This window comes from Solanum dulcamara, chromosome 1 (assembly GCF_947179165.1).
Source record: "Solanum dulcamara chromosome 1, daSolDulc1.2, whole genome shotgun sequence".
NCBI lineage: Eukaryota > Viridiplantae > Streptophyta > Magnoliopsida > Solanales > Solanaceae > Solanum > Solanum dulcamara.
In genome coordinates, this window is record NC_077237.1 from 84,911,189 (window position 1) to 84,972,136 (window position 60,948).

The following is a 60,948-nucleotide window of genomic DNA, read 5'->3' on the forward strand; positions in this document are numbered from 1 at the left end:
GGGATAAGTATAACAATTAACAAATTATTGTACCTCCACCTTAGGACACGTAATCCTATACACCATCATATACTGTGCCCGGCCCTCTAGTGAACTCGGTGTCATCATCATTACTTCATAATCACATATCATCATATCATAATGCATTTCATATCATCGTATACGGTATCATACCATCGTATACTGTATTATCTTATCATGTATATCATCGTATCACACCTGGTTCACTACAGTGCTCAGGGTCACAATGTATTGCTTTAATTTCATATGCATGCCTACATAAAGTATACGACCCTTTAGTGAGGGACTCGGTGAATGGAGTGGTGTACGTCTATAGCGTACCATCATAATATACATATATACCCGGCCCTCTAAGGAGGGACTCGGTGTCCTTCCTTATTTCACCACATATACTATCATATTACAGCCGGCCCAGGACTCGGTGAATAATCGTATCGTCATAACATATAACATATATCACACCTCACATACGGCATCATCTCCTCGTGTGTGGAACTATACACATCCATCCCGGGACGCGGTGAAAGAAGTAATAACACTATGCATGATAATATATCCCGACCCATCATGGGACTCGAGGAAGGATGGGTTACAGTATGCATAAGTAGAGTAGTGAGAAACCATATGCAACTAAGTCATTATCTAAGACTCAATGAAATAGTCAAGTGAACCATCACATGAAGACTGGGGGAGTAATTATCAGAGGTATCCCTTTAGATGTCATTAGGGCTTATATCAGTGGAGGCTTCAGGGATCACAAACATGCATCAAAATAATGCCACATAATTCATGCAATCAGAAATATAGTCTATGCAATCAGAAACACATTTATCTAGTCAAAGACTCAACTCATGCAATCAACGGCATTTATCATTTCAGAGCCTCTAAAAAGAGGAGATGGTACCTCTACTTTCTATTCATTATATAGTAGGCTTGAGAATAGTAGTTTGACTACTTTCAGACTCTTAATGTTCAGGAGTGACTACAAGTCAAGAGTTACAATCAGAGCTCATAAATGGAATTACCTCTAAAGCTATATCATATACCATTTCACTTAAAATCAAGCCATTCCAAAGGAAAGGAGAAATAGGCTTTACATGTACTACTTTCCATCACATAGAAGACTTAAAGGAAATGACTCAGCTATTGCAGAAGTTCTAATATCAAGAAGTAAAAAAGAGTCTCAAGTCATACTCAGGGCTTTACGAATGGATTGAATCCCAAATATCATATACATATCATTTATAACTTATATCTAAGACATGCCAAAAGAAAAGAAGAATAGCTCTACATATCTATTCCAAAAACACGCCAAAGAAAAGCTTCAAATACCTTGTATGGACTTCTCTTAATCACGTCCACATCGTTGTCTTCGAAACCTATTTAACATGGAAGTAATGTAAGTATTAACAACCTTGTACTTTTCATCAACTTAGACTACCCACGAGTATTCATAACATTCATCCCTTCGCTCGCCTTCTCGGCTAGTTCCTTAACTAGTTAGGATGTTAACGAAAATCGGGCAGCACCTCCCCTATAATGTGCCCTATCCGAAATCCCAACCATGACCTTAGAACCTGTATCCAACCAAAAATATAACCATCAGCCCATACATATACATATTACGACCAAAATTACACAATATAACCCCCGATAATTAACTCAAAACTAAGATACCAAAACTAGAGTCTTTAATCTTTTTTTCGCGAATTCTTTAATTGCAAAGCGGAGGGTCATGTGGCTGAAACCATAAGCTCCCACACCTAATTTAGATAACTTTTATACCCTTCAACACGCCACAACACAACCAGCAGCAGCCCCTACGCGTACAACACCTTATTTCGACAACAACTTAACTATAGCGATTCCAAATTCGTTTATTCCGAACGCTGAACTTTTCAAACCTTTTCCTCAACTTACAGCAGCCCCTAAGGTGTGTAATATACCCTAATTTAAATTCATAAACTTCAATTTAGAGGGGAAGAACTTACCTTTCCCGAAATTGGCTAGAACTCGGCAAAACTCGCCTCAGAAGTTTCTTAACATGCTGAAACTTTAGCGGACTGTTTGTATCTTTTTGGTGCTGCTACGAATCGTAAATTTACGTTAATAACACCTCCATAGCATGTATAAACCCTCACAAAAATGTGGGAGAAGATAATCCAACCATACCTTAACAAACGGCTCTCCAAACGTGCTGAAAATTAACTTCGGAACTCCTCGGCGCGGCTGAAACTAAGGGGCTGTTTGCGTGGCTTCTTACTGCCCCATATCCGAAATTTTCATTATTAAACACCTCTAAAGCACCGTAGGATACCTTAAATAATTAATTCACGAAATGAAATCGAGCCTTACCTTTTGTTTTGCTCAAACCCGTGGCTGCCCTCACTTTTTCTTCACGTTTTTCTCTCATTCCCTAAGTTAAAATGCTGAAAATGAAGTTCAAGTCATAAAATGACTAATATATAACCTTCCCTAGAGGGTGACACGTGGCATACCCTAGGGGTGACACGTGGTATCCCCCTAGGGCGCCACCTCACCCATGCAACCACCCACATGCTGCCACGTGGCAGTGTGGGCCCCATCCCAAGTAGGTAGGTGAGTCACCTGCTTGCTTGTCACCTGCTTGCTTGAGGTGCTTGCTTGTCACCTGATTGCTTCCTCTCGTAGGTTCGTAATCTCTTCTTATTTTAAGAGCCTATGTAATCCATGCTACACAAGCTTGGTACGTACTCCAATAGCTCAAGTATGTAAAACTTCCAAGTTAGTAGCTTATGTAGGTAAATCGAGTTCTACGACTCATTACTTGGCCCCCAATTCCTTCCGGATTCTTATGACTCCATTTCCAACTTTCTCTACTATAGGGTATCACATTCTTCTTTCCTTAAAGTTATTTGAAGTGTGTGGATAGTAAGGGCCTCATGGCTACTTTCAAGACGATTAGGGACATGTGTCAAGATTCAAAAGTGCGGGGTATAACATCCTTCCCCCCTTTAGAACATTCGTCCCCGAATGTTAAATAAAACTTCTCTTAAGACTTTATACGGATCATAGGGAAATTCCTTTCTACTGGAATAACATACATCTTCATTCAAGTCATCAATATACGAGTTCCAGGACTGGGGGTTATCCGTACACATCGGGAATAGGTACGGACACTTGTGTTTCATGTCCTTTTCAACCTCCTAGTTTATGTTTTCACGATTCTTATTCCGCCACAGTACCTTGACGGAAGCTATGTCCTTAGTTCGCAACCCGTTTAATCTGCTGATCCTGGATGGAGGTAGGTTGCCCCTCATAGGATAACTCCCTTTTATGTGGACCTCCTCCACGGGAAATATTCTGGGAGCGTCATTCCCATTCTTACGGAGCATTGATCTGTGAAAAATGAATGTATTGTTTCAAATCAGACAGTAGGTCCCACTCATAGGCAGCTTTATCTATTCTAAAAATGCTCTGCGAAGGATCAATGTACCCCCTTCTTGCTAACTTTAGGCTGCTAATCGATATCTTATCCCAGAATAAGCTTTACTTCATCAATAATTTAGTGGATCACATCTGGGTCTGTCCCTTAATCGAAGGGCAAAATGTCATACTAAGATTCATCTGGGTTTCTCAATCCCTTTCGAAATGATTTCCAGCAGTTAGCTGTAAATTAAACTTTTATATATGAGATAATATATGTGGGGACTCCGTGAAATCTTACTATTTCCCTACTATGTCATTTCGCAGAACCCTCAGCTGAATATGCCTTTCTAATTGGAGGGGAACAGGTTGATTCTGTCAGCCCATCTACCATAGCCCGTATGAACTCCCAGTTCCTTAGAATGTGAGGTCAGCTCGTACTATAATACATATTACTGCTTTCCACCTCTGAGTCGGGGTTTCCATTCTCTGAGATAGGCTATCAGACTGCTGATGCTTCTTTTAACTTAAGCTATTGTACAACTCCTCTTAATCCAACTTGTAATACCTTAGGTATGCTATCTTTCTCTTTTACTCAGATCTTTTCTCCAGTTTTCTTACCATACATCATATTGTAATCCTTACATAAACGTGTGTACGGACATAGAGCAGTCTAGAAAATTCCTTAGCGTTGTTATACTAGTGGTTTACCTCCTTTAGTCGAGGTCAAGGCTCCACTGTGGCTCTTGTCCTTAATACCGATTATATCTGAATAGTTCTGCCTTAAACCATCTTACACTTTTCCTGAATAGATTCTAAATATGGCAATCACATTGTTATTACTGACTTTCTTTTATCGAAAAATCATTTGACCCAGATTTTAGTATGTCAATGTTCATAAGCTGCACAACTATTCTTGTGCCATTTTCATGAGGTGCGTTGTATTTCAGTCATAATCTCTTTTGCTCTTGGCTTACTCAGTTCTGTATATGTGTTGTTGTACTAACCCGCTTTTATAACCTCTTTTGGTTATACTTGTTTTTTTCTCTTTCTCACTTCCCAAAGGGTCACCCATCCCAGTGCTACTCTTTTCCAAGCACGCTTAACTATGAAGTTTTGACGGAATCTGGTGCATTAATGCGGGTATGATCGCGTCCATCCCTTATGGGGTCTCGTTTGACATTTAAGTGTCCCTATTTACATGCGATAGCATCAGTTGATTTTCTTTTACGCTTGTATTTCTTTTGTCCACTTCCCCCCTTTTAGGGTGTACCTATGTCATTCTCTGTATATCTTCAGCTATTTACACACGAATGATTCTATTCCAACATATTTAACGGGTTGCACCATATCTACATCTTCTGTTAAATCATCCCCACGTTAGGTTGCCTTTCTAGGAAACCCTAGCACAATTGTAGGGTACTGTAATATTTGGAATATCTCAAATCGAATCTCATCTAATGATTGATACTCGAGTAGTATCCATAATGTAGTAGTCCACTCAAAGCCACATTCCATTCATCTCAATCAGTAATTAGCGAGGGCTCATAATTGGTGCACATTCCCCACTCGAGTGTACTTATACTTTAATGACTCATGTTTCGAGCTTCGTCATTATACTAACTTTATTCCAGTGGATACCACTAATCATTAGAGTGGAGTCACGTGTACACCATACTTCTTTACGCCTCTTGAGCTTGCATCTTTGTCGTGTGCTTTAAGGCTCATTTCTAATCCTGCTTAAAACCATATCAATTTCATGGTAGTAGGGGCCTTATCTTAATACTTTTTCATCGTACTATACCTCCAGTTCGTAACTGTTTATTTCTCTTTTTGTTCGATACTTATACTTAATTAATCGCATCTATCTTGAGTGCCTCTATTAGAACTTATGTATTATTCCTTCAACTCATTTCCATTCTTGGTTGGGCGTAAGGAATTCCTTATTACCCTTTATTTCCTTGCACTATGATTTGCGTTTCGAACAGGCATGAGTACACTAGCCATCCTTTTCGTCATCATATAACCTTTATTCGAAACTTTCCTTATGGAACTTGATAAATCTTCCTTATTTGTTCCATAGCTTGCTTTTCTGTTCGACACCTATCTTTACATTCCATTTACATAGACCACATCATACCTTCTAGTTAATTCCTTACTAAGTTTTGCTTATTCTTATAATGGTTTTTGTTATGTTCACCTGGTACCTTGTGCGCATTCAGACCCATAGTATAATACTGCTTGACTTTCTTCACGATTCTTACTATGGGTTACTTACCCTTCTTAGCTAGTCTTGTCCTTAATGTCTCACAAGCTATCTTATTAACACTTCATATCCGTCACAATTCTTTTCCCTTTGTACTCTTCTCTTACTCTTGTCTTAACCATACTGTTACTTCCTTCAACTATCACTTGTCATAGTTTATCCCTATATATCAATTCAGGCAATGCCTTACTATCTCGTTTTATCCCGATCTATCAGTCCTCTCTGAGTCATTTTCTTTGGCTTATAGTTCCTTTCTAACTTATTCTACTATTCCAGTATCGTCCTCATAGTTTCTATTGCCATTAACTCAACAATTAACTTATTTCTCGAGGTCAGCCATACTTGTTTAGTCAAATCTCATCATTGTTGCGAGGACAACCTTTCAAGACATACTATAGCCCTATATCTCATTCTTCTCTTATTTCTAGGAAAATTTGGGTAGAGTTTCCTCTGTATTTCTTACTATCTCAACACCTGCATGCAGAAAATGCCAACAATGCCTCACAGGGCACACAAATATATATTCATATCGTATCATATCGTAGCCACTCAGGGCACACACATATAGTCATATCATCTTATCTCCCAGCCACACAAGGCGCCTACAATTAACAGTATGGAAATGGACTTACCTGTTATGTCCACTCAAGCTGCACCTGTTACACTTTCCTGTTTACCTTTCCTTTCACTTTTCAATTGTATATGTCAATTGTATTGCAACGCCTTACCTGACATAGGTCCTTCATGCCTTTGCTTACCTGCGTGCTTTGTAACTTTCAATATCGTCAGTTACTTTCTTCTATCGACGTTGTCTTCCTACTAAAATTGCAGGTTAGTATGAGGAATTTCATTTCCTATAGCTCGGCTCTATCGCACGATCTTAGATCTAAAAGAAAGTAACATCCTAACTGTCCTGTAGCCTCCTATCTATAGATGTGGTGCACAACACACCGATAAACAAGACTCTACTAGACACGGTCTATAGACACTCCAAGGACGAACTGCTTTGATACCACTTTTGTCACGACCCAACCTCGTAGGCCGCAACTGGGGTCCGACCTAGACCCTCTTGTGTGTATTTACCAACTACACTTAAGTTAAACCGTGTGTGATGTGATACTATATACAAAAACCCCAATAGTTTAAAACTTTTTCATGTACATGTAGCCTCTTTCATTTGTATCATATCATGAAAGGGCACGCGAGCCGACAAGGCTGCTATAACAAAAACATTCACAACATATCGAATAGGCAACATTGAAACTAACTCACAAACAACCCACATATACATATGTCTACAGATCTCTAAGAATAGTAACAACAATATATGGCGGGACAAGACCCCCGTCGTACCCCTGAATGTACAAATATATACATTAAGTGACCAACATCAAAATTTAGGCTCCAGAACATTGAAGCACTTCTGACACAGCTGAGAGGAACTCCTATGCTGATGGATCTCCAGAATAAACATTTGTACTTGTGGGCATAAAACGCAGCCCCCCCCGAGAAAAGGGGGGTCAGTACGATATAAGTACTGAGTATGTAAAGCATAACACATCATAACTGAGATCATAACTGAAATAGGGATGCAGGGGATAAGTATAACAATTAACAAATTATTGTACCTGCACCTTAGGACACGTAATCCTATACACCATCATATAATGTGCTCGGCCCTCTAATGAACTAGGTGTCATCATCATTACTTCATAATCACATATCATCGTATCATAATGCATTTCATTTCATCATATCATTGTATATTGTATCATACCATCGTATACGGTATCATCTTATCATGTATATCATCGTATCACACCCGGTTCACTGTGGGGCTCAGGGTCACAATGTATTGCTTTAATCTCATATGCATGCCTACATAAAGTATCCAGACCTTTAGTGAGGGACTCGGTGAATGGAGTGGTGTACGTCTATAGCGTACCATCATAATATGCATATATACCCAGCCCTCTAAGGAGGGACTCAGTGTTCCTTCCTTATTTCACCACATATACTATCATATTACAGCCGGCGCGAGACTCGGTGACTAATCGTATCGTCATAATATATAACATATATCACACCTCATGTACGACATCATCTCCTTGTGCATGGAACTATACACATCCGGCCCGGGACGCGGTGAAAGAAGTAGTAACTCTGTGCACGATAATATATCCCGGCCCATCGTGGGACTCGAGAAAGGATGGGTTACAGTATGCACAAGTAGAGTAGTGAGAAACCATATGCAACTAAGTCATTATATAAGACTCGATGAAACAGTCAAGTGAACCATCACATGAAGACTAGGGAGTAATTATCTGAGGTATCCCTTTAGATGTCATTAGGGCTTATATCAGTTGGGGCTTCAGGGATCACAAACATGCATCAAAATAATGCCACATAATTCATGCAATCATAAATATAGTCTATGCAATCAGAAACACATTTATTTAGTCAATGACTCAACTCATGCAATCAACGGCATTTATCATTTCAGAGCCTCTAAAAAGAGGAGCTGGTACCTCTACTTTCTATTCATTATATAGCAGGCTTGAGAATAGTAGTTTGACTACTTTTAGACTCTTAATGTTCAGGAGTAACTAAAAGTCAAGAGTTACAATCAGAGCTCATAAATGGAATTATCTCTAAACCTATATCATATACCATTTCACTTAAAATCAAGCCATTCCAAAGGAAAGGAGAAATAGGCTTTACATGTACTACTTTCCATCACATAGAAGACTTAAAGGAAATGACTCAGCTATTGCAGAAGTTCTAATATCAAGAAGTAAAAAAGAGTCTTAAGTCATACTCAGGGCTTTACGAATGGATTGAATCCCAAATATCATATACATATCATTTATAACTTATATCTAAGACATGCCAAAAGAAAATAAGAATAGCTCTGCATATCTATTCCAAAAACACGCCAAAGAAAAACTTCAAATACCTTGTATGGACTTCTCTTAATCACGTCCACATCGTTGTCTTTGAAAAATATTTAACATGGAAGTAATGTAAGTATTAAAAACCTTGTACTTTTCATCAACTTAGACTACCCACGAGTATTCATAACATTCATCCCTTCGCTCGCCTTCTCGGCTAGTTCCTTAACTAGTTAGGATGTTAACGAAAATCGGGCAGCACCTCCCCTATAATGTGCCCTATCCGAAATCCCAACCATGACCTTAGAACCTGTATCCAACCAAAAATATAACCATCAGCCCATACATATACATATTACGACCAAAATTACACAATATAACCCCCGATAATTAACTCAAAACTAAGATACCAAAACTAGAGTCTTTAATCTTTTTTTCGCGAATTCTTTAATTGCAAAGCGGAGGGTCATGTGGCTGAAACCATAAGCTCCCACACCTCATTTAGATAACTTTTATACCCTGCAACACGCCACAACACAACCAGCAGCAGCCCCTACGCGTACAACACCTTATTTCGACAACAACTTAACTATAGCGATTCCAAATTCGTTTATTCCGAACGCTGAACTTTTCAAACCTTTTCCCCAACTTACAGCAGACCCTAAGGTGTGTAATATACCCTAATTTAACTTCATAAACTTCAATTTAGAGGGGAAGAACTTACCTTTCCCGAAATTGGCTAGAACTCGGCAAAACTCGCCTCAGAAGTTTCTTAACATGCTGAAACTTTAGCGGACTGTTTGTATCTTTTTGGTGCTGATCCGAATCATAAATTTACGTTAATAACACCTAAATAGAATGTATAAACCCTCACAAAAATGTGGTAGAAGATAATCCAACCATACCTTAACAGACGGCTCTCCAAACGTGCTGAAAATTAACTTCGGAACTCCTCGGCGCGGCTGAAACTAAGGGGCTGTTTGCGTGGCTTCTTAATGCCCCAAATACGAAATTTTCATTATTAAACACCTCTATATCACCGTAGGATACCTTAAATAATTAATTCACGAAATGAAATCGAGCCTTACCTTTTGTTTTGCTCAAACCCGTGGCTGCCCTCGCTTGTTCTTCACGTTTTTCTCTCATTCCCTAAGTTAAAATGCTGAAAATGAAGTTCAAGTCATAAAATGACTAATATATAACCTTCCCTAGAGGGTGACACATGTCATACCCTAGGGGTGACACGTGGCATCCCCCTAGGGTGCCACCTCACCCATGCAACCATCCATATGCTGCCACGTGGCAGTGTAGGCCCCATCCCAAGCAGGTAGGTGAGTCACCTGCTTGCTTGTCACCTGCTTGCTTGAGGTGCTTGCTTCCTCTCGTAGGTTCGTAATCTCGTCTTATTTTAAGAGCCTATGTAATCCATGCTACACAAGCTTGGTACGTACTCCAATAGCTCAAGTATGTAAAACTTCCAAGTTAGTAGCTTGTGTAGGTAAATCGAGTTCTACGACTCATTACTTGGCCCCCAATTCCTTCCGGATTCTTATGACTCCATTTCCAACCTTCTCTACTATGGGGTATCACATTCTTCTTTCCTTAAAGTTATTTGAAGTGTGTGGATAGTAAGGGCATCATGGCTACTTTCAAGACAATTAGGGACACGTTTCAAGATTCAAAAGTGCGGGGTATAACATTACGGACGCTACTAAAGAGGAATCCAAGAAATTTTGGCCCTGACCCCCGCACCTAAAAAATTCATAGGCTAACACACATGAAAAACTGACAAAATTGCCTAATTCCTATTTCATCGCCCCTAAGATGCTCCTAAACACCGTAGAAGCTCTGTCGGGGCTATTGGAGTCGTTCCCCAGGTCGTTACGGGCACTACTAAAGAAGAATTCAAGAAAATTCGACTCATACCCCCGGCACCTAAAAAAATTGTAGGCTAGTAACCTACTCATTTAGTAACTGAATTAATTTTGACTCATTCAAATTCAGCCTAAATCGTTTAATGTCATTTATCATCCCTACCTAAGTTAGTGCATGTTAATATAATTTATGTTCAAATTTTGGGAGTGACATTTTTTTTGGTTAAAAGCACTACTAAAATAGGTCTTATTACCATGTGTATATATATTAATTGGATTAATAAACTTGAAATATCAAACGAGAGAGATTTTCCATACAAACAAACGACATGTCAAGTTCAAACTGACATAGGTGAATTGGATCCATACCTATCAATCACCAACAAGAAGTCACTTCGGTTACATAGTTTGGTGAGCAAGTGTAACATCCCCTAAAAACGTTGTATACGATGTTTCAATTCTCGCCTAAATATGATACAACCTCTGTATTTTGGGCATAACTTTTCATAGGAATATCAAAATTGGGTGATTCAAATTTCTGGTAACCAAAAGATCTTTACCTACAACTCTTGTGAAGACCATATGTTAAGTTTTGGAGGTTACGTGGTCAAATAAATTAATTATTGTAAGACAGAATGTTGTAACGGAAAGGAGTGTTTATAGAAGAAAAATCATATATTACTGTAGGATTATCCAAATTGGTTGATTCTTAAATGACATAAAACTAGATTTCTGTATCTACAATTCTTATGAATACATCAAATCCTAATAAGGAATTTATCCTGTTCAAACGCAGCTCCGAAAAAGAGTATTCTGTCAAAGATAACTCATTTCACCTACCATAGAAAGATCTAGATACATTTGACATCACTCATGACATAAATTGTCCTCCATTTAACATCATCCATGACATCAATATATTCTATTAAATTTTCAGAGTTTTCTTTATAATTATTTTATTTATTATTAGGTCTCTCTTTCCCACCTATAAATACCCACCTTATTTCCTCATTTTATTCATCAAGCTTTCTCAAGCAAGTCTTCTCTCTATACACTTCTTTACACATTCTCAAATATAGTTTTAGTTCTTAGTAGTGAAGAAATACTATTCCGGTGATTCATATACTCCGGATAGTACACAAAACGTTCTGGCGGGGAGAAAAGTTAGGACTCAAGAGTGTTCATTAAGTCTTTCGGTTCTGACTAAAGCTTCGGATTCCAAGTATGTAAGGCTTTAATGAGAGTATTCCTTCCACTCTCATGTCTAAATTATTTTGATTATATGATAAATTATATTTATTTTCTTTAAGCTCTACTCTAAGTTATATGTGTATTTATCCATGGGTTCTTCCACCCATGTAGTCCAAAAACTCTTTCAATTAAGTCTCTTGATTTCAAGTAATATTTTCTTATGGTAATTCTTAATTTTACTTAATAGTATGAATCATGGTTAAACTAATGATTATTGTTCTATTTTGATGTAACATAATTTCATATGAATTGATGGTTTACAAGTAATTCCTCTATTTATCTATTTAAAGATTCTTGAAACTCATGGTGGGTTGTTTAAAGCATATTTTTTAATTAATGGATTTCAAAGTATTTATGTATATTTATTTACATACATACTTGCAAGTTGAAGTGATTTGAACCCACCTAGTTTTACTATGTTTTTAATAAAGTTTGACTTGAAAGCTTTGACTCCAAATAAATGTTTATGAAAGCAATATCTATGATCAAAAAGGGATTCTTATGAAATAAAAGAATGATGAAATGATATGAATGATGGATTCTTTATGCAATAAGGATAATTCTTGCATATTTGAATTATCAAATGTTTTAATGAGCTATTCTACCTAATATGATGTTTTAATTCTCAAGTTATATGCTATGAATATTTTGAAGTATTAAACTATTTCATGGAATTGACTTAGCACCGAATGAGGCATTGAGGTGGGATTCGGTAAGGGAATCCTAGTAGCAACCCCTTGTCTCATTAACTATGAGCCAACATAGGAGCCCTTGTAGGCTTAGGCTAATAGATTCATAAATAGCCCTTAAAGTTAAAGTTAAAGAAATAAATGAAGTTGACGGAGTTCTACCCGGCAAGTAGTCTCCCCGGCCAACGTAGGGGGTTATGTTGGATTCCATGTAATAGCTCGCATGGTCTTAAATGTCGGTTATGGTTAATTTCCCACAAAATGAATGTTTTAAAGGATATCTATATGATTTATTATGCATACATTAAATTATGTTCCATATTACATAAATGTTTTTAATGTTTCCTCAATGTTCATGCATCCTTACATACTTAGTACATTCAAAGTACTAACGCATACTCTTTTGCCTACATGATATCACCATGTAGGGATCGGTGCTCCTCCTCGTTCTCGTCTACGTGGCTAGTTGATATTCCATTGAAGACTACTTTTGGTGAGTTTCCATATTCCGGGAACAATACTCCTTTATCGTTCTAGTTTATGATATGTTAAGATATTTTACTATGGCATTTCTTCTATTATGATTGAGGGTGAGCTAGGGACTTGTCTTAGCCCTGTTAAATCTAATAGTTAGAGGTATTGTTGGACATATGTAAGTTGAAGATTTACTATTATGATTTCCGCTTGTTTGTTTATCATCATTACCTATGAAAGGCTAAAAGAATGCTAAGAGGCTTGATTGAGGTACTTTCGGGTTCTCATTCGCCATGTCACGTCTAGGCCCTAGGCTTGGGTCGTGATAGCAAGCATGCCACCTTCCTACATCTGTAGGTCGGTTGGCCATACCATAGGGGGACTGAGGGTGGCTATTTATATTTTTTTTTGGACGAATCTCGATTAAGTGAATCTAAATATTATCACTCCTACCTATGTTAGCGCATGCTAATATAATTTACGTTCAAAATTTGGGAATGACCTTTTTTTGGGGGGGGGGCCTTATAGAAATCACATAGTATAAAGGGTAATTACAATTTTTTCCTATCCTTTTTCAATCTACAAAAATCCTTAAAAACATAGTAATCCAAATACATTAATTCAGTATTCCGGATACATTAATTAGGGTTTTATGTATCAGCAGGTAACATTTAAAGCATGATTCATTAAACATAGAGATAATTTATGAATCAAAATTAATGTATCCGAATGGAAAGAAGGAAACTTTGAATTTTTTTTAAATGAATGAGAGTAATGGAAAATATGGTAAATAAGGAGTGTAATTAGGTAAAAAAATCTGGTTAGAAGCACTACTTAAATAGGTCTTATTATCGCGCGTATGAGGATTGTTCAAAATCAAACCGAAACCGATAAATCAAACTGAAAAAGTATTAATATTTCGGTAATGGATTATTGGTTTAGTGGTTTCGATAATGGTTTAATTTTTTTAATTATCGGGTTATCGGTTCTTAACGGTTTAAAGTTTTTTCTTAACGGGTTAACTGATAACCCGATAGTAATTTAATAATTTATATTTATTACTATTCGATATTTTTTTTTTTTATGGGAACAGACCCTACACGAGGCTCCCACCTCTCGTGCACAGTCAGGGGTTAAGCAACACCCCCAAGCCTTAACATAAATAATCAAAATAAAAAATACAAGGAGGGGGGCATAAACCTTACCTCCAATCCTATGGTGGTTCATAAGTCGGCTAACCTATTAAGGTCGGCTAACTCATCCCCGATACAAAAAAGAGACTAACTATAACCAGAAAGCATTAAACCTGTGAGAGGACTCCTCCCGGTACAATTCAACTATGAAAGCATAAATGAGGGAGACTCTCCCCTTCCATGAGAAAAAAGAAAAGTAACCTACACTAGTCCTATTCCAACTATGCTACGTACCAGACATAGCTACATTGAAGAAGAACAAGTATACGAAACTTCTATCTCGCATGGGGTGGGAAATTCTTTTCATCTTTGCTCTTTTTAGTCTTGTCGTACCAAGTGAATCCAGATGAAGAGTGCCTTTGTATCAGTGTCATGATTACCAGCTAAGGAGTCTGAAAAGAAAGGAAGTATATGGATCTATAGTAGCCAACAGCCTTGGAGTTGTCGTGGAGAATAGTGTAGTTACATGGACCTGCACCTACAAGTAGCCAAGGAACATGGTTGTTGTAGTTCTGTAGCCAGCTCCTTGCTGTCTCTCTAACTACAGTGATAATATGCTTGTTGTTGCAGGTTAGGTTCAGTATTAGATTCCTCTTTTGGATGGTGGTCAAGTCCTTGGGATACCTGCACAGGCAACCAAAACCAGAAACACACATCTGGATGCTGCTGTAGCAGGTATTAGTGACTTGTAGATGCTCATTGTGTGCTGCATACTGCTGCTGCTGTTCTTCCTTAGCAACTAACAAAAGGGCAAGCAATTGTGGGAATTGAAAAGGCTGGTGCAGGTTTGTGTGCAGCTCCTTGTTGCTGCCATTGTAGTTAGGCTGCTTGTTGGTCTTTGTTTTGAAGTTGCTCAGCTTCTTGGAGTACCTGTACAGACAAACAAAACCAACAAACCACACAACCAAGGAAATCTGCAAGCTGCTGTAACTAGTACTAGTAACTTGTAGTTGTTCCTTGTGTGCTGCTGGATGATGGAGATGTTGATGTATGCAGCTCCTTGTTGCTTCCAAAGAAAAATTGGTCAGCTTCTTAGAGTAAATATGTGCCTGCAAGGGGGTCCAACTAATTTGGTGTTGCTGCAGGTAGTGAAGACTGTGGGAGAGTGCTGGAGAGTTCCTGGTATGTGGACATAGACATACAAAACCAGAAGAGTACAGAAACAAGCAACTGTGCATCTCCTTGGTGCTTCCTTTGTGCTTTGGCTGCATGTTGGTGTCAATTATACAAGAAGGGAGGTCCTTTGTTGTGATCAGGTTCAGCTTCTTGGAGTACCTGCATAGACAAACAAAACCAACAAGCCATACAACTAAAGAAATTTGCATGCTGCTGTAGATAGCTTGTATTTGTTCCTTGTGTGCTGCAGGTTGGTGGAGTTGTTGCTGGGGTGTTTTGATTGGCAAGCTGAGTGTGCTTCTCCATAGAAGCCCCAGGTTACTGCAGCCCTCATAGCAGTGCCAAAGAGGTTCTAAACAAAAACTGTCAACCAAAGACAAGCAACAAAGCAAGCAGGTGTTGAGCTGCTGCAGGTGTTGCAGGTGTTGAGCTGCTGCAGGTGTTGAGCTGTTGTAGTTGTTGTCCTCTATGTATTTGTTGTTAAAGCCTGTTGGTGTATATCTCCAACAACCTGCAAATACACAGCAAATAACCAAGGACAAGCAAAGCCCTGTACAGGTTAATATAAAAGAATGGATCTCAAAGAGAAATTTGGAGCCTGTTAGCATTTTCCATGTCGCTCGACTAACGTCTACACTTATCCGTTTGAGCTGAAACTTTCTGGAGTTTGCATATATATCCTTTCCTTTAGCCATGCAAAGTTTGAAGGCTTGTTTCCCAAGTTGGAGCTTCCATTTAGCAAAAATCTTCCTTTTTAAGCTTAAGACAGCTGATTGTTTCAAGCTCGCTCGCCTAACGTCTCCAATTATCCGTTTGGGCTAAAATTTCTTGGGCCTTATCAAAATAATATATTCTGCAATCCTGCAAAGTTTGGGGGCCTTTGAACAGGTCCACAAGTTACTCCTCACCCTGCACCTGCTGCCCTGCTGAAGCTTAGGGGTTGCAGGGTGGTTGGAAGTTGTATTGGTGCTTTTCTCTATGTATTTGTTGTTAATGAATGTTGATACATCACTCCAGGCACCTGAAATAATACAACAACCAAAAACAAACAAAACAAGGCTTGCACAAACTAGCAAACAGTAAGGGACCTCAGTAAGAGCTTTGGAGACTATTATCTTTTTCCAAGTCGCTCGACTAACGTCTCCACTTATCCGTTTGACCTGAAACTTCATGATGTTTGTATATATGGCCTTTTCTTTATCCCTGCAAATTTTGAAGGCTTTTTGCCCAAGTTGGAAGTTCCAAAAAGCAAAATGCTTTCTCTTTAGGCTTAAGACAGCTGAAATTTTCAGTGTCGCTCGCCTAACGCTTCCAATTGTCCGTTTGGGCTGAAATTTCTTGAACCTTGTCAAAATAATATGTTCTGCAATCCTGCAAAGTTTGGGAGCCTTTGGACAGGTCCACATGCTGCACCTCACCCTGCACCTGCTGCCCTGCTGAAGCTTAGGGGTTGCAGGGTGTTTGTAAGTTGTATTTATGCTCTTCTCTATGTATTTGTTGTTAAAGAGTGTTGATACATCACTCTAGTCACCTGAAATAATACAACAACCAAAAACAAACAAAACAGAGCTTGCACAAACTAGCAAGATAGCTATTCTAACCCCTAAATCTAATGGTAAGGAGATTATCCTATAAAAGCAGTAAATTAGGGAGACTCTCCCTTTTTCAATGGTCCTGATTATCATTATTAATATCAGCTAATATTTCAAGGTATGAAGAAGTTCCTTCAATGTAGTTGATTGATCTTCTTCATCTTAGTTCTCCTGAAGCTAGCCATGCCACCTTTGTCCATTTTGTAGTGTCCCTTGGTCTCTCTTGGAAGCTGCTGAAAGCTGTAGTAGTGTTGTGTATGGCTTTTCATGTGGCTTTCCTTTGAGAGTGAATCTGCAGTGTAATTAGCTTCCCTAAAGATATGCCTGCACTGGAAAATTTCCAGTTTGCTAACCAATACCTGTAGTTCAGTAATATAAGTAAGAATGTTCCATGGAGGTTTAACTTCTTGTTTAAGCCACTTGATTAGAAGTTCAGAGTCAACTTCAAGGGCTACCCTGCTGTATCCATGTTGTAAGCACCACAGAATACCAATAAGTGTTGCCTGCACTTCAGCTTGGTTATTAGAACCACAGCCTAGTGGAGATGCAAAAGCATATATTAACACCCCATTATGGTCCCTAAGAATGCCCCCTGCCCCTATCTTCCCTGGATTGTTAAGGTCACTCCCATCTGTGTTGAGCTTGATCATTGTAGGTTGTGGTTTAGTCCAGCATACTTTGGTTATTCTCAACTCATGTTGGCTTTTTTCAACCATGGTAACCAAATCTGCCCACTTACTTGGCAAATCAATATATGGATACACAGTAGAGATAAGCATATAAAGATCTTTGGATATTGAGAGTATTACTCTAGTAGCATTAGACTTCTTGCCTCCATACTTGCATGCACATCTATTCTTCCATAGATTCCAACACACAAAAATGGGGGTGGCTTGCATTACTAACTTATGTAGCTCATTGTTAGTTTTGATTAGCCACCACCTCATCAATAGGTTTTTTAGAGGAGTGTTGCTGTGTTGTAGACCCCAGTACCCTGAGAAGTGCTTCCAAATATGTTGTGCAAAGTAGCCTGAAGCAAGGATATGGTCTACATCATCAAGACCTGCTCTATAGCAGCAAGAGCATGCAGCAGGCTCCTGTCCAAAGGCCACAATTCTGTCATTTGTGGGTAGCTTAAGTCTGAAAGCTCTCCACAAAAGAAAAGAGACCTTGAAAGGAATGCTATTGTGCCATATGTTGCTGTTAGTGAGAGATATTGTCTTTTTCTTTCTTACTAACTCCCAAGCTGATGCACAAGTGAAGTTTCCATGAGAGTTAGGCTTCCAGATGGCTTGATCCTGCATATTTGGAATATAGCTGATGGGAGTGCTGAGAATTTTGCACACCAGCTGAGGGGGTGCATGTTTCCTTACTTCCTCTGCCTTCCATCCTCCATTCTCCATTAGTTCAGAGACAGTAGTGTTATTCAATCTAGGGAGACTTTCATTATGGTAAGCTAATGGACCTACCCCTAACCAATCATCCCACCACAAGCTGCTTGTTCCAGACTTGATTCTCCATTGCATATGAGGCTCAATATCTTTTTTATTGATCGTCATGTGTTTCCACATGAGGGACTGTCCTGTGTCCCACTTTTTTATGACTGGATGAGCCCTTTGACAGTATTTTGCTTTAAGGAATTCCCCCCATAGTGTCTTCTTTGATCTGAAAGTCCACCATTGTTTATATTGGAAGGATAAGCACACATCCTCTAATTTTTTAACACCTATACCACCCTCCTCATAAGGATAACTGAGAGTATCCCAAGAGGCCTAGTGATATTTTCTTCTTTCAGTATCCCATCCCCAAAAGAAGTCAGCAATTAGTCTTTTGATCTGATTCATGGTTGTCTTGGTAGGACTGATAGCTGACAACAGGTGTATAGGAATGGATTGCAGCACTGATTTCACCAAGGTGACTCTACCTCCATGTATAAAGCTCTTTACTTAGGGTTTAGTTTTCATACTTTTATTTCTTGTTGCCTCAAACTCTTGGTTATTATACAATGTTTTACATTTGCTTTTGAGCAAGACACAATTTATCAACTCATGTGCATGGTTTATGTGGTTTGTCAGTCAATAATTTTTTTTGTAGCAAATCTTAACGGTTAAACCGATAACCGAACCGATAATAATCAATAACCGATAAACTGATAATCAATAAGTCAATATCTTAAATATTTTATAACAGTTTGACATGTCTATAAACCGATAACAGATAAGTCAAACCAATAAACTTTAAAATTGAACTGAACCGATCGATGCGTATATAAATTAATCGGATTAATAAACTTGAAAAAGCGAATGGTCAAAAAGAGATGAAAACTTTTTTGGTTGAATTAAAGTACTACCACTAGTAAAATAACGGGTATTAGAAAATATAACTCTACTATCATTTATGTTATAATAAAATAAAACAAATTGTTTCTTCTTCTAATACTCAACTTCATTTATAATTTGAAGAAATCATGAAATCTCTTTTAATTTAAACTTTATGAGGAGTAACTTCCAATATAAAGTCAACAATCGAGTAATGAGTAATAATTATACTCTTCTAAGAAGCATATTAAATAATATATCTCGTGTATAATAGAGTAGCAGTTAGCAATAATTACTTAATTGGTAATGTTGATTTTAGGAATATATTTTTATAACTTGAAAAAAATATTACTCCCTCCATTCCAATTTATACAATACTCTTTCATTTTTAGTTAGTTCCAAAAAAATAATATCTTTCAATATTTAGTAGTAACTACTAATCTCATATATGTTTGATTCACAAATTTTTTATTTTATTTTAAATCACATATTTTAAAAATCTTTCTTAATCTATTTAATTTTTTGTTTAATCAAATATTTTTACGTAAATTGATACGTCGAGAGTACTATAGTAAAATTCAAAGGAAACGTTGGTCAACTCACCTTCGTATCTACGTAATTTCCTACTAATCTTACGTACTGAATAGTATGCAATTTTGGACTTTAGTTAAAGCATGACGAAAATGTGCATTAATTAATTTTTAAATCCAAGGTCCCATTAATTAATTGTTTTGCTTGCTCCTCTATATTCATTTTGACTCTCTCGATTATATATTTTTTGCATAATGTAGTAAAAAAGAATTCCGCTAAGTTTATTTCTATCTTTTCGTTCTTTTTCGAATGAAGTGACTTAAGCTCGAAAGGAGTTTTTTACTTAGATTCATCTTCTTTCGTTTTTTGAAAGAATTGTTGTAAGGGTTGAGTTTTGAATTTACGATTAAACATGTATCTGTTACAAATTATTGTTCTATATTATTTTATTGGTATTTGATAGTATAGTTAGGTAACTGTGATCTAACGATCAATAAAACAAGTAAAATTATATTTTGAAGGAAGTAATAGGTCTTCGAAGGAATAATTAAAGTGTGTGCTAGTTGGTTCAGACACCATTACTATCAAAATAGCGAGAATAATATTTTTGATCGCTCAATTATAGATGAATTTGATTTTGGTTCTTGTTATATATGACTCGACGTAACATATTTAATTTTCAATTAATTAAACCGTGTGTTTTGAGCACTTTAATTATGTAGAAAGCATGTTAAAGTTGGACGATTTTTATAAGTATATTACCTCTAATATGGAGTAATATATTACACGTTTAATATAAAATATGGATAATTAAATGATGACACGGGTAATAATTTTGAAAAATTATGAATATTTATAAGAAAAAACACAGGGACATTTTAAATAATAAATATACTTAATTAGATATTATAAAAAATTAAATTTAAATTTATCAATAAATGAGGAACCAAAAATACTATTAACCAATCAAAATAAGATTAGGTAACAATATTAATGGATAATTGGAATCAGAAAGGGGTGCTGGCAATATTGACTAGAATATTTATATATGTTAGTTAAAACAAATGACATGCATGGTGCAAATAGTCAATAATTATAAAAAAATCAGTCATGAAAGTCATGTTCTGCCATTTGATTCAACAATATATATACATATCAACATCAATTCAAGTTTTAATTTAAGATGATAAAATATCATTAAAATTTTATCATACCATACCAAATATGACAATTTATTTAATTTATTTTCCCTCATAAGCCCTTCTTCTCACTCTTTTCCTCAGTCTTGATGACAATGTCAATAATGATATCCCCACCCTTTTTAATTTATTATAATATAAATAATACTATTTCTCTAGCCAACCATATTCAACCCCACTTCACCTATATATATATATATATATATATATATATATTTATGTGTGTATCACACACACAAACTTAGAGATAAGAAACTATTCATTTCAAACCTTAAAGAGAGTTAGCTAGCTGAATTTGGATCAACATCTACTTTACAAAATCAGACTTAAATCTTTCATTCAGAAAATCGAAGAGAACTAGCTAGCAGAATTTGGATTAGCATCGACTCGATCTATAAAGTCATAATCAAATCTTTATGTCGCCTTTTCCAAATTCATTCTTGAATAATAATTCGAGGTCGTGAAGAGATTACCTCTACAAAGTCAGAATTGAATCTTTCATTTAGAAAATCAAAGAGAACTAGCTAGCAGAATTTGGATCAGCATCGACTCAATCTACGAAGTCAGAATCGAATCTTTCTGTTGAATTTTTTGAATTCATTTGTGAATAATAATTCGAGATCGTATAGCGAGTACTCATGGAGAAACCATGCAAGTCATCAAAGAAGAAAATTACAATCTTGAAATTACTACCAAAAGCAGCTGCAGCAGTTGCTTTTATACTACAAAATGCACATGCACCTTTTAGTCCAAGCAGAGAAAAAAGATTAGCAGCAGATCATGAACACAAAAATCATCACCATAAAGGATTTACCGGCCCAATTATACCAGTAATTCCGGCCCATCAATCCTCCGGACGAAAATCCGAGCCCGGTTCGCCAAAAATCTCGTGCATCGGGCAAATCAAGCACAATAAGAAGGTAAAGAAGACGTTGAATCGCATCAACAGTAGCGAGAAAATGAGCACTAGTAAAAATCAACAAAAAACCGTTACGAAGAAATCGATTTCTAATTTTAGAAATATATTTGGTGGAAAATTGAAATTGATATCGGGGAGAAAATCAGATGTTGTAGCTGAAAATATTATTTGTAAGTTTCCTGATAGAGCCCCTTGTTTGAGTCAAATGCAACGGTTCGCTAGTGGTAGGGAAGCGCAGACCAATTTTGACTGGAGGTCGATACAAATTTCACCTCAAGATCAACGTAAGTATTATACGGACGATGATGGAGGATATAGTAACGATGAAGATGAAGATGAAGACGACGAAAAAGAAACGATTAGTTCTTTTTCTGCTCCAATATTATTAGGTAGAAGTAGAACAACTATATGTTTGGAGCCAAGGAAGGAAATTAATTTATGGAAAAGGAGAATTATGGTCCAACCTAAGCCTCTCCAATTGCCTTAGATAAGTTCAAATTGTTTTTTTCTTTCTTTTCTTTAGTTTCTTGTTTTTGTATAATTTCTTCTTAATAATGTATGATATGTTGTAAATGAAAATTCATTCATTTAAAAGTAGAGTTAAATTAAGTATACATATACTCATAGTGTAATATGTAATTTAAGTTTTCTAAAAATATTCATGATTCTCAAGTCTAATTCGTTGTAGAATTTCTTGTAATTTGATTTATTTATATCTATTATAGCTTTTATAATTTGTCTGTCTTTTCAATTTGCTGAAAAACTTTTGAGGGTAGCTCTTTTTCTTCACTCGAATTTGCATATGTTCGATCTTATGATTCTAGGGTTCTTAAATCTTGAGTAAGTTCTTGATCTAATAAGGAACTAAAGGCAAGTCATCATCGACTAGGGAAGAATTGCGAGATTTAATTTTGTGATAAGTGGACTTCAATTAACAAAAAAATAAAATGAAATATATTGTTTTTTTTTATAACAGTCCCACGCACAAGATATGAATCTTGTTCACATTTACCTAATAAAATTCAATTTTGTTTGGTGGTAGGCTGGTAAGCTACACATTAATTACACATGTAGTGGTTGACAAACCAAGCAGCCATGATTGAGTGTTTACCAATAACATTCCAATTTTATTTTTTTTTGTTTAATTATGTATAGATCACTAATTTCAAAGTAAAAAAAAAGATTTCTAAATCAGAGAAAATCCATAAATTGTTATAATAAATGATTTTTGTCATAAATAATGTCAGTTTATGATAAATTAATTATTTATCCACCGGCCTGATTATTGAGTTGAATTTGAAGTGGTGCGATTTGGAAACAAAAACTTCGAATCCGTAATGCTATTGTACTAATTTTTTCCTCTTATTTGTCATGAGAACGGTTCGATATTATTGGCGATTTAAAGCCAAATTTAGAAGAAGAAAAAATCGTCTTTAAGTGAAGGGGCGCATCAATCGAAGATGGCAGCGGAAAAGACTGGAGCAAGAATGAGATAGCTTATGTTTTTTTTCATCCTCACTACCTGATTTATTATAGAATCTGGACAATATGAACTTCTCGCATTCGTCTTCTTTCGGAATTACTTCTTTTCCTTTTTCTCATTGCTATCCCATCCACTGAACTGTTAGTATAGAGACAAATTCGAAATGTTGACTGAACGTCTTATATGTACTTTCATATATATTTTTTATTTGAAGTCTATTTTTTGAGAGCTGAAGAAACATTTTTTCCTTCCTATCAAACACACTCTAAAGCGGCGCAATTTGTAGAGAAAAAATCAACCATATGAATAGTAGTACAATTGTAATGTCATGGATTCTTCTTAGAAAGTTAATCGAAGAAAATGAGTTCGCCCTTCATGTTTTCAAGAAATTTTTATTCTAGTGATGTCATATTCTCATAAGTTATTGTTATTATTGTTATTTGATAAATCGGAAAGGATATGTTGTTACAAATTACAAGTCCAATTGAAACTAGAACTAGCCTGTGAAATTTTACGAAGCATACAATTATTGATGTAAATAGACGTTTATCAAAATAATAATCAACATCTATTATTTTTTATAATTAATATATGATAAATAATATATATATATATATATATATATATTATATTATATTTAATTAACAAATATAATTATTTAAATAAATCGAACGGCTAAATGTGTGACTTCCATTTCTTTTCACAATTAGCCCTTATTATGGGCCACTAGATGTTGGACCTCTGAGAGTAGATTTTGGTTAGCTCATAAATGACAATTGGGCTTGCTTATATCCTGAACCAACAATCAACCCAACAACGGCGAGAATTAACCGATATAGCCATCTACCCAACTGTTTAAATTATTAAGGAGATAATTACAATAGATGGTCATTTGGTCATTTTAATTATCAAAAAAGGTCATTTAGTGTATATTCATGTATATTTAGTGTATATTCATATATATATATTCAGTGTATATTTTATGTATAGAATGTATCATAATGTATATTCAGTGTATAACTAATGTATAAGTAATCTATATTGTATGATCAGTGTATAATTTCTATGACTTTTGCAAGTTATATTGTATAGTCACTGTATATTTCATATGATTTTTGGCTATTTTCTTATGTAAATAAATCATGATCTTTTTAATAGGAAAAGAACTTTCATTTCCTTACGCTTGTTATGCTAAAAATGCCATGTGTAAATTCTTTTTTTAAAAAAAAAAAATCTTACTTTAATCTGATATGATAAGATTTGGCCCCTTTGGACTAAGTTACTTGTAATGGAAGTAGCTAGTGAATAGTTTGCGAGGGAAGGATTGCTGCTTCAGTCAAAACTAGGGTTTATGAAATTAAATCAGAAATGCACATATAAAATAAAAATGGAAGAAGACAGTTAAAATAGAGATTGATTTATTCCAAAATCACTAGGCATGGATTTATTTCTAATCCATTTTCGATAGACAGACAGAAAAAATAATTCAAATCATTCTTTTCTATTAATTATTCTTTTTATTATCAAAGCAAATAACAATAGCAAATGCAGATAGCGAAAGAGATGAATCCGTTGTTAGGAATCATTAAATCCTATAAATGATTGTTCGGGTATGTGGTGGAGTTTTTTTTGAAAGACAAGAATCAAATTTTTTTTTATGGTGGAACAAAATATCTCTCATCTAGTACCAACACCATGTGTTGAGTGGATGAGATTGGTTCTTCTTTAATTAGAGATTTCGAGTTTGAGCTTTTTCTTGGTAGGAAGTGTTTTTCTCTGGATTGAAGCTCTACACGGCACGAATCCAAATTAATCAAATTTCAATGCAAGTTTATATAAAATAATCACCACAAATAAAAAGAGTATATCAAGATTTTAGCATAGAAATACTTTTAATTAAGAGAAACAATTTATGGGTCAAGAAGAGTAAATAATCTACTATAATAAAAATTTCTTTACTGATAATTTAACAAAGCAATCCCTTATCTATCCCAAAAGTTACAATATTCATCCTTTCGTTAGTTTTTGTCAAGAAACTAATGCTACAGTCAAAACCTATGCTAAGCACGTGACTTTTCCCATAGATCTTCATGTTTTGTTCTTTACAGTCGTCTTCTACAATAAATCTTGAGTTATCCAACATCCTCCCTCAGTTGAGCTAAAACCCAAATAAAAATTAATTAATTCTTTTCTTCATGTTTCGCAACTTTTGATATAAATAAGAGATGTTTTTTATTCATTATTATATCACAGTAATGTAACCTAGGTTTAACCTATAAATAAGGGATGTTTTTAGCCTAAAACTCTAAGAAATTAATCTTGAAATTTCAACAGTGCCACATAAACAGAGATATAGAGAATATAAAGTAATGCAAGTGTGACTTTAATGCGAGTTTATATAAAATAATCAACAAGAATAAAAATAATATATCAAGATTTTAGCATGAAAACCTTTTTAGAACAAGAAAAAAAAATTACGGGTCAAATTTCCTTGCCCCCTCTTCATTCAAGAGCATATGGAAGTACAATTGTCATTTTCGTCTAATAAGTGTGTCCTCCACCAGTACTTTATCATCCTCGTCTTTGATGCATTTCAGTTAGTCCAAATCTCAGCCTTTCCAATTTCTCGCCTTGGCTAGCCTATACAATTTCTATATATCTCTTCGTCTTTATCCTCAAATTCTACATATATAAGCGTTCAAAAACTGTTGTTTTTATCGCTGTAATTACTAACCACGTTAAAAGTGCCTAAACACCCTCACCCTCACCCTCACCATTGTGTCTCATTATCAAATATATCAAATACCTTATTCTTTCTTTTTCCTCATGATTTTACTCTCTTGTCGTCATACATATTTTATTTTATTTTCTTCTTTTCCTCTCTTCTCTTCCCTCTTATTTCCTTATTTTAAACTTATATAAAAAGCTAAAGCCAGCACGTAGCACTTTCCCTAAGTGTGATGCTAACTTAAGTCATCCAAGAAAAAGATCATCCAAAAGTTACAACCATATTAAGATAAGACAACATAAAAACAAAACTACAGTAATTTTCTTTATTATATATATATATATATGTATATTTGAACTTCTTCTAGTACTCTTAATTTTGAAGGTATAGAAAAAATGTCTAATGGTCTAAGCCACCTCTTCATGACAGTATTTCTTCATTATTTCTCTGTATTCATGGTGATTCCAACCATAACTGATATCATTATGTCAGTCATTTGTCCTGGAAAAGATGAATGCTCCATAGCTATATCTCTCTCTGGAATTCAACATGCGGTATTTATTCATTCCCTTCTGATCTTTCCCTAATTTGAATCATAGCCTAATTAAACGAGTTCTGTGTGTTCAATTGAACTTATTCTTACTTCTCCATTCCTTTTCCTTTTTGTATCGAAGATATAAAGTGATGAATCACGATGAATTGTGACAACAAAGGCATTCAATTGGAAATTTTGAAATAATGTAGGCATACACGTTTTATAAAATAACACTCATTCTGAACCTATCGACTTTATATTCTCTTCATGCTAATACTTGTAATTTTGCCTATGTGTATAAGTTTTTGTCTTTTCATTTCTTAGCTGAAATTCATAGGTCACTTGTACTTTTTATTGTTTATTAGCACCATATATTGGTTTCTTATGAATTATGCCCATACAGTTAAGTGGCATTTTCAATTTAATTAAAAAAGGTCACGTAATATAGTTAGAATCCTTTTTCTATCTGCACGGTGATATTTCAGGTAGAATTGATAGTTAATGTGTTTTTGATAAATAATTAATGATAGTTCAGATAGAACAAGTGAAGAAATGATAGTTCAAATAGAAATTCACATAAACGTAATATTTTAGAGGTGTGTTTTTTATTATTAACTCCCAAGTGTCACGTCTTACATGCCTGTCCCACTTTAGCAACCATTTTGTCATTTTTTTGATTTCATTTTTTCCTCTAATAATTTTTTGTGTTTTAATTTGATTACATTTTCAGTTACAATTTAAACTTTGTTGGATAGGATGAATCCAATATTTTATTTTGTGATGATGCAGATAGTAGGTTTGGGATCATTAATTATAATGCCTGTGTTAGGGAATTTATCAGACACTTATGGCAGAAAAGTTATGCTCATGGTTCCTTTGATCCTTTCCATATTTCCTCTAGGTACCTACTACTATTCCCTTTTATCGTTTTCGTTTGATTATAGATTTTGAAATTGATAACATTTGATGATCAAATCAAATATTATGATCTTTAAAAATAATTTTTCAAATTCTATGATCCTCTCTTCTAAAGTGTTTTAGTGGCGATTAGATGGGATAACTTTAGTAATGTTGGTATTTTTACTTTAGGTCTAATAATAAAGAATTTTTTTGGTCGTATTTAAAATTATATGTTATTAGAACTCACTGTATTAAAAATGATTTTTAGTGGCAATTAATTAATGGTAATAGCTTAATTATTGCTAAATATATTTGTTTAGTGGCAATTAACATTCTTTGTAAATGTCCTTAAAACCTATAACGACATTGGATCCAATGACAATTAATTAATGCCGGTAATGACTTTAACACTCTTTATTAATGTGCATATTTATTTTCACTAAAAGTTATTTTTGTTGTAGTGACTATAGAAGACATAGAAAACTTCTAGTATCTGCTAGTAGTTTGTATTATTATTGTTGTTGAATTAAAATGAGCATAAATAATGAAGTGATATGGTCACATGAATAATAACTGACCCTAAGTTTTAATTTTAATGTTTCATTAATTGTTTATATATATATATATATATATATATATACAACAACAACAACAACCCAGTGAAATCCCACATCGTGGGGTCTGGGGAGGGTAGAGTGTACGCAGACCTGACTCCTACCAATGTAGGACGGTTGTTTCCGAAAGACCCTCGGCTCAATAAAAGTATAGAACAAGGTTAGACAAGAATATTAGAGTAAATAAGTAGATAACGAAAACGGTCCAAACAATAGTATAATCAAAGCACAAAAAACAGTAGATATTATTATTGGATAATAACATAAATACCATAAATAACATACAGCAGAGTACCAGAAATCATAGTGCGTTAATACGCCTACGAATAAGGGAGAATAAAACCACTATGAACTAGCCTTCTACCCTAATGTGTGTCCTCCACACCCTCCTATCTAGGGTCATGTCCTCGGTAAGTCGTAAATGCGCCATGTCCTGTCTGATCACCTCTCCCCAATATTTCTTCGGCCTACCCCTACCTCTTCTGAAACCATCCATGGCCAGCCTCTCACATCTCCGCACTGGTGCCTCTGGGACTCTCCTCTTCACATGTCCAAACCATCTCAGTCGCGTTTCCCGCATCTTGTCTTCCACCGAGGCCACTCCTACCTTTTCTCGAATAGCCTCATTTCTAATCCTGTCACTCCTGGTATGCCCACACATCCATCTCAACATTCTCATCTCGGCAACCTTCATCTTTTGCACGTGGGAGACCTTAACTGGCCAACACTCTGCCCCATATAACATAGCTGGTCTAACGACCACTTTGTAGAACTTGCCCTTAAGTTGTGGTGGCACCTTCTTGTCACATAACACACCGGAGGCAAGCCTCCATTTCATCCATCCTGCCCCAATACGGTGTGTGACATCCTCGTCGATCTCTCCGCTGTCTTGCATGATAGAACCAAGGTACTTAAAACTACTTCTCTTTTGGATGGCTTGGTCCCCGAGCCTAACTTCCGCGCCAACCTCTTGAGGTGTCTCACTGAACTTGCACTCTAGGTACTCTGTCTTGGTTCTACTCAGCTTAAACCCCTTAGACTCCAAGGTGCGTCTCCAATCTTCCAGTTTAGCGTTAACTCCGCTACGAGTCTCATCGATGAGGACTATGTCGTCCGCAAAAAGCATACACCATGGCACCTCACCTTGAATTTGTCGCGTCAATCCATCCATCACCAAGGATGGATATATATATATATATATATATTTCAAATACGGGTTATTAAGGCAATGCGAATTTTTTAATAAAATTTTTCTCACATGACATATTGTGGGGTCCATCCCATGTGATTTTTTGGTCAATAATTATTGCTGCAATTATTGTCAAAAGTCCTGAAATTTGTTAGTCAACAATTGCGGCTGTAATTGTTATCTAAAAGCGCAACTGAAATTGTTGAAATTGTAGCTCTTTCTTCCTTTATAAATTGAGAGTTTGTAATTCAGTTGATACACACCAATTCACAGAGAGAATATTTAGAGAGTTGTGAGGTTTTCATAGACTATATATAATAAAATAGTCTGTGAAGAAAAATAGAGTGTGAGCGATATTTTAGTAAGGTGGTAAATCAAAAGAGTGTTATTTCTTTTGACTGTGTAGTAGTCATTTTTTGAGTATTGCGGTGTAAAATTCCTTAATATAGTGATATCAGTTGCTCCTCTTGACCCGTGGGTTTTCCTTATTTAAAAGGGTTTCTACATAAAATTCTTGGTGTCATTATATTTCCCATTTTATTTCTACTATTTTGACCATATATATTTTTGTGTTAGTCCGTTTCTTCCCAACAAACTGGTATCAGAGTAAGGTTTTATCTAAGTATGCTCTATGATTGCAGCATAGTCTGAACTTCCACATTAGAGAAAATTTACTTTGATTTGCAATAGTTATAATTTTTGGGAGAAAACGATGGAAGTCAACACTAGTAGAATGATTACTTTGAATGGTGTTAATTATGTCATTTGGAATCGAAAAATGGAAGATTTGCTCTATGTCAAAAAAATTTATCAACCAGTCTTTACCACTGTAAAGTCTGATAATAAAAAAGATGAAGAGTGGAATGCATTGCACAGACAAGTGTGTGAATTTATTAGGTAATGAGTTGACGATAATGTGTTGAACCATATTTCTAGGGAGACACATGCTCGTACCCTATGGGAGCATCTTGAAAGCTTGTATGCTCGGAAGACTGGGAATAACAAAATGTTCTTAATAAAGAAAATGTTAAGTTTAAAATATCATGATGGCTCTCCATTGACAGATCACCTAAATAATATTTAGGGAATTATGAACTGGTTATCTGCTATGGGCATTAAATTTGATGAAGAAATTCAAGGCTTGCTTCTACTTAGTTTCCTACCAGACTCTTGGAAAACATTTAAAACTTCATTATTAAATTTTGCTCCAGATGGTGTGATCTCTACGGATTCTGCCAAGAGTAGTGTCTTGGACGAAGAGATGAGAAGAAAATCTCAAGGTTCTTCTTCTTCATCGGATGTCCTGGCTCTAGGGGGAGAAATAAAACTCGTGGTTCTCAAAATAGAGAACATAACAGAAGCAAATCTTGAAGCAGACTTAAGGATATTGAGTGCTATCATTGTGGCATGAAAGGGCACACAAAGAAGTTCTGTCAGAAATTGAAGAAGGAGAACAAAGACAGGGAAGAAAATAAAGAAAATGACAATGAAAATTTCCTAGCCACCATCTCCACCGAAGATCTTGTTACCATTCTTGATGCAGACATGATAATATTTCTTGTAATGAGTCAAGTTGGGTTGTGGACACTGGTGCCGCATCTCATGTGACATCAAGAAAGAATTTTTTCTCATCCTATACTCCTGGCGACTTTGGAACCTTGAGAGTGGTTGGTGTTGGTACAGTTTGTTTAGAAACTAGTGTTGGAACTAAAGTAGTTTTTAACAATGTAAAACATGCACCTGATGTTCGTCTGCACCTAATTTCTGTTGGTGTTCTAGATGATGAAGGATATGTTAGTACCAATGGCGGTGGAAAGTGGAAACTTATTAAGGGTTCCTTGGTTGTGGCTCGTGGTAACAAACGTCGTGGTCTATATTGGACTATGGCTTCTACTTGTGCCAATATAATGAATGCAGTTGAGAGCGATAACTCCTCAAAGTTGTGGCACAATAGGCTTAGCCACATCAGTGAGAAAAGACTTAATGTTTTGGCCAAGAAGAAATTGTTGTCAGATTTTCAAAGTGCTAAGTTAGAAAAGTGCAAGCACTGCTTGGCTAAAAAACAAACTAGAATATATTTTAAGTCTAACCCTCATTCAAGAAAGACAGAGTTACTTGAGTTGGTACACTATGATATGTGCGTTCCAATGAAGATAAGGACTCTAGGTGGTGCACTCTACTTTGTCACTTTCATTGATGACTGCTCAAGAAAGCTTTGGGTATGTCTTGAAGACTAAAGACCAAGTGTTGGATGTCTTTAAGAAGTTTCAGGCTTCAGCTGAAAGAGAAACGGGAAAGAAACTAAAATATATTTGTACAGATAATGATGGTGGATATTGTGGACCATTTGACGAATACTACATGCATCAAGGTATTAGACACCAGAAGACTCTTCCTACGACTCCTCAGCTTAATAGGTTAGCTGAAAGGATGAACATGACCTTGATGGAAAGAGTTAGATGTTTGCTTTCTAAAGCAAAGTTGCCGAACTCCTTTTGGGGTGAAGCCTTATTGACCGTTGCACATGTTATTAACTTATCTCTTGATGTTGCTTTGCAATGTGATGTTCCAAATAGAGTTTGGTATGACAAAGATATATTTTTATTACCATTTGAGAGTATTTGGTTGCAAAGCTTTTGTACATGTGCCGAAACATGAGAGGTCAAAATTAGATGCCAAGACAAGACAGTGCATCTTTGTTGGATATGACCTTGATGAATTTGGTTATAGGCTATATGATCCAATCGAAAAGAAGCTTGTGAGAAGCTGCGATGTCGTCTTTATGGAAAATCAAACCATTGAAGATATTGACAAAGCGGAAAAGCTAAAATCTTCAAGTTCTGATGGCGTAGTATCTTGATCAAGTTCCTCATACAAGTGTGCATGATGTTGATGGGTATGATGATCATAGTGATGCCCAGAATCATCTCCTAGATCAACATGTTGATATTGAAAATAACAATGATGTTGTTATTCATCATGAAGTTGTGGAAGAAGCAAATAATCCTCTTAGGAGGTCCACAAGACAACGCATTCCTTCCTCTCGCTATTCACCTAATGAGTATGTGCTACTCACTGACGGATTGAACCAAAGTGTTATGAGAAAGCCATGGAAGATGAGCATAAAGATCAATGGATTGAATCCATGCAAGATGAGATAAAATCTTTGCATGAGAACCAAACTTATAAGTTGGTGAAATTGCCTAAGGGCATGAGAGATTTGAAGAACAAGTGGGTATTCAAAGTTAAAGTTGAAGAACACAACTTGAAGCCCAGGTACAAAGCTATATTGATTGATAAATGATTTGGTTAAAGGAAGGATATTGACTTTGACGAAATAGTTTCTCCTATCGTGAAAATGTCCTCCATTTGTACAGTTCTTGATTTGGCTGCTAGTCTTAACTTAGAGATTGAGCAGATGGATGTGAATACGGATTTTCTTCATGGTGACCTGGAAGAGGAGATTTTTATAGAACAACATGAGGGCTTTAAAGTAAATAGTAAAGAAAAATTTTGTGTGCAAACTTAAAAAGAGTCTCTACGGGCTAAAGCAAGCTCCTAGACAGTGGTACAAGAAGTTTGAATCTGTTATGGGGGAGCAAGGCTACAAGAAAATTTCTTCAAATTATTGTGTATTTGTAAAAAAAATCTGACGTTGATTTTATCATCCCCTTACTATATGTGGATGATATGTTGATTGTGAGCAGAAATACTTTGAAGATTGCCGAGTTAAAGAAAGAGTTGTGTATGTCATTTTCCATGAAAGATTTGGGTCATGCCAAACAAATTTTGGGCATGAGGATTACTTATCTCAAAGATGAAAGAAAGATTTATCTGTCACAAGAGAAGTACATTGAACGTGTACTAGAGCACTTCGACATGAAGAATGCCAAGTCTGTAAGCACACCTTTTACTGGTCATATGAGGTTGAGCAAGAAAATGTGTCCTACAGCTCGGGAGGAAAAAGAGAGCATGGCCAAAGTTTCATATTCCTCCATCGTCAGAAGTTTAATGTATCCAATGGTATGCATTAGACCTGATAATGCTCACGCAACTAGTGTTGTCAGCAGTTTTCTCGATAATCTAGGAAAATAGCATTATGAAGCTGTAAAGTGGATACTCAAGTATCTAAGAGGAAGCCCAGATAAATATTTATGTTTTGGAGGATCAAATTCAATCTTGAAGGGCTATACAGATGCTGATATGGCAGGTGACCATGATAACAGAAAATCCACTCTAGATATTTGTTTACTTTTTCAAGGGGAGCTATATCATGGCAGTCGAAGTTGCACAAATGTGTTGCACTGTCTACAACTGAAGCTGAGTATACTACGGTTACTGAAGCTGGCAAGAGATGATATGGCTCAAATAATTTCTTCAAGAGCTTGGCTTGCATCAAAAGGAGTATGCGTCTATTGTGACAGTCAAAGTACAATAGACTTGAGCAAGAACTCTATGTACCATGCAAGGATGAAAGGATTCGAGAAAAGATAGAGGACAAATCTATGCAGGTTGAAAACATCTCTACAAATAAAAATCCTGCAAATATGCTGACCAAAGTGGTAACAAGGGACAAGTTCGAATTGTGCAAAGAACTTATTGGCATGAGCTCTCTCTGAAAGATGAAGATACTTCCTTCTGGTACATAGGACTAGAGGGGGAGATTTATGGGGGCCATCCCATGTAGTTTTTTGGTCAACAATTGCTGCTGCAATTATTGTCAAAAGTGCAACTGAAATTTGTTAGTCAACAATTGCTGCTGCAATTGTTGTCAAAAAGCGCAGCTGAAATTATTGAAATTGTAGCTCTTTCTTCCTCTATAAATTGAGAGTTTGTGATTTAGTTGAGATACACCAATTCACAGAGAGAAAATATCTAGAGAGCTGTGAGGTTTTCACAGATTATATATAAGAAAATAGTCTGTGAAAAAAATAGAGTGTGAACGATATTTTAGTAAGGTGGTAAATCAAAAGAGTACTATTCCTTTTGAGTATGTAGTAGTCATTTTTGAGTATTGTACTCGTGACTACACGGTGTAAAATTCCTTACTATAGTGATATCAGTTGCTCCTCTTGGCTTGTGTTTTTTCCTTATTTAAAAGGGTTTACACGTAAAATTCTTGGTGTCATTATTTTTCCCATTTTATTTCTACTATTTTGATCATATATATTTTTGTGTTAGTTCGATTTTTCCTGACACATGTTTAAGGCAAAATGATGATTCGGCGAATATATGCCATTTTTTGGCATCAAAAATTTAAACTTTTCAATAATTTGTATTTTCTAAGCAACAAACACTTAATTTAATGACTTTACTATTACATAAATTAGTTTTATGACTTTAGTATTATCGGTAATTAGTATAGCGATTTTACTAACACAAAAAATTAATTTATAACTTTAGTGTTATAAAAAATAATTAAGTTCAGTAACCATTACTAAAATTAACCCATTTATACTAGCCAATGAAATCAAGCAACAACAACAACATACAATGTAGTCTTACGGGTGTAGTTTGAGGAGAGCATGGTATATGTAGACTCGCAGACCTTATCTTCTTACCTTTATAAAGATTGTTTCCGACACATCCTCGACTCAAATTGTGAAACTAACAAATTGATCATGTCTTGACTCATTTTGTGTGGACAGTGATATTGGCATACAGCAGGACAAAATACGTTTTCTATGCTTACTATGTCCTAAGAACTTTGGTTTCTATGGTTTGTGAAGGAAATGATCACTCCCTTGCTCTTGCCTATGTGGTAAACAAAATATCATTTTGTGATTTGATAATATAAAAAAAATTAAAAATAAATTATACTGACAATATATATAACTTAATTCAGGCTGATGTTGTTCCAGAGGGCCGCCGTGCCTCAGTCTTTGGAGTCCTATCAGGCATTGCCTCCTCTGCTTTTGTCTGTGGAAATCTCACTACTCTCTTTCTCTCCATGGCTTCCACTTTCCAAGTGGCGGCCCAGTCTTTGGAGTCCTATCAGGCATTGCCTCCTCTGCTTTTGTCTGTGGAAATCTCACTACTCTCTTTCTCTCCATGGCTTCCACTTTCCAAGTAAGTCACACTCTTTTTATTTCGAGACGTCTTAAAACGTCTAACGCTATTTTAGTACTAATAATACTGTGATTTTACTTATATACACTAACACTATAACGAAACTTTTATACCATCACTGGTTTTAACATGTTACAAAAGGTTAGTTACCTTATCTGTACATAGAAGTTAAACTCATAATAATATTGTATACGACTTTCAAGATTTCAAATTCATCTACCACAAGTATTTACTTTTATTATGCTAAATTAAACGATTGTTACCAACAGGTTGCTGCAACAGTGGCAATAATAGCTCTTGTATACACAAGAATGTTTCTCCCAGAGCCTTTGATAAAAGATCAAATTTCTGCTATAGGAACAGAGGCAGTTTGTCTTTTGGAAAAAGCTCCAAAGAATAAATTCCAATTATTCAAGGAATTGCCTTCTTTCAATGATGTATTATGTCTGTTCAGGAATAGGTGAGATTGTAAATTTACTCAACTTGTGTACCATCATACTATGTTGCTCAAACTCTTCAAAAATATATTGTTGCAACCCTGACAGATCCTTCAAAAATTCACTACTTTTGGTTTTGAAGGATCCGGCATATATCTGACGAAATTTTTGAAGAGTTTAAGCAACATAGCCTGTATGTTTAATTTTTTTTTTGTTTGGCTCTCCTATTAATCATGGTTATTGTAAAATTTGCATCTCCACAATCTTACATGAAGCTATTGTTTCTTTCTTTGTCAATGTTGCAAAAGTTGGATTTGAATCTTCTCTTCTTGTAAATTTCTCTACTTCCCATTAATGTGGAAACGCTCACTGTTTACTGAGTCGGATTCAAGATTTAAACTTTATGAGTTCATACTAAAATTTTAAGTTAATATATAATAACAACTGAGTTCACAATTGAATATTTATAAATATTTCACAGATTTCTTAATATATACGCGGGATATGAATAAAAGCTACTAGTTCTCATGAACCCATAGGTTCTAGTCTAAATTTGCCACTGATTGTCTAGTAAAATATTGAGATCCTTCCACAAATCACAGGCCAGATTCACTCTTTACTTTTCCTAGCTTGTATACATAGATTATATGTATAGTATACATTTATTATACATATATTATACATCAAAAAGTGCAATCAAGACCATTTGCAGTCCGCGTTAAATCAAGACTTTTTGTCCTCCAAAATGAAGTTTGTACAAACTGGTACCAAATGGTGTGAATGATATAATATAAATGGTAATTCCTCCATCTCATTTTAATTATGCGGCACAATTAAAATTTCGCGAGTCAATCAAAATTTTTTAACTGATTTTTTTTATGTCTTTTAATTATTGTTCATAAATTTTATTTCAAAAAAAACTTAGAGCTTTTATGTTCGAATTTACTATCAAAATACAAAATTTTAATCTCAAAATTTTAACTATATCACATAAATTGCGATAGCGAGAGTATAACATTTATTTTGTTGATAGTATAAAAAGTGAGGGTCCTGAGTAGTTGGAGAGCAAAGTGTGTGGAGTGGGTTGTAACTTATTTAAACTTGTACGCTTCAAAGCGTAAGCAGAAGAAGTACGACGAGTGCTGAGGTGATTTGTTATGTTTTTAATGATTGCTTCTTGCATCAACTCAAAGCTACGCAATTTTGGCTATTTTCATATTTTCTAGTACAATTTCGTTAAAACCCCCCCCCCCCCTCCCCATTCAAGAGTATATGAAAGTATGATTGTCATTTTTTGCAATTTTGGCTATTTTCATATTTTCTAGTACAGTTTCGTTAACCCCCCTCTATTCAAGAGCATATGAAAGTATGATTATCATTTTTCGTTAAATAAGTACGTCCTCCACCAGCACTTTATCATCCTCGTCTTTAATGCATTTCACTATGTCCAAATCTTAGGCCTTCCAATCTCTCGACTAGCCTATACAACTTCTATCTTTCCCTTTATCCTCAAACTCTACATATATAAACATTCAGATGTTTTTGTCGCCGTAATTGCTAACCACGTTAAAAGTGCTTCTAAACACCCTCACCTTCCTTGTGTCTCATTATCAAATATAGCAAATACCTTATTCTTTCCTTTTCCTGATTTTACTCTCTTGTGGTCATACATATTTTATTTTATTTTATTTTATTCTTTTTCCTTTTTTCTCCTCCCTCTTATTTCCTCATTTTTAACTTATATAAAAAGCTAAAGCCAGCAAGTAGCACTTTCTCCAAGTGTGATGCTAACTTGACATGCAGACAAGAAAATTAAAAGATCATCCAAACGTTACAACCATACTTAGATAAGACAACACAAAAACAAAACTAATTTTCTTTATATTTGAACTTCTTCTGGTACTCTTTTCTCTGTTTCAATTTCGAAGGTATGGAAAAAATGACTAATGGTCTAAGGCACCTCTTCATGACAGTATTTCTTCATTGTTTCTCTGTATTTATGGTGATTCCAACCATAACTGATATCACTATGTCAGCCATTTGTCCTGGAAAAGATGAATGCTCCATTGCTATATATCTCACTGGAATTCAACATACGGTATTTCTTCATTTCCTACTTCTCATCTTTTCCTAATTTGAATCATAGTCCAATTAAACGAGTTCCGTGTCTTCAATTGAACTTATTATTACTCTCCCATCCCTTTATAAAGTGATGAACCACAATGAATCGTGGCAGCAAGGGCTTTCAATTGGAAATTTTAGAATAATGTAGGCATACACGTTTTTAATAAAATAACACTCATTCTGAATCTATCGACTTTATATTCTCTTCATGCTAATACTTGTAATTTTGCTTATAAGTTTTTGTCTTTTCATTTTTTAGCTGAAGCTCATAGGTCACTTGTACTTTTTTTTGTTTATTAGCATCATATATTGGTTTCTTATGAATTATGCTCATATAATTAAGTGGTTTTCAATTTAATTAAAAAAAAGTGAGGGACTTTCCTTATTGTTCCAAGTGACATGTTTTCCCTTGTAGCGTCCCACATTTTGCTTAAATCTTATTAGTTATGACGCAAAAGGAACTCAAAAACATACGTATAATGAGTCTCAATTATCATTAATTTTAAATTCTGAATCCATCACTGTATATATTTCGTGCATCAAGTTATTTTAATTTAGTTGGTTCGTAATTTAGTCTAATCGTGAATCTTAATACACTCTCAAGGGAGAGTACATGAACTCGTTTAGAAGGGAATCCAAAAAAGGTGGAAAAGAAAAATTAAATAAATAGAGAAGAACATACTTTTAAAGTTACAACTAGAGAAATGCTTATAATCGACCATTTATTTAATTATAAATCATGTGCCTTATCTAGTCATCAACCATCGTAAAATTATATTTATATATACATATGTGCCTAAATTGAAGCATATTTAAACAAAAAAATAAATAAATGAAAACTCGTGGACACTCCTAAATAGCCAGATAAAATATCATCACTCCTATAATTATAGTATGATGATCCATATAGTACTTAACCACTTTGTCGCTATTCTCGATTAAAGATTAAAGATTTTAAATTTGAATTTTAAATAATAATAAAAAAATCCTGCACATAGAAACACGGGGGTTATACTTTTGAGTTTATAGATTTTATACTTTAGAAAAAAAGCGAACATATTAGATCTTGAATAAATGAATATATTAAATAAATAAATATTGAATACTAGATCATATCAAAACAAAAGACTACATAATCTTGTCTTTAAGTGAGAAGTTTCCCCTATAGTCCCTAAAATTCCCTTCAGAAAGTCAAACTTCTACTAGTTCTAACTTTTTTTAGTTTTCTTCGGTCATAATGATAAAAAACACATTTGTTGTATCATATTTATATAATTTTTTTAAAAAATTATCAAGTGTTTATTGTTTGATATGAATTATCATCAAATATATATCAAAACATATTTTAACCGATCAATTAGAACTCTTTTTTTATCTGCACGATGATGGTATTTTAGGTAGGAAAAGAAAAAAATGATAGTGTTTTTTGATAAATAATTAATGATAGTCCAGATATAAAAGGTGAACACATGATAGTTTACCTAGAAAATTCACAAAAACATAGTACTTCAGAGATGTGTTTTTGATCATTAACTCTAAGTGTCACGTCTTACATGCCTGTCCCACTTTAGCTACCATTTTGTCTTTTTTGATTTCATTTTTTCCTCTAATAATATTTTTTGTTTTATTTTGATTACATGGAGTGATATTCAATAATAATAGTAAAAATCTTCACATTATCAGTTACAATTTAAACTTTGTTGGATATGATGAATTCAATATTTTATTTGGTGATGATGCAGATAATAGGTTTGGGATCATTAATTATAATGCCTGTGTTAGGGAATTTATCAGACACTTGTGGCAGAAAAGTTATGCTCATGGTCCCTTTGACCTTTTCCATATTTCCTCTAGGTACCACTACTATCCCTTCTATCGGTATCGATTGATTATAGATTTTGAAGTTGTCTATTACTATTCCTTCTATCGTTCACATTTGATTATAGATTTTGAAGTTGAAAATATTTAATCATTAAATTTTATGATCTTTAAAATAATTTTTCAAAACCTATGGCCAGAACACTAATCCTCTCTTCTAAAGTGTTTTGCTTGCTTGAGAAGGATAAAAAGATAGTGGCAATTAGATGGGATAAGTTTAGTAATGTTAGTATATTTACTTTAGGTCTAATGATAAATAATTTTTCTGTCTTAATTAAAATTATATGTTACTAGAACTCACTATATCAAAAATGATTTTTACTGATAATTAATTAACGGATTAGCTTACTATGTCCTAAGAACAAATTGTGAAACTAACAAATTGATCATATCTTGACTCATTTTGTGTGGACAGTGATATTGTCATACAGCAGGACAAAATACTTCTTCTATGCTTACTATGTTCTAAGAACTTTGGTTTCTATGGTTTGTGAAGGAAATGTTCACTGCCTTGCTCTTGCTTATGTGGTAAACAAAATATCATTTTGTGATTTGATAATATAAAAAAAAAAAAAAAAATTATACTGACAATATATATAACTTAATTCAGGCTGATGTTGTTCCAGAGGGCCGCCGTGCCTCAGTCTTTGGAGTCCTATCAGGCATTGCCTCCTCTGCTTTTGTTTGTGGAAATCTCACTACTCGCTTTCTCTCCCCGGCTTCCACTTTCCAAGTAAGTCACATGCCTTTTATTTTGAGATGTCTTAAAACGTCTAATGCTATTTTAGTACTAATAATAATGAGATTTTACTTATATTCACTAACACTATAACAAAACTTATATACCATCCTTGCGATTTAACATGTTACAAAAGGTTAGTTACCTTATCTGTATATAGAAATTAAACTCATAATAAAATTGTATACGACTTTCAATATTTCAAATTCATCTAACACAAGTATTTATTTTTATTATGCTAAATTAAATTATTGTTACCAACAGGTTGCTGCAATAATGGCAATAATAGCTCTTGTATACACAAGAATGTTTCTCCCAGAGCCTTTGATAAAAGATCAAATTTCTGCTATAGGAACAGAGACAATTTGTCTTTTGGAAAAAGCTCCAAAGAATAAATTCCAATTATTCAAGGAATTGCCTTCTTTCAATGATGTGTTATGTTTGTTAAGGAATAGGTTAGATTGTACATTTACTCAACTTGTGTACCATCATACTATATTGCTCAAACTCTTCAAAAATATATTGTTGCAACCCTGACAGATCCTTCAAAAATTCACTACTTTTGGTTTTGGAGGATCCGACACACATCTGACGATATTTTAGAAGAGTTTAAGCAACATAGCATGTAAGTTTAATTTTTTTTTTGTTTGGCTCTCCTATTAATCACGGTTATTGTAAAATTTGCAGCTCCACATTCATGCATGTAGCTATTGTTTCTTTCTTTGCCAATGTTGCACAAGTTGGACTTGAATCTTCTCTTCTTGTAAGTTTCACTACTCCGTAACGAACTTGACTCTGCCCCAAAAAGGGCGGAAAGACCTTTGACCCCATTAATGTGGGAACCCTCATTGTCTACTGATGCGGATTCATGATTTAAACTCTATGAGTTCATACAAAAACTTCAAGTTAATATATAATAATAACTGCGTTCACAATTAAATATTTATAGATATTTCTCAGATTTCTTAATATATACACAAAATCTGAATAAAAGCTACTAGTTCTCATGAACCCATAGGTTCTAGTCTAAATCCGCCATTGATTGTCTAGTAGAATATTGAGATCCTTACACAAATGACGGGCCAGATTCACTCTTACTTTTTTTAGCCAGTATACATTGATTATACGTATAGTATACATCAAAAAATGCATTTTTTGGGGAACTTTCGAAAATAGCAAAGATTTGAAACATAATTAGGCTCCTTAGCTACTGTTTACTTAATTACGTTCCATAGCTATAGTTTCAGTTGTTATGCCGATTTCCGTTTGTATATCTCGCTGCATTATACAATTTGGGCTTTCAAAAAGATTGTATATATTCGCTTCCAGATTTATATATTCGCCTCTAGATTTGTATATTTGCTTTCAGATTTGCTTTAGAGATTTATATATTCGCCTCCAAATTTGTATATGAGTCCCCAGATTTGTATAATAGAAAATTTTATTAAACTATAGCCAATATGTGTAATTAATTGAACTTATACCCTTATCGCATAATATAGTAGTAATGTTTGTCAATCCACGTTATTATCCCTTTTTTTGCTAAGACAAATTGGTTTTCTTGAAACTGTAAGCAGTATTTCTTGAAGGCTCAGTTTCATTTCAACAAAAACCAATTTGCTGATTTGTTGATAATTTCTGGGATTGCAGGATCCATATCACAGGTGTTTGTTTCTTGATTACCTTTTTTGTTTTATATGTTCAAATTATTTTTCTTTTTGCTTATCAATGTACATATTATATCTTCAATGTTTTAATATTTTTTGCAGCTTCTTCTGATGCCCATATTAGTTCCTGCTCTTGGAGAGGAGAAATTGCTCTCTGTTGGGCTCTTTTTCAGTTGTGTTCATGTACAACACTAACTCTATCCTTGACTATATTCTCAAGGGATCTTCATACAAATAGTCAGACAGATTTACTGTTTAGTTTTTCTAGCTGGTATACATAGGTTATACAATGATTAAACATTATGATACACATTTTATACATGAATTATATATCATATAGTATACATCTGGCGGCTGTTTTTAGTTCAATTCAAAGCATCAAAGATTTTATTTAACTGATGTTGACTCAAATTCAATTATGCAGATGCTACTTTACAGTATTGCTTGGTCCTCATGGGTAATTTCTTCCATCCTTACTAGTCTATGTCATATGTTTTAGCCATTTTCCTGATCTATTACTCCCTCCGTTTCATTTTACATGAACAGTTTTGAGTATTCAAGAAAGAATTTTGAAACTTGCGGTTATAAACATGTCATGACATTTTTTTTGTAGCTGTAAAATCATGTCATTACGGGTATAATGAGAAGTTTAAAGTTAAAATTGTTATTATTAACTATAGTCGTTCTTTCTTAAAACAAGCATAAGAAGGAAATAACGTCACGTAAAATAGAGAGGAGGGATGTAGCTTTTATATTCTTCGAGATATGGCTAATTATCTACTTTACCATGCAGGTCCCTTATGCTAGCGCTTTGATCTCCGTTATGTCTATTTTCGTGATGCCATGTGTAAGTCTCATATATATAATCGTTTGTTTTTCGATAGTTTGAAGGTAAAAATAACTGAATGTTATACCTGATTGCAGTTGAAGAGCATGGCATCCAAGCAAGTTGGGCCAAATGAACAGGTTTGTTATCTAGAATTGTTATCATATTTTCCCTTTACATGACACTAACATCTTTGATCATTTGTTACTCTCTTTTCTTTTTTCTCCCCTGTTGTATTCTTTCTTGTAAACGCTTTTCTTAATGTATTTCTCCTGTTTCTTGTCTGTCTATTTCTGTTACTATCTACTGTCTTTTGTACTTCGATTATCGCACTTTTATGTTGTGTTACTATCAAAATGTTGTCATGATTTCTATAAAATTTTGCCATGATCCCTTTATATTCATTATTTTTTTCTCAATTTGCTTTGATATGCTTTTATTGAGCTAAGGTCTCTTGAAAACAGTCTCTCTACCTCCCAAGTAGGAATAAGGTCGTTGTACACTCTAACCTACCCAGATTCCACTTGTGGATTACACTGGATATGTTGTTATTGTAGAGCTATAACATGTTCGCATTGTCTCAAAATCTGTTTTATTTCCTGTTTTCAGGGAAAGGGTCAAGGATGCATCACAGGCATATGTTCCTTCGCAAGTGTAGTTTCCCCATTAATTTTCAGTCCTTTAACAGGTAGCTAAATCTGTATTTCTTTTTCTTCCCTTGTGTTCGCGATATACAAGTCAATCTAATCTGATTATAAGGTGTCATTTTTTTCCAGCTTTATTTCTATCAGAACATGCACCTTTCCATTTCCCAGGATTCGGTCTAGCCTGTGCAGCCTTTACTTTAGTAAGTGTTTTGCCTTCAGAAATTGCATCTTCAATTTCCTTTCCTATTCCCTCCTCGTACAGGAGAGAACGGGAAACACATGTATATTAGTAGAATTGCATTGCTGAGGCCAACGAAATGTCAACGTTTTCGTTTCAAAATTTAGTGTCATTTTGAGCTCCATTTCTCATTAATTGTGTTCATATACTATCTCGAGCATGTTGAATAAACATTCGCGTATTGGATGCTAATGAAATGTTGGTCCTGAAGGATTTCAAGTTTAAAATTATCGATGCTTATGCAGATGGTAGCCTTCATTGAGAGCTTCATGATAAGTTCAGCTCGTCCTGTAACCGTTTGCAGCCTGAACAATTCGGACTCAGCAGAGCCTTAGTCTTGCAATCGGAGTGTAATGGCTCTAAAGGCATACTGAAAGGCAGCCTGAAATTCGACATGGAGTACGTTTATGTTATCAATATCGTTAAGCTTGGCTCCCGTCTTACAGAAAAAAAAAATCAGATTACTGCAGCCTCAAAGAAAAGATGTTTAGATTTGTTTGTAATATAACTATACAGAAGTGTAGTTTGTCAATAGTGTAATTCTGCTCAGAGGAAATTAAGCGGTGTTTAGCCATGTTTCATTGTAAAGTTTGAAAAAAAAATGTAGTTTTTGTTTAGAAGAGTTTCTAAAATATGTACATATGTGTGACAATGAACATGTAATAGGAAGTGTTTCTTCTTTTTCTTCCTCTACTGTTATTTGATATCTTTAGAAATGAATCCAAACACCAAATTTCTTTTACTTCGAAATCGTAATAAGCCAAAAGTCATAAGTTATAGTAAATACCTTATTATTTAAAATAATTTTTAATGGATTTTCTAAGGGCTAGCCTTTTAGACACGATAAGATTTATTTTACCATTGAATTCATTATTTCAATTTCAAACTTGAAAGAGAATTTAAATTTTGGAAACCATGTTTGAGGACATCTTTTTCAATCTTATTCAATCAGGAGGATCAATAGTAGACGTGTCTCAAATCATGAACCAACTGATTGATGATGAAAGTGTTCAACCATTAGAACAAACCTCACTTGTCTGTTTCAAAATAAATTAAAATTTCATTTCGAAACAAAAAGAATATGATATTATTTGTGACATAAGAACAAGAGGGGAAAAAGGGCTAATGGGGAACAAGTACTAAAAGTGTAGTACCACTAACTTTGGAGAAAAAGAGACCAACAAAAAGCAGTGTGACGAAAGCAAAAAAAAATAACGAATAATCTTTTTCAACCTTCTATATGAGTGGTTGGAGGGATATCCACATGATCCCCTCCCCACACACATCCAAGTCCCCTATTACACGAGCATTTAAACATTGATTTTAATCTTTATTGCTTTTAACACTGAAAAATTGTAATATAATTCTTGTTTAAATTTTGGCAAATTTCAATAGATTTATTGATATTCAGCATCGAAAATATTGAGTTGGGATGATCTAGCAACCACGAGCGTAAGAGTTTCATGTTAGAGTGGGTTAGAATTATTAATTAGTTGAAGAATGGACTAATGGTTGTTTATATGGACTTGAACTAGTTTTTACATGATATTAGAGTCATGTTCATTCCTCGAGAGACAAGAGGAGTTGCTAGAATGATAAGCTCCCTCCATCTCCAACCCTGAAAATCTAAGTTCGAGACACTAATAAAGCAAAAGGGGGAAAGCTTCCAAAGAGGAGTAAAAAGAAAAAAAAAAGCACTCCTTATTTGGACTCCTAATACACGCTCTAGCTTGAACGTGAGCATGAATGTGATGTTAGAGCCATGTCCCACTATAATTGAGATTGATTTACCACATATTTACTTCTTTATATTTTGAATCAGTTACCCGCAACAAAGTATATAGTTGCATTCCTCACCAATTAGTTATATATATATAGCTGACTATTTCTAACTTCCATTAACATCAGTATTTTTTTCAACCAATAGTCTGTTATACAGTGATTCAAGCAATGAGGTAAGCAATCCAATTAATTATTGAATGAATCAAATTGCGCCAACATAAAATTCTTAATTATACTCCAATATGAAAAAAAAAGAGTGTCATTATTTTTTTTAAAAAAAAAGGTTCTTGATGGTGTCATCATATATAGAATCTCTTGAGTGGAAAATGAGACAACAGACAAGTTTGTAATCTTATTGGACAAGAAAAAAACAAGGTTGTGTTTGGAAGTAACTATCAATCCCCATATATTCCATTTTTTAAATCCAATAAAATATGCATGAAATGGATACAATTATTAAACAAAGCTTAATTAAGAATAAGAAAGTAAGAAAGAACAATAAGACATTTGGTGATATAATCAACGCTTACAAACCTTGTTTGAATCCAGATCCTTCGATATATTTAATATTTTCATGAGTTCAAGTTCAGAATCAAATACAAAATTTGAACAAAAATTACTCAGTTCTAAGGAATCTATAATTAATGATCTAGGTCCACCCCTGCATATTATATACGTAAATATTTTCCAATACATCTTCAGGTCAAAAAAAATATTTTCAACTAGAAATATGATAACAAAATAGCAAGATACAAAGAAAATGAAACAACTCATAGTAATATACATTAAAGAATAAGAGACCACACAACTACTGAATAAACTGTGTTCTTACTTGCTTTTGTGTTTGCTTTCTTTTATATTTTCAATTCATGATGTAAGCAGCTTCCATAAAGAATATACTTACATAGTAGTAGTTCTTCAACTACTCCAATTTTTATGTTTTTTTTACAAGTTTTCTCTCTGCCTTCCTTTTTTCTTGTGATAATTAATTAGAATCTGAATAAGAGGGGTATATTCACATTCATTTTTTTTTGTAATATTTCCTTAATCTGATTCTGTTTTTGGATGATGGAAGAGGCTGTGAGTTGTAGTAGCAGAGGATTGTTGGAGTTGTCTCAGAATCATACGCGAAAGAGGAGAGAAAAAGTTGAAGTCTTTCAAGAAGTGATTCGAAGATTAAGGGAGTCGAATGATGAAGAAGCGAATCAACCTGGTTTTGAGGACGAGTTGTGGGCTCATTTCACTAAGCTTCCACTTCGGTAATTTTTTTTTTCAAGTTTTAAGCTAGCGTTTGGCCATAGATTTTGTATCAAATTTTGAAAATTTATATTCAAACAAGCTCAGGCCACACATGTCCATTAGTCTAGTTGTCCGTTCATGTTAGTAGTTGTAATATTACTTTTGTAGTTTCTAGTCCTTCGATTTCTACTACTATTTGTTGTTTCTTGTAACTCGATTCTCGTATTGTTTTGTTGCAGATTCAGTTTTGTTACTATTTACTATTTTTGTTATTATCTGTTGCTTCTTGTACTTCTATTACATCTATTTTGAACTGTTCGTCTTTGAGACGAGGTTCTATTGGAAACAACTTATTTATCTATGAGGTAGGGGTAAGATTTGCGTATACTCTACCCTCCCTAGACCCCTCAAAGTTTCAAGTTTCAACTTCAAAATCTATGGCCAAAACGGAAGCTAAGTTATAAGTCTGTTTTACCGGTGCCAAGAATTTGTTTGTGGTGAATAATTTAACTGGTTATTACTCTATTTTCTGAGTTATCATAAATTCACGACTGGCTAATATAGGTATGCAGTGGATGTGAATATTGAGAGGGCACAAGATGTTCTTATGCACAAGAACTTGCTTCAAATGGCACATTACCAGAATCCCGCGCCAGCAGTTGAAGTCCGCCTAGTGCAGGTAGTACTATTGTCTAACTTTCGTGCTTCATTCTTTACCATGATGACCAAATTATGCATATATACATGTCCGCTGAGTTTATAGTAATTCAATAAATATTTGAACTCAATCATGGACATAGTAATATTTGATGAAATTGTCACTTGAATGAAAATTACCATACATTTCTAGCTTTCTGTGATTTCTTATCCAGTCATGAAGAAGTCTTTTGCTCTCATTTGATAAAAATGGTGTCATTCCCTCAGCAACGCGTCCTATAGTCGATTCCTAAGCAGGAGTGTGTCAAAATCTTGAATTTCCTCTGTATCAAGACTTCAATTTCTTCTCAGTTAGTTATGTTTCTATGAGTTCATTATAATTTATTTAGTTAGATGTATGTCTTTTATGTTTATTGTGACGACCTTGATGGAGGGAAGGTCAAGCAGGTCTGTCAGTCTTCTACTCTAGGCTGACAAGTTTATGAAGATGAGATGCACATGACACTTTAGGCAAATCTCACATTGGAATGGAAGAGGAAAGTAAAGAGCTTTATAAAGCATATCACAAGTTCACATGGTACGCACTTTTTGTTCTCGATATGGCATAGCCTGAAAAGCAGACAATATGTGCCATGGACTTGGACTGTGACATTTACAATTTCTCTTGACTTTCTTTTATGTTTTTCATTTTTTGATTAGCATTTATTTATATATATATATATATATATATATATATATATATATATATATATATATATATATATTCTTGAACTAAAGTGAAAAAGAACTTGTTCATTTGATATTACCGCTATCCAGATTCATCGAATATCTGATGGAAATCCCGGGGATTCAGTTCATTCCACTTTCTCAAAAAGGGGAGGTGCACAAGGTATCGATCATCATGGCAGGTAGAGGCATGATGATACAAATTTAAATACATCTGAACTCTCTTTCCTATGAAATCTTCAAGACCGATTTTATTGTTCAATTTTTTTTCTTTTCTTTTTCAAATTTACAGCATGCATCCTCCACCTGCCTTTGGTTTATCGCCAAGCACAGAGCTCGCGTTAGGAACCAATAAATTATCTGTACAAGATGGAAATAGTGCTGTGAGTGGAAATTCAATGTTATTTAGGTAATATTCATTCCTTTCCTTCATCGTCATGTATAAGGTGTTTTTCATTCCTTCAATATTTTGCAACTTTATGATGCTGTTATAATCAGGGAGAATTGTTAATTCTATCTCTTTACTTTTTTTTGAAGGCCTTTGTATGAAATAACAATTTCAACACTAGACAAGCCCAAGCTCCTCTTTCGGGTAAGCCTTTTCTGTAGCCTTTCCTGTGTCAACGTTATCTCTCTTTCAAGAATCTCTCTGAACTCTCATAGTATGATGTAATATATCCTGGTTCTTCAGAATATTACCACTTTCAAGTAAAGAAGAAAACTTGCTTTACGTTTCGTGCAGTGACCAGCTCCAGTTTGTCTGATATATAAAAACATCCCCTTTTGATGCTGCTGTCAAGATTACAAATTATTGTCATGTTTTCTAGTTCTCCCCGCAGCCTTATATTAGTAGTTTTGCATCTTCTTAAGTAATTTACCACCATATTGCTTTACCAATGTGTCACTTATAATCACTTGTTCTGAATGTGGACGTCTTGTTCAGAATTTTTCCCTCTCCTACCATTCTCTATTGAGTTCTTTACATAATATATCGATTAAGGTTAATGCACGTATATTTCAGTTGACTACTTTACTTTCGGAGATTGGATTGAACATTCAAGAAGCTCATGCTTTCTCAACAAAAGATGGTTACTCCTTGGATGTCTTTGTGGTTGATGGTTGGGAAAATGAGGTACTTTTCTAAAACTGAAGTAAAAATATTCTTTTCTTTAAAGATAGTTTTATGCTTGAAATTGAGTTATCAAATCCCACATTTTCTCAAGTTCTTTGCTTATGTGACTTCCTTTTATCTGTCCCCTGAGCTGATCTAAAAATTACATTAGTACACCTGCAAGTAATTTGATTACTGTTATTTGTGTTTCATCTTACTTAATGAGAAGTATAAACTAGAGATAATGGTCAAAAATACACCTGAAGTATCACGTTTTTGCGAGTTTCCTATCTGAACTATCAGGTGTTTGGTTTTCCTACCTGTGCTATCACCAACTATTTATCAAAACACACCTCGATGTTGACTAGACCATTTTGAGCAATTCATATTCATTATTCTTCCGGCCTCTTTAACTTTGGCTAACACAAAGATTTTCATCATTGTTAGGAAACTGACCAGCTAAGAAGTGCCCTGTTGAAGGAAATTTCGAATATGGAGGTAAAAGAGATTGATGGGCTTTTTCGTAATGTTTTCATCTATCGTCTTTCTCTATGTTATACTTAAGTATTAAAGTGCAATGCAGAAACAGTCTGGATTAAATCAAGATCATTTGCAGTCCGCGTTAAATCAAGACTTTTTGTCCCCCAAAATGAAGATTGTACAAACTGGTATCACCATCCCCGCGAACCATTTGGATACACCAAGAGATGGGAGTGAAGCGTGGGAAATCGACAATGCACTGCTGAAATATGAATATAAAATTGCAACTGGCTCAACTGGTGATTTGTCAGTAAAAATGTCAACTTTGAAACAAGAATACAATATAGTCACCAACTGTGGCATAACGATTTATCGTATTGGCAGGTATAAAGGTTCACTCCATAATCAGGAAGTGGCTATTAAGGTTCTCAAGGCTGAGTGCCTAAATGAAGATGTGCAAAGAGATTTTGCACAAGAAGTTTATATATTAAGGTGACTAAAACTAGATATGTTTGCATTCAACAATAATATTACTATCATCTTCTTGATATGCCTGCTACTTCTATATCTGTGTCTGAGATTATTAGTACAACTCATTCTGGAAAATGAAAACACTTCACTACTCCTAAAAAGATAATCCTCTGATTCAATTTATTTATTTGGTTTTTACTTGACACGAAATTTAAGAATCTCTCTGTTTCAATTTATTTGATTGATTTTGACTTGGCACGAGGTTTTAAAAAAAGAAAAGAGAACTCTTGTATCTTGTGGTGTTAGTAGAATGTATCAAATGCCTTTTAATCTTGTGGTCTTAAAGATGTTAGGTGAAAAGTTAGAATTAAAGGGTTTCATGTGACAAAATTTTAACAGACTTTTTTAAACAGACTAAAAAGACAAAATTTAAACGGACTAAAAAGTAAAGTATGACAAAATTTCATGTGAAAGACTATACATCTGAACTCTTTCTGGTACTTACAGGAAAGTCCGCCACAAGAATGTCGTGCAATTTATTGGTGCATGCACGAAACCTCCACGCTTATGTATAATCACAGGTAACTCAAGACATTCTTTCTCTTTGGGTAATAAACTGTGAAATATATTATCGTTAACAACCAAAAGGAATACACCTAAAGAGCCTCCAGAACCTTAACCGCCTTCTAGGAAGGGTGCCAGGACTGCTAGATCGATCTCTAATCAAAAGCAAAACTAATTACATTATCTTTGTATGCAGAATTTATTACATTATCTCATCATCTTCAATATTTCTTTGTATGCAGAATTTATGTCAGGTGGAAGTCTGTATGATTTTTTGCATAAAAAGAAAGGTTTTTTCAGGCTTCCGGCATTACTCAAGGTTGCAATTGATGTTTCAAAGGGGATGAGCTACCTGCACCAAAATAATATAATTCACAGAGACTTGAAGACTGCCAATCTCTTGATGGATGAAAATCAAGTAATCTCTCTTTAACTGAATACATAAAAAAGACTATAGAAACTGCTTACAGCTTGTTCTTGACAGGTTGTGAAGGTTGCTGACTTTGGCGTTGCTCGAGTGCAAGTTCAATCTGGTGTCATGACCGCAGAAACAGGAACATATCGATGGATGGCTCCTGAGGTCGATCCTCCCCTCCCTCTCTTTCATTCTTCTCTAGTACTATCAATCATTTTTCTCTGCTTGTTTTTTGTGTTGTGAGAGTGTTACTGAAAAAGGAGTACCAGACATTCATGAATTTGATCAAATTGCAATTAAACTATATATCTCCACATTCAACATATCTTTAGTTTAAGATCACAAGATTTAAAAGTCTTATTTACTTTCTTAAACTCCATATCAAGTCAAACCAGACAAAAAAATTGAAACGGAGGGAGTAACGGTTATCTTGCTTCCATAACATAACATTAGTCTCAAGGAGTTCACACCAACCTCCTGACTTCTATTGTTTTTTGTTTGATATTTCAAAGGTTATTGGACATAGACCTTATGATCGAAAAGCTGATGTTTTCAGCTTTGGGATTGTACTGTGGGAGTTGTTAACAGGAAAGGTAATAATTCTGCTTCTTCATGTGTGTTTTATTAGCATTTTGCTTAAAACTTTCATGTTGCCTAACAGTAGTGGATCATTTTTGTTTCCTCATGAGCATTTTCTTGGCTTTAAAAATTTTCAGTGTCAATAATCGTTTTTGTCGATGTTAACATATCAGCTTCCTTACGAGTTCTTGACCCCATTACAAGCTGCAGTGGCTGTTGTCCAGAAGGTATTTCTCAATCTACACACATACTCATACGTCCTCTTGAATTTTGAATGATTCTACTTGATAACTCGTACGTGCACTATGTATGGTTCGATCAACACAAATTTTTCTTTGGTTATTGAGGTTGTCAAAATCTGTAGAAAACTTAGCAGTAAAAACCAGATTTTTTACTTTTTAAATAGAAACTACATATAGCACACTAAGTCATAGCATCAACAAATATCAGTTGAGGTTTTGCTCTTCATATTAGTTGAATTTTCTAATATGAAACTATAGGGTCTAAGGCCAACAATTCCCGCGAACACTCATCCAATGTTGGTGGAATTGCTCGAGAAATGCTGGCAGCAAGAACCGCGCTTAAGACCTGAATTTTCCGAGATTCTTAACATCTTGCAATACATGACCAATAAGGTAGTCGTCTTCATCGTAGTAATATCAATATTAACGTGATTTCTGCATTTGTTTTGTGTTTCTAAAAACTTGAATTGAACTAGCACTGCTCTGCTTATAAACAGACAGTTGAAGAAGAGAAGAGTAGCAAAAGAAGAAGCCTTGGATAACCATATCAGCTCATGTATGCGTTGGCGTCATTCCGAGACATGCATTTTACTTTTAAGTTATATATAGTGACAGTTTAATCTTCTTTTTTTTTTTTTTAACCATCAGTGTTGTATAACTATGACCTATGGTAGTTGGTAGCTACAACTTTTGCCAGGTTATAAATTAATGTTTGTCATTGGAATTTACATGTAAGTACCTTGTAACTGACCTGATCATGATCGATTTTAAAAGGTGAATGAAAAATGAAGAGTTGTGACTCTTATGAAAAGTTGTGACTTTTCTAAGAGTTGCGACTTTTTGAAAGGTTGCAACTTTTTTGAAAGACATAATACCTTGGTTTCAACTGACAATTATGACCTCTAACTTTACTAATGCACAAGTAGGCACTTTAACTATCCAAAACTTTAACAAATAGACATATTCGTCCTACATGGCAATTTTTTGTCCTACGTGGCATCCTACGTGTATTGTACCACGTAGGACATATGTGTCTACTTGTTCAAATTTATACAAGTTTAAGTGTCTACTTGTGCACACCCAAAGTTGGAGGGCATAAATGTGAAATGAGGTCAAGTTAAATGACATATTTATGTATTATGCCTTTTTGAAAGGTTGCAACTTTTTTGAAAGGTTGTAACTTTTGTGAAGGATTGGACTTTTTCAAAGAATTGTGACCTTTCCGATAAGGCACAATAAACACCTATTCACACTACCCTTTGTTGTCTATAAATAAAGGATTTTCCTCTCATTTTTCAACGATGAATTTCTAGACTTGCTGTTGAGTGATTCGCTGACACCGTGATTTTTGCAACCGATGCACCGGTGAGTAAGATCGTTCTATCATTAGAGGATATATTTCATTAATCTCAAGTTACTTGAGGAAAATAATTTCCTTAACGACACACTGTGCTTTCAGTGGACTCGATTTTTTTCTTTGAGAAAAATATTTTGTATATTATTTTTAATTGGCATAATACATAAATATACCCTTTAACTTGACCTCATTTCACATTTATGCCCTCCAACTTTGAGTGTGCACAAGTAGACACTTAAAATTGTATAAAATTGAACAAGCAGACACACATGTCCTACGTGGAACAATACACGTAGGACGCTACATAGTACACAAAATTGTCATGTAGGGATGCCATGTAAGACGAATGTGTCTATTTGTTCAAATTTTGGATAGTTAAAGTGCCTACTTGTACACTAGTAAAGTTAGAGGTCATAATTACCAATTGAAACCAAGTTAAGGATCATATTTATGTATTATGCCTTTCTAATTTATTTCAGATTCTTATTTCTTTACTGGTTTTAAGTTTCTAGTTTTGAAAATACTCTTTAAACTTTGTTGTTTCATACCAAGTTCTTCACAATTATTATTCTAAGTATTTTAGTAATACAGGTTGAGCAACATTACATTGTATAAATATTTCTGAGTTTTCATCTAAATTATTTCCAAGTGTTTTTCCTTCTTTTTCCGGAAACAGTCATCTTACCTTGGTAGGAGTAAGGTCTGAGTACAATTTATCTTCTCCAGACCCCACGTTGGAAAATTCCACTGGGTGGTGGTTGTTGTTGTTGTTGTTGTTGTTTTTCCTTCTTTCATCTGGGAAATTATTTTATTTTTATTTTTAAGAAATTTATTTTTTTACTATATATAAATATTTTTTCAAGATAATTTAACCCCATGAATTTTCTTTCTCCCAGAGATTACAATGAGTATGAAAATAACAGATGATTTATGATTGGTGATAAAAAGGAGGTATTTTGTTGGCAATTAGTTTCCTTCCTAATAAGTCAGCATTAAATGTTCAAAAATCAAAATCAAAATCGAAACTTCAACAACAACTAGTGAAATCCCACAAGTAAGAGAGAGTAGACTGTACACAAACTTTATCATTACCTCGTAGAGTTAGAGAGGTTATTTCCAAAATAATTCGAAACTTCAAATAGATTAACTCGAACCCAACATAAAAAATCCAAAACCAATTCGAACTTATTTAAATTAAATAGGGAAAATTTCACGTATGTCAAATATTTTAAGCATAATTACTCCATATGGGTATAGTTTTCCTAATTACTTATAATGGCAAACAATTTGTCATTATACAAAAGCTGTAGCGAATTATACAAACGTCATACCCATAAATTATTTGTATATCAAAATATACAAAAAATGCGAATTGTATAGTGAATTATACAAATGTTGTACACGAATTGTATATTGAAATATACAAACGTTATACAAAAACTGCGAATTGTATAGTGAATTATACAAAAGCTATATAAAAACTACGAATTCTATAATGAATTATACAAATGTTATTGTATACCCACGAATGATAATAAAATAAAACTATATCCATATAAACTAATAAATTAATAATAAGGAAACTTACATAAATATACAATATTAAGAAAATATTTACCATTTATAGCAATAAACATTTTTTTCAGTGAACATTTATAATACATTTATAATACAATTTTAATACATATTGCAGAGAACTATTTATAAAACATATATAATACAAGTTTTATAGATGGATAATACATTTATCACATATTTTAATAGATTTATAATACATTATGTTAGTTTCTTACTACACAAACATAATATATATTTTAAAACACTTATAATACATTTATATTGTATGCATAATTCACTTTTAATACAAGTGTAGATTTATCATAGTATTGCTATATATTGCTATAAATAGTAATAAATAAAAAAATATCGCTAAAATCGATAATTAATTTTTAAAAAGCGCTCAATCAAATAATTTTTCCTTAATAATATTTGTCTCGTATAATTTTCCCAATTAAATATATTGAAATTTTCATATCCAATTCGAATGGCCCAAATGCGGACCCCTAACAAAGTGTATACTTTTTATAGGCTTCCCACCTGAAATCATATGGTCATAACAGTTGAAGTGAAAGTGAAAGCATTCTTCGAAGGCATAAAATTTGCTTTATTAAGCAAGAAATGGAGAATCTTCCTTCATCTTCTCTCTCCTTTTTTTCGCCAGAATCTTCCTCCATCTTCCATACCACAAAAAAGGAAATAATTTTCATTCAAACATTACAAAAAAGAGAATATTTGCCTTACTGTCTCTGCACAAATCCCACTTTATTTACTGCCAATTCTTCTTCTTCTTCTTCTTTTAACTTTTTTAATTGTTCTTTCTGGGGAGTAGTGATTCATCACAACAAGCCAAGAATCACCTTCCCCTTTTTCAAACTTTTAACTTCTTGAAAACTAACCCCACTTCTTCTCTAAATGGAAAATTTTTCAAGGTCTTTCAAATCACTCTCCTCTGAAGAAGAACATCAAAATCTCCTAAACCAAACTGAAAAATCCAATCTTTCTATGTATAAAGAAACCCCAAAACCCCTTAAAGAAACTGAATTGTCCTTGTCTTCAGAACCCCATTTCAACAAAAATGACAGTAGTAATAATAAAGATTTCAACTTTATGACAGAATCACCATGTTCACAACAAGAAGTTTTGGTTTGCAGTTCCACCTCTTCTGTTAGGAAAAAATCTAGTCTTTTGGTTAACAGGACGAAATCAAGGCTAATGGACTCACCTGAGCAAGATCAGAGGTCTCAGAATGTTGGAATGAAATCTGGGGTTTTGTTAAAAGATAGTGAAATTGAGGAAGATGATCCCTTTTCAGATGAGGATTTACCTGAGGAATACAAGAAAGTGAAGTTCAGTTTATTAACTGTTCTTCAGCTGTTGAGTTTAGTTGTGATTATTGCTGCTTTAGTTTGTAGTTTTGTATTTAGTGTATTGAGGGAGGAAAGGGCTTTTGGGCTTCAATTGTGGAAATGGGAAGTAATGATTTTGGTGTTGATTTGTGGGAGATTGTTTTCTGGTTGGGTTATAAGGTTGGTTGTGTTCTTCATTGAGAGTAACTTTTTGTTGCGAAAACGCGTTTTGTATTTCGTGTATGGATTGAGGAATTCAGTGCAGAATTGCATTTGGTTGAGTCTTGTTTTGATTGCTTGGCTCTGTATTTTTGACAAGAAGGTTGATAAAATGACTGGTGGGAAGGTTTTGCCTTATGTGTCAAGTATTTGGATTTGTCTTTTGGTTGGTGCATACATTTGGTTGTTGAAAACACTTCTTGTGAAGGTGCTAGCTATGTCATTTCATGTTAGTACATTCTTCGACCGGATTCAAGAATCTTTGTTTAATCAGTATGTGATTGAGACGTTGTCTGGGCCTGCATTGGTTGAGATTGATCAAACGGAGCACGAGGAGGAAGAGAAAGTTATGGCTGAAGTGGAGAAGCTTCAGAGTGCTGGGGCTACATTGCCTGCTGATATAAAGGCAAGCATATTTGCAAAGAGACCGATTGGAACACCCCGTAAGACTCCTACGGCTTCTACTCCGAGGAGTTCTGCATTTTCGAGGGCTATTTCTGAGAAGGAAAACGAAAAGGAGAGCGGAATCACAATAGATCATCTGCATAGGCTGAATCAAAAGAACATATCTGCTTGGAATATGAAAAGGCTGATGAATATGGTTCGAAAAGGTGTGCTGTCAACTTTGGATGAGAAGTTACCACAGTCGAATTATGAGGATGAAAACGCTGTGCAGATCACTAGTGAAAAAAAGGCTAAAGCTGCAGCCAAGCAGATATTTAACAACGTGGCTAAGCCTGGCTCCAAGTAAGTTATTTCCTTAAATAGACAATCTACGAACTGCTGATGTTAACAACAATTAGTTGTCACCTTTAAATTCTTATGTTATAATACTGAAGTTGAAATCCTTATATATATCTATGTTCATACTGTAAGCTGAAACTCCTCATGTTGTTAGTAAAATAGAGCAGAATAATGCTAAGTGCTTGTTATGCTAAAAATTAGACCCATAGTTATTGGCCACAATTCTTTTATACACTTAACTATTATGCTTTTCTCTAATCTCTTGTTTTCCAAGCTCATTGATTTACCTAATAATTACGATCTGTGACTGCCATCAGGTTCATCTATCTGGAGGACTTGATGCGTTTTATAAGAGAAGATGAGGCTTTAAAAACAATGCGCCTTATTGAAGGTGGAACTGAAACCAGAGGCATAAGTAAACTTGCTTTGAAAAATTGGGCGGTGAGTGTATAAAGCCAATTTGCCTCGTCCGTACATTCTGTTCTGAGCTGCTTGTTGATGTAGAGTATGCAACTTTGCCGATCTTTTAAGAAAGTTAACTTCTCTTCTTGGTTAAGATCAGTAGGAATTCATCTCAAAAGTATAGTCAATGGTGATTTTGGTATTCATTTCAAGTCATAGCTACAAAATGAAGATGGTGTTTTTCAAGAAAAGTATTGTTTTTTAGCCTAAGTTGCGCGGACTCTTCACTTTCGATGCCATACCAATGTCGAATTCTTCAAAAATATGCTACTTTTGGAGAATCCGACACACACCTGTTGACAATATTTGAAGAGTCCGAGCATAATTTTTGCACTAGTATGATGGGATTTTAACGTTTTACTTTGCATTTTTCTTCCAGGTGAATGCATTTAGAGAGCGAAGGGCTCTTGCTCTGTCTTTGAATGACACTAAGACTGCTGTAAACAAACTTCATCAAATGTTAAATGTCCTTGTGGCAATAATCATATTGGTCATCTGGCTCCTTAGACTGAGAGTTGCGACTATGCATTTCTTGGTCTTTCTGAGTTCCCAGATTCTTTTGGTAGTATTCATCTTCGGAAACTCAGCCAAGACGACATTTGAGGCAATCATCTTTTTATTTGTGATGCACCCGTTTGATGTAGGCGATCGTGTTGAAGTTGATGGAGTTCAGGCAAGAGATTCCTCCATTTCAAAGTGTATAGTTGCTTGTGTTCTAACTTGTATACTAAAGCATTTATTTGATGATTGTGCTTCAGATGGTCGTTGAAGAGATGAATATACTGACGACAGTTTTTCTAAGATATGATAACCAAAAGATCATATATCCAAATAGTGTCCTATCGACGAAGCCCATAAGTAATTACTACCGCAGTCCAGACATGGGAGATTCAGTTGATTTCTGCATTCATATCTCAACTCCCACGGAAAAGATTGCTATGATGAAAGAGAAAATAACAAGGTATATCTACGATATGTATGTTCATTTTTATAAGTTTGAGCTGTTTTAACTTTTGACTATTGAGCTATAGTGATCTCTACAATACATAATTCTTGTTCTTATTACTGGATATATGGAAAAAAAGATTGTTGTTATAGACAGACCTCTCTATAACAATCATTCTCTATAACAAACATTTCCTATAATGGCCAAATTTTCTTTGGAACTGATTTCCATTTTATGTTACGTTATATGTTCTATATAACAACATTTCATTATAACAACCATAAAAATATTGGAACAAACGACGTTGTTATAGAGTGGTTCGACTGTATAACTAGTACTGATAGTATAATTGGCTTGGCATGTAATGGCAAAATTTGCGGAGGAGGAAGAGTACTTTTGACTTGCCTCTTAGATTGATCATGAGAAGTTGATATTCTTCCATCTTTTTCTCAATTAGTTATGGTTATGGCTTTTGCACTGGCAGGTATATTGAGAACAGGAGTGATCATTGGTACCCCGCTCCAATGATTGTCATGAGAGACGTGGAAGACATGAACGGGATAAAATGGTCAGTGTGGCTCTCACACACGATGAATCACCAAGATATGGGAGAGAGATGGGCGAGGAGAGCTCTTCTTATTGAAGAAATGGTAAAAACATTTAGGGAGCTCGATATCCAATACCGTATGCTACCTCTTGATGTCAACATTCATAACCTGCCACCATTATCGTCAACCAGAGCTTCCTCTAACTGGACAGCTTGCGCTTAATTGATCGAACAGACGAACGATCACTCACTTTGAGGATCACTAAAGATCATCCAAGATGGTTGAGGTGGTTTTTTGTTTCTAGTCTATACATAGTCAATTTGATGTCTTTTTTCAGTTGAAATGTTGGAACCTGAAATCACACACTAATTTGATGTCATAGGGCCACTAGTTCATTGTTATTAGATGTCACAAGTCCATACATAGATTGTAATTACTAATTACATGTTACGATTATTATAATAAGATGTTATTAGGCCAAATGTTCATTGTAACCATGTTTACTTGCATGTAGTAAACTAATTATACTTATATGGATCTTGAACTCAAAACATTAAAATTAGGTCATGATGAAAAAATTGTGCAAGCCAATATAAAGAAGGGAAAATTACAGACTCATTAAGCAAAGTATTTTACCTAAATTAGATTCAACCCAAATTATTTAGTCGATTTGGACCCACGGTCCAAACGATTTACCCACCTGCGGCCTGTCTCCTTGTTCTATTCACTGAACCACTGCTTCTTCATCCTTGTTATCATTAGAATATATACATACACACACATTCTGATGGTATCTATATACTTTGATGGTATCAAGAAGTAACTGAGTAGTATTTTCTTTGATACCATCAGAATATACATGTACTCCAATGATAACAAACAGTAAACGCGAATTAGTAGTTAAAAACAGAGGGGGTATGAAAGTAAGGGGGCGGCTGCTTGTAAATAGTTTTTTTTGTTTCAAGTATTCTTTCCCCTATAAAAAAAAGGACTCACACTGTCGTGGAACTCTAACAAATCTCACAAAAGTTCTTTTTCTAATCATATGATATTCCAAGCTTATTGTCTTGATTCTCAACTGACTCAAATTCACGCATTGAGTTCATTTAAAAGGAAATCCTCTTTCTTTGCTAAAATGGGTCACTATTAGAACAAAAGTTTTTTCACCGCAGATCAATAAAAAAAAATTTGTCATAAAACATGACTCTTTTTCATCGAAACAGCTCGTTGAAAAGATTCATGATGAAACACATTAAAACACTTAAAAACTTCTTTATTTTTTCGTGTGAAAACATGACTATTTTTTCTTTTCCTATCTATAGCTCGCAAGGTTAGTTGAATAATCTACCTTCGGAACATCAATAAAATTGAAATGATACAGACAAGATTAAAAAAAAGGTGGAATGACCTAGGAGACTCTTGTACTTGGCTTCATTTGTCACATGAACCCTTTTACTCATGACTTTGCCTAGTGACCACTTAAAGTTATTAAAATGCGTTTTTTCAAAACCCTCTGACCATGAGTTTTTCTCAATCGCGCTGATGTGGATAACACATCACTATCCACATCAGAAAAAAATTGCCACATGGATAAAAACTGTCACATCATTTTTATCATTACAAATACTATTTTCTAAAAAAAATAATCTCAAATTCATCTCCAAAATTAACCTTTTGAAACTGATTC

The 60,948-nt window shown here is 34.5% G+C and overlaps 5 protein-coding genes across 8 annotated transcripts; all 5 read left to right on the forward strand.

Annotated features, from left to right (window-relative positions):
• The first annotated feature begins 21,063 nt into the window (after positions 1–21,063).
• LOC129890233 (uncharacterized protein At1g76070-like) lies at positions 21,064–22,381 on the forward strand. The gene has a single exon (XM_055965805.1). It carries the CDS (start codon positions 21,459–21,461, stop codon positions 22,224–22,226), a length of 768 nt encoding a protein of 255 aa, XP_055821780.1. The 5' UTR covers positions 21,064–21,458; the 3' UTR covers positions 22,227–22,381.
• Positions 22,382–24,609: 2,228 nt separating this feature from the next.
• On the forward strand, positions 24,610–36,049 carry LOC129895143 (uncharacterized). The gene is made up of 7 exons (XM_055970807.1): positions 24,610–24,622; positions 26,335–26,504; positions 27,275–27,386; positions 34,837–34,949; positions 35,034–35,156; positions 35,527–35,717; positions 35,950–36,049. The coding sequence occupies exons 1-7, from the start codon at positions 24,610–24,612 to the stop codon at positions 36,047–36,049; spliced, it is 822 nt and encodes a 273-aa protein (XP_055826782.1).
• Positions 36,050–37,369: 1,320 nt separating this feature from the next.
• LOC129890243 (uncharacterized) lies at positions 37,370–44,498 on the forward strand. Its single transcript, XM_055965817.1, has 14 exons — positions 37,370–37,792; positions 39,561–39,672; positions 40,112–40,224; positions 40,307–40,429; positions 40,700–40,890; positions 41,123–41,198; positions 42,013–42,099; positions 42,205–42,285; positions 42,527–42,559; positions 42,896–42,949; positions 43,027–43,068; positions 43,538–43,616; positions 43,705–43,775; positions 44,059–44,498. The coding sequence occupies exons 1-14, from the start codon at positions 37,625–37,627 to the stop codon at positions 44,146–44,148; spliced, it is 1,320 nt and encodes a 439-aa protein (XP_055821792.1). The 5' UTR covers positions 37,370–37,624; the 3' UTR covers positions 44,149–44,498.
• Positions 44,499–46,084: 1,586 nt separating this feature from the next.
• Positions 46,085–52,937, forward strand: LOC129881385 (serine/threonine-protein kinase STY46-like). Of its 4 annotated transcripts, none has more exons than XM_055955604.1 (16): positions 46,085–46,854; positions 47,399–47,513; positions 48,308–48,399; positions 48,510–48,626; positions 48,755–48,809; positions 49,239–49,349; positions 49,776–49,826; positions 49,918–50,114; positions 50,193–50,300; positions 50,787–50,860; positions 51,086–51,261; positions 51,328–51,423; positions 51,771–51,851; positions 52,011–52,064; positions 52,338–52,472; positions 52,577–52,937. In XM_055955604.1, exons 1-16 carry the CDS (start codon positions 46,661–46,663, stop codon positions 52,619–52,621), a joined length of 1,701 nt encoding a protein of 566 aa, XP_055811579.1. In that variant the 5' UTR covers positions 46,085–46,660; the 3' UTR covers positions 52,622–52,937. The 4 variants fall into 4 exon arrangements, 3 of the variants coding, with proteins under 3 accessions (XP_055811579.1, XP_055811572.1, XP_055811589.1); XM_055955597.1 differs by having other exon boundaries at positions 46,087–46,854; positions 49,912–50,114; XR_008765573.1 differs by lacking the exon at positions 52,577–52,937 and having other exon boundaries at positions 49,912–50,114; positions 51,975–52,064; positions 52,338–52,409.
• A 2,630-nt stretch (positions 52,938–55,567) lies between these two features.
• On the forward strand, positions 55,568–59,737 carry LOC129881370 (mechanosensitive ion channel protein 6-like). Its single transcript, XM_055955593.1, has 5 exons — positions 55,568–57,308; positions 57,623–57,746; positions 58,147–58,440; positions 58,526–58,728; positions 59,198–59,737. The coding sequence occupies exons 1-5, from the start codon at positions 55,909–55,911 to the stop codon at positions 59,481–59,483; spliced, it is 2,307 nt and encodes a 768-aa protein (XP_055811568.1). The 5' UTR covers positions 55,568–55,908; the 3' UTR covers positions 59,484–59,737.
• Positions 59,738–60,948: the final 1,211 nt, after the last annotated feature.

Coding starts and splice junctions, on each gene's coding strand:
- LOC129890243 (XM_055965817.1), top strand. CDS start 37,625: ATGGAAAAAATGACTAATGGTCTAAGGCACCTCTTCATGACAGTATTT. Junction 41,199..42,012: donor GACTTGAATCTTCTCTTCTT/GTAAGTTTCACT, acceptor AACTGTAAGCAG/TATTTCTTGAAGGCTCAGTT. Junction 42,560..42,895: donor GTATTGCTTGGTCCTCATGG/GTAATTTCTTCC, acceptor TTTACCATGCAG/GTCCCTTATGCTAGCGCTTT.
- LOC129881385 (XM_055955597.1), top strand. CDS start 46,661: ATGATGGAAGAGGCTGTGAGTTGTAGTAGCAGAGGATTGTTGGAGTTG. Junction 49,350..49,775: donor TTGATGGTTGGGAAAATGAG/GTACTTTTCTAA, acceptor CATCATTGTTAG/GAAACTGACCAGCTAAGAAG. Junction 49,827..49,911: donor AGGAAATTTCGAATATGGAG/GTAAAAGAGATT, acceptor AGTGCAATGCAG/AAACAGTCTGGATTAAATCA.
- LOC129890233 (XM_055965805.1), top strand. CDS start 21,459: ATGGAGAAACCATGCAAGTCATCAAAGAAGAAAATTACAATCTTGAAA.
- LOC129881370 (XM_055955593.1), top strand. CDS start 55,909: ATGGAAAATTTTTCAAGGTCTTTCAAATCACTCTCCTCTGAAGAAGAA. Junction 57,747..58,146: donor TTGCTTTGAAAAATTGGGCG/GTGAGTGTATAA, acceptor TTTTTCTTCCAG/GTGAATGCATTTAGAGAGCG. Junction 58,441..58,525: donor TTGAAGTTGATGGAGTTCAG/GCAAGAGATTCC, acceptor ATTGTGCTTCAG/ATGGTCGTTGAAGAGATGAA.
- LOC129895143 (XM_055970807.1), top strand. Junction 34,950..35,033: donor CCCTTGCTCTTGCCTATGTG/GTAAACAAAATA, acceptor AACTTAATTCAG/GCTGATGTTGTTCCAGAGGG. Junction 35,718..35,949: donor TTATGTCTGTTCAGGAATAG/GTGAGATTGTAA, acceptor TAAAATTTGCAT/CTCCACAATCTTACATGAAG.